Source organism: Diadema antillarum, unplaced genomic scaffold, assembly GCF_040938485.1.
Source record: "Diadema antillarum isolate AM-2024a unplaced genomic scaffold, OU_Dant_1.0 scf00000128, whole genome shotgun sequence".
In the NCBI taxonomy this organism is placed as follows: domain Eukaryota; kingdom Metazoa; phylum Echinodermata; class Echinoidea; order Diadematoida; family Diadematidae; genus Diadema; species Diadema antillarum.
In genome coordinates this window covers 3,329,113-3,401,201 of record NW_027271017.1, presented here as the reverse complement: position 1 = coordinate 3,401,201, position 72,089 = coordinate 3,329,113, and the positions used below count along the sequence as shown (strand labels likewise).

The 72,089-nt window shown below is 38.4% G+C and overlaps 3 protein-coding genes across 3 annotated transcripts; 2 read left to right on the top strand and 1 right to left on the bottom strand.

The window, feature by feature from the left end:
• Positions 1 to 13,310: 13,310 nt before the first annotated feature.
• On the top strand, positions 13,311 to 48,075 carry LOC139720485 (putative defense protein 3). Its single transcript, XM_071631839.1, has 7 exons — positions 13,311 to 13,554; positions 36,197 to 36,342; positions 37,132 to 37,220; positions 40,134 to 40,228; positions 45,605 to 45,655; positions 46,929 to 46,976; positions 47,987 to 48,075. Exons 1-7 carry the CDS (start codon positions 13,311 to 13,313, stop codon positions 48,073 to 48,075), a joined length of 762 nt encoding a protein of 253 aa, XP_071487940.1.
• A 3,975-nt stretch (positions 48,076 to 52,050) lies between these two features.
• Positions 52,051 to 52,479, top strand: LOC139720534 (histone H2B.2, sperm-like). The gene has a single exon (XM_071631887.1). It carries the CDS (start codon positions 52,051 to 52,053, stop codon positions 52,477 to 52,479), a length of 429 nt encoding a protein of 142 aa, XP_071487988.1.
• A 4,233-nt stretch (positions 52,480 to 56,712) lies between these two features.
• LOC139720533 (lysosomal-associated transmembrane protein 4B-like) lies at positions 56,713 to 69,264 on the bottom strand. The gene is made up of 6 exons (XM_071631885.1): positions 69,049 to 69,264; positions 66,725 to 66,854; positions 63,330 to 63,544; positions 62,519 to 62,626; positions 60,848 to 60,943; positions 56,713 to 59,656 (listed from the first exon to the last, which is right to left on the bottom strand). Exons 1-6 carry the CDS (start codon positions 69,139 to 69,141, stop codon positions 59,579 to 59,581), a joined length of 720 nt encoding a protein of 239 aa, XP_071487986.1. The 5' UTR covers positions 69,142 to 69,264; the 3' UTR covers positions 56,713 to 59,578.
• Between the last annotated feature and the right edge of the window lie 2,825 nt (positions 69,265 to 72,089).

Below are 72,089 nucleotides of genomic sequence, written 5' to 3'. Positions count from 1 at the left end.
ATTTGATAAATAATAATCAAACCATTCCAGTGGAATGCCACGAACTCCTTAACAATGTAATTTGCGTAAAAGGATAGTGTGGTCAAGAGTGTCGAATGCCTTGCTTAGGTCCATGAACACACCAATGACATGTTTTTGTTCAGCTAAGGTAGTCGACACTCTGTCATACAACTGGGCTATAGTGCCATAAGTATCAATCTTAATCATAATTGCTTTAGAGTAGAACGATCATCATAGTATGCATTAACCGAACTGTTTTTATTGTCACTGTATACAGTTATTATCTTGATTTAATTATTCTATATTCTAATTGCCGTTGTTAATTGTACCTGCCCAACCGTCTCACGTATCCGTTGCTGTAATGCTATATAGAATAGTTCGTGACATGCGTTTCGTTCCTCGTCTCCATTAACTATTCGTAGGGATTCGCAGAAATACACTGGGGCCGATTTTTTTCTTTTTGAAATTTTAGACATATTCAAAATGAGGGGAAAAAAAATCAGCTCCAGTGTAGCTCTGTGAATCATTTAATAGCTAATGCATGGGCGTCACCAGGGGGGGGGGGGTGCGTTGGGTGCGAACGCACCCCCCTTCAGACCCTTAAAAAAAAAAAAAAAAAAAAAAAAAAAAAGCTTCAGTCTGCGAGCGACCTCAACGCCGGACCCTAAATAATAATTATTTTTTATCATTTTTTTTTTTTTTTTTTTTTTTGGGGGGGGGGGGGGAGGGGGGGCATCGGGGACAAAAAAAAAATCGAGGGCAAAAACAATTCGCACCCCTGGTTCTGGCAGCACTGATTTTATACATATTTACTAGTACACGTGTATTCTATACAGTGTTTACTATTGAGATAGATTTTGGACATCCCTTCCATGCTTGGTCACTTCGACGCCACCTCGCTGGTCATACCTCCCCCAGTCATGAACATAAACCGACACCCTTGACTACCAGTAGCAGATCCGGGGGGAGGGGCGCACCGGGCGTCCCCCCCCCCCCCCCACCCCCCGCCATCTCTTAATTTCCAAAGCGAAAAAGTATAGCTATAAACGGCAGTTTTGGGGACTGTAAAATGTCAACATTTTCAAGCTCGCTCGCTCCGCTCGCTGGCATTTAGTCGTAATGCCATTCTCCTGAAGTTGCTGCCAGTAATTGCCGGCAGCTCCATTGCACCCGGTGCGCCCCCCCCCCCCCCCCCCCTTACTGAAAAAAAAAAATATATATATGTATATAGCTACAAACGGCAGTTTTGGGACTGTAAAATGTCACAATTTTCAAGCTCGCTCGCTCCGTTCGTTCGCATTTAAATTCTCCTAATATTGCTGCCAGTAATTGCCAGCAGTTGCGCCCGGTGCGCCCCCCCCCCCTTAATTTTGAAAGCAAAAAAGATATAGCTTCAAACGGCAGTTTTTGGACTGTAAAATGTCAAAATTTTCAAGCTCGCTCGCATTTAATCTTTATGCAATTGCCCTGATGTTACTGTCCAGTAATTGTCTGCAGTTGCGCCCGGTGCCCTCCCCCCCCCCCTTAATTTCCAAAGCGAAAAAACATATAGCTACAAACGGCAGTTTTTTCTACTGTAAATTAATGTCCAAATTTTCAAGCTCGCTCTCTTCGCTCGCTCGCATTGAATCGTTTATGCAATTCACCGGATGTTGCTGCCAGTAATTGCCAGCAGTTGCGCCCGGTGGCATGCGCTCCACCCCCCCCCCCCCTTAATTTCCAAAGCGAAAAAAAAAATATGGCTGATAACGGCAGTTTTTGGACTGTAAAATGTAAAATTTTCAAGCTCACTCGCATTTAATCGTTATGCAATTCACCTGATGTTGCTGCCAGTAATTGCCAGCAGTTCCGCTTGGTGCGCCCCCCTCCCTTAATTTCCAAAGCGAAACAATATGGCTAAGAATGGCAGTTTTGGGACTTTAAAATGTAAAATTTTCAAGCTCCCTCTCTTCGCTCGCTCGCATTTAATCGTTATGCAATTCACCTGATGTTGCTGCCAGTAATTGCCAGCAGTTCCGCCCGGTGCGCCCCCCTCCCTTAATTTCCAAAGCGAAAAAATATGGCTAAGAACGGCAGTTTTGGGACTTTAAAATGTAAAATTTTCAAGCTCCCTCTCTTCGCTTGCTCGCATTTAATCGTTATGCAATTCACCTGATGTTGTTGCCAGTAATTGCCAGCAGTTCCGCCCGGTGCGCCCCCTCCCTTGATTTCCAAAGCGAAAAAATACGGCTAAGAACGGCAGCTTTTGGACTGTAAAATGTAAAATTTTCAAGATCGCTCGCTCCGATCGCATGTAATCGTTATGCTCTCCTGATATTGCTGCCAGTAATTGCTAGGAGTTGCGCCCGATGCGCCCCCCTTAAATTCCAAAGCGAAAAAATATACGAACAAACGGCAGGTTGTTTTTGTACTGTAAAATGTCAAAATATTCAAGCTCGCTCGCTCCGCTCGCTCGCATTTAATTGTTATGCCTTTCTCCTGATGTTGCTGCCAGTAATTGCTGGTAATTGCGCCCGTCGCGCCCTCCCCCTTTATTTCCAGAGCGAAAAAAATATAGCTCCAAATGGTAGTTGTTTTTTTACTGTAAAATGTCAAAATTTTCAAGCTCGCTCTCTCCGCTTACTCGCATTTAATCGTTATGTCATTCACCTGATGTTGCTGCCAGTAATTGCCAGCATTTGCACCCGGTGCGCCCCCCCCCCCCTTTAATTTCCAAAGCAAAAAAAAAAAAAAAAAAAAAATATGGCTACAAACGGCAGTTTGGGGACTGTAAACTGTCAAAATTTTCAAGTTCGCTCGCATGTAATCGTTAAGCCATTCTCCCGATATTGCTGCCAGTAATTTGTTGTTTCACACCGTCATTCCATAGTCCATTTATAGGGGGACAACCCCCTCCCACAACCTCCCCCCCTTGCTCGTTCCGCTTGTTCGGGCTCGGTCGCGTTCATGACATCAGTGTAAGAATTATTACTAGAAGTTTATTTGAATTATACCATTTATAGGCAAATTGTTCAATAACAATTTACTTCAAAATGTACTGATACCTTAAACAAGTGGGACTGTTTCAAGTCGATAAAACACACAAAATACCTACATCAAATTGCACCATTTACAACATCAAAATGCAAAAAGTGCTCACCGTGGGAGGGGGACACTCCCTCCCACATCCTCCCCCTCGCTCACTCCTCTCGCTCTTGCTTGGCCGCGTTCATGATATTCAGTGTAAATATTAAAACAGGAAGTTTATTTGGATGATACTATTTTATAGGCAAATTGTTCGATATTAATCTACATCAAAATATACTGCTTTACTTTAAACAAGTGGGACTGTTTCAAGTCGATAAAACAAGCAAAACATGCATCAAATCCCCCCTCGCTCTCTCCGCTTGCTCGGGCTCAGTCGCGTTCATGACATCAGTGTAAGAATCAATACAAGAAGTTTATTGAAATGATATAGTTTATAGGCACATTGTTCAACAACAATTCCATCAAAATGTACTACCTTAAATAAGTGGGACTGTTTGAAGTCGATAAAAACACGCAAAAAGCCTGCATCAAATTGCACCATTTACAACATCAAAATGCAAAAAGTTCTCATCGTGGAAGGGGGGGGGGGGGGACAACAGGCACTTCCACACCCTCCCCCCCCCCCCACCTTGCTCGCTCCCTCACATACTAACACACCACCCCCCCCCCCCCCCCCCCAAGATGAAATCCTAGCTACGCCGGTGCCCTTTCCCCGCTTGGTTTCCCTAAAAAAAAACCAGTAAAAGTCTAGGGATTGAGAGCTTCCTATATTCCGAATGTCTGTCAAAAAAAAAAAAAAAAAAAAAATCTCGTTACATTAGGGTCAAAACGCACCCCCCTTGAAAAAAAGCTGGTGACGCCCCTGTAATGAATGCTATAAGGACGTTAAAGGGATAGTACAGTATTGGTGGAGATGAGAATTGGGCTTTTAACTTTTTGCGAGATACTAAGAAAACACTTATGAAATAGTACAGAGCATACCATTTTAAGAGGAATTCAAAGTTTATTTGATGAAAATCGGGTTTCGAATGACTAAAACATCCAAGAATAAAGTAAAACAAAGCGATCGTAATGAAGTGTGGGTCCCACACTTATTAGAATCGCTCTGTTTTGAATATCTCAGCCATTTCAAAACCAATTTTCGTCAAATAAACGTTGAATTCCTCATGGAATCACATGCTCTTTCATATCATTTTCATAAAAGGTTTCTCATTATCTCACCAAAAAAAGTTAGAAACCTGAAATTAGGTCTCAACCAAAACTATACGATCCCTTTAAGTTCTTACGAACCATTTCAGTGTTAGCAACGGATGCGAACATCGTCTTCACTAATAATTGTATTCTAATTCGTTGGGCATTCGTTGGCTCGATACGCATCTGCGCTTAAGCCTTTTAGTGAGTGGGACCCGGTTCTGAGCAACTTTAGACGAAATAAAACATTGAACGAAAATCTATAGACAAAGAAAGAAATGCCAAACCAATTTCTTTACAAAGCCCCCCCCCCCCCCCCCATACACTTAGCAAAAAAGCATACGAAAAATAAGATATTACGAACTATCTTTGGATCATAGTACGATATGATGATCCATTATTATGCAAGTTTTCTCTTCTCAAGTCAGTCACGGGCATTCGATTCCATGAACAAGAATGAAGGGATGATAGTGAAGTTGTAGTGTCATATTCTTTGATGACTCCTATATTCATCTACTGTTCAAGAAACCCGTCTGGCAGAGATTTCGACAGGTGGTTTTCATGCAAATACTTAGTATCACACTCTCCCCGCCTGTGAGTCAGGTTAGAATCACTGGAGTAGCGATGGTCGATTCTAGAGGGCGCCAACGACAGACGTGTTGACTTCTTGCTAAATCTCCGACCCTGGATAGTTTGGGAGCTTCTGATAGAATTTATGCCGCAGTTACTTGTAGACGATATGTTTGGCATGGTTGTACACTTTGGGGAAGGTTTGTTAGGCCATTCGCCACCTGCGTGGCGGCTTATATCGTTCTGAGGTGTAAAAGAAACGTCGATATTGGAGATTACTGGAAGCTCCCATGCCTTTTTCCGCTGAACTTTAATTCCATGATTTGACATCAAGAGCTCCGATCTGTAAGACTGTTTGATTGGAGGAAAATTGAAGGCATTTGCGAGTTTGGATCTCTTGCTATCCCATGCCCCTGCCTTGCGTCTTGGCAAAGAATCAGATTTCTTACAGTTTTTCGGAGTGCGCTCCTCGACAGCCGCGCGAGTCGTATTGTCATCCGTTCCTACGGTGACGTCAGCCTGTTTGTGGACTGATGGCGTCGCCTCTGATTCCGCAATATCTTGGATGTGGCTGGCTTTTCCCCCGCCGGAGAGCGAGAAATTTCTGACATAGCACTCCAGCAGCCACGGGCAGTCGGATTCGAGCGCGGTCCTCGTCTGCGTGTCCTGGACGACAATCACCGGCTGGTCGACGATGAGGCCTCGGCGGCAAGCCGGCACGTCGACGTACTTCGGCAGGGAACACGATATGACGGGGAACTGTACGTGACCCGCGGCCTTCATTTCTTCCCGGTTATGTCTTTCGTTGATGGTTGATGTACAGTCCTGGCAAATTCCTCGACGGCCAAATTTTTCGATGTCCTTGGAATCCATACTCTATTGACCAAAAAAAAAAAAAGAAAGAAAAAAAAAGAAAAACAGTTTGGATAACAAACAATCTAATCATGCTGGTAAACACCAATGTAGCATCTACTGGTAATTATAATGTATATGCCTCATATGAATACACATGAATAGATTGTTGATTACATTGTTCTTAATTATACGTCAAGACATATTCATGCCATTTTCTTGTATAACAACCTTAACACTGTTTAATGCTACAGCTGATGCGGCGGATGTATCAAAAGTTGTGATTTCCCTTCACATGGAAAATATAAATACGCACTGGAAGATGATATTCACTTTCGAGTTCATTAAAGTGTATAATGGGGTCTCGTCTACATGCAAGTAATCTTTGAACAATCATGTCACAGATACGACGTGTAAAAGATGCGGTTAATAGATACAGGGTCATCAAGGTTTATTTTTTCTCAGTCTCTCTCCCCCTCATGCCTTTGCAAATCAACCACATTTAAAAAATAAATACACTCAGCAAAAAAGAAAGTTTTTTTTTTAAAGTTCATATATTTCATAGAAAATTTGTGGCTAAATATTAGTGTTTTATATGGCTACCAACCTGGCAGGTCAATCAAAAGGCAAACTTTACCAATAAGCGAACACATTCGTTTTTATCTTCCAAGCACAAAAGTAAAATTGGACAAGTTGACATTCCTTCGTACATCCGTACGTGCTCTTCCATGTAACAATGACAACAAAAGACAATTGAATAAAATAAAAAATACGAATCAAGTTTCAAAAATCACCCTACGATCTCTGTAATGCCTTGTTAGCCCGCAAAGATAAAGAAAGGTGAAAAATAAATAATAGAGAAAACTACGAATCTTCTATCAAATCCAAATTCAAACGGCATATAGTGATAATGAATAACATTTATATATAGCGCTTAATACTGATGTTTCTATAAGCTCATCAATCCGGAAAAAAAGGCAATCTTATGGAAGAGGCAATCTTATGGAAAATGGCAGAAAGTTCAAATGTCATTTCAAATCAAGAACTTTGAAAATGACATTTTTTTAATTTTTGTCCTGAATTTGTCTCATAAATTCTAAAATTCCTAAATCAAAAGAATGTGGATTATTCTTTCATTATAGTCGTAGGACACTCATTCAATATTGTTAGGCCTATACTATTCTATTTTGCCAATATTGCCTTCCTCCTCGCTACAAACACGTAGCCTGTACTAAAACGAACTCATGTGAGAGTTATAAGAAATCATTAAGGTATATTCATTTCAGTATATAGGTATATCGATTATCATACTGAACTTGCCTCACAGCAATATATACATTGCGTGAAGAATATCCACAGTATACTCCAAATCAAGCGGCTTGTTTAAAAATGTGGATAACGATAATAATAATATTATAATATAACATGATTTGATATGGTGATATAATACAACATTATATCATATCATGATAATTATTATATTATATCATAATTACTATAATCATGTATAGTAATATAATAATGACGACATAATAATACAGGATAGTATTATGACACACTATCAAACCTCGAGTAGGCCGATATTAACTAGCAATAAATCTAGGAATCTATAGTTTGCACGAAACGACATGGTTTTCAAACATACCCAGCTGCCAGTGTTAGGCGTCATATTGGAGTCCGGAAACAAATGCCGTTATTTTTCCTGGAAAAGAAAGTCCCTCTCGGTGTTATCATTACACGTGAAATGGTATAGAAGCGGAGAAGAGAAAGACAAAACTCAGAATATTGTCGGGGGTATATCGAGAGTCACGCAGCGGCAAACGTGTCGATCTTCTCATGAGAAAAGCTATACGCAACCCTCTGGGTACAACCACCTCCAAGGCAATTTATATGCATGGATGAGGAGTACAGTAACTGGATAATGGCTGACGAGAACTGGTGATTAAGGCAACAACATTGCTTTATGGTTTCACTGCAATTAAGATAACCCTGTTTTGCTCGTGACGCACGCTGCTCGGAAGTCACGTCACGCCCACAAACTCGTCTTCTCAAGAACATGCTTGTCTTTCTTTTGCATTTTCATTTCTTCTGTGATAGCTCGCAAAACTTGATTTCTATCTTTCGTAAAAGTAAAGTTAAGTATAGGAGTATATATAGTAAAGTATAGTGATTAAATAAATGAAAACAAAGGAATTTCATCCAGGAAAAAACGGTGTACCAGGATAGTATGCCGGCCATTCGCCTGACTCAGTCTATTTCACTTAGGTCTAAGAATTGTTTGTTTGGTAGATACTTTATTTTCTGCAAATCAATACATACATAGATTGAATAATCGTGAACATGGGAAACATACAGAGTATATTTGAAACAGAGTCGTTTGACTTGCATAAACAACGATATAAAAGGAAATTAATGATATTACAGTATGCATGTCTGTGCAGCTGGGATTAAAATAACAATATTATATTTAAGAAGTTATAATGCAGAGGGCCGCCATTGTAAGCATTGCTTGAAAAGATGGCCGGCCCGAGGAAAAGGTAGGTAGGTAAATTGGTAAACAATACAAATTCTGCTGCGAAGATAGCAGTGGAAAATAAACTCTGATGTGTGATGGTGGTGAATGAGCGTGCGAGTGCTTGAGAGTGCACAGGGGCAGATAGGCTGGGATTTGGAATGATAAAATTGGTTTGCTGGAAGAGGGAATGACTTACGATGTTGCTACTATCGGGAGACCAACATAAGTCAAATAAATTATTCGTGCTTAATTCGTATTTGAAGTATACTGTGATAAAATATGCTTCTTTAAGTTTGCTTTGAATGAAAACAAGGAGGCACACTGTTTCAACTCCTCAGGAAGAGTGTTCCATGTATCCGGACCGTGATGTCTAATCGACTTTTGAGCAAGTAAAAGCTTTGGATTACTTAAATGAAAATCATGAGAACGACGGGTAGGGTATGAGTGAATGTGATCATTAGTTACTAGGGCATTATGGAAAAATGGTAATAAATTTCGAATGTGTTTATACATAAATATAGCAGTTAGGTATGAATGTATATCATGGGCCTTCTGAGTTTTTAGGCGATAAAATATGGGATCAGTGTGAGCCAAAAAATTTGAATGTGTGCATATACGAAGAGCCTTTTACTGAAGAAGAAAAATTGTATTCAATTTGGTTTTGCTACAGTTGCCCCATTAGAATATACATTACATATGGAATCGCAGGTCTCAGATCGGAATCCCGATGGAATGCCATTTCTTTGCTCATTTTACTTACCTTACTCCTTTGAATTTATCTATTTATTTTCTTCTTATTAACTCGCTCTTTGGCATGTGTCCTGCCCCCCCCCCCCCCCCCGCCGTGTTATTATAGGTTAAAGGGATAGTATACAGTATTGGTGGAGATGAGAATTGGGCTTTTGACTTTTTGCAAGATACCAAGAAAACACTTTTGAAATAGTACAGAGCATACCATTTTAAGAGGAATTCAAAGTTTACTTGATGAAAATCGGGTTTGAAATTGCTGAAACATCCAAAAACAAAGTTATCGTAATAAAGTGTGGGTCCCACACTTATTAGAATTGCTCTGTTTTGGATATCTCATCCATTTCCAAACCAATTTTCATCAAATTAACATTGAATTCCTCATGAAATTACATGCTCTTTCATATTTCGTGAGAGGTTTCTCATTATTTCATCAAAAAATGTTTGAAACCTGAAATTAGGTCTCAACCAAAACTATACGATCCCTTTAAGTATTGGCTTCCATACCCTTTGGCCTTTGCCACCTTTTATTCGCCTCCAGAAAACGGGTCCTCTGCGGCAACGAAGCCCCGATTCCAGTTATTGCCGCCCTTACTGAAACACTGACAGAACTCTTTAATTACATTTTATTACTCAGCACACAAAGAGTTCTGGGTTCTGAGCCCAAATATCTCTGAAACAACTCTCATTGAGATCAGTCACGTGGCCGAACCAACTAGCACTATCTGCTACTTCTACTTTCGCCGTTAGAGGGCGTTGATGGGGGAGCCAATACTTAGTACGAGCAGTTGAATATGCCAGTTTTCTGATGGTCTGGAAGCAGGAGTATAGGATAGCTATATGCATTATACGCTCGTTATCTCTCTCTCGAGAGAAAGAGAAAGAGAGCCCCCCCCCCCCCCCCCCAATTCTCAGGTCTGCCCATAATGTCTGAAACCATCCCTACACCCCTTTGCTGGCTTTTTGCAAAGGTTTTATACCATGGATACCCCTAAATCTGGAACGCTGCTCAATGGAAGTCCAAACAGACATGCCCCCCCCCCCTCAGCCTTTATCTCAGGCAAACTGTTACGACCGTATATCGAAGGGCCTACATTATTAAGATTTCTTAATTTTAACTGTGGGATCCCCGAAATTAGATAAAGATAGAATATTCTGATGACATTAATGTTTGATCAACATTGCTCTGTTTTTCTAGACATTATCATTGTTAGTCCTATTATTCAAAGAAGTCTCAGGTTAAAAGAAAAAAAAAGGATCTCTTTTGGTTACTTTATTATCCTTATCTTTTTTTTCTTTTTTTTTTTTTTTTACAGTAAATAAATTATCGGGCTGGACTTTGTCGCTAAGAAAAGTAACCCTTTACCGGAGATTTAGGGAACACCCGTCTGTCCCTCCGACGACAGATTGGCCGTGTGGACAGGGTCTCCATCTAGCTCATCCTGCTATACCTTTCGTCCTTCTAGGAAGCAAAATAGTACAGAGAGAATGATGGTCTGGAAGCCAGACTTTGAGAGTGACTTGGTTTGGAGACTAACATGGTGGCGACCACTGATCTCCAGGGGCGGATACAGGAATTCTGGAAAGCCCCCATCTTTCTTTCCTTTTTAATGGTTCTTTTGTTTAAAAAAAAAATAAAAAAAAATGAATAAAGGGGGGCGGGGTGCCTGAATCTGCCACTGGATCTCTATGATGTTTCTAATTTTCTGATGATTTATATTTGACGTTTGCGTCTCAATCGCATATTCAGTATACTGGTGTGATTTGATTTGATTTGATTTGATTTGATTTGATTTGATTTGATTTGATTTGATTTGATTTGATTTGATTTGATTTGATTTGATTTGATTTGATTTGATTTGATTTGATTTGATTTGATTTGATTTGATTTGATTTGATTTGATTTGATTTGATTTGATTTGATTTGATTTGATTTGATTTGATTTGATTTGATTTGATTTGATTTGATTTGATTTGATTGATAGTGCGTCCACACGTAGCTTCATCGGACTGTGATACCGGGGCACCGTAATTGACTTTTCTTGGGTTGATTTTATACGTTTTTATTACACTTCTCCCTGAGATATTTTATATGGGAAATGCACAATACGTATAAAGTGTACGGCAACGTGGGTGTGAACACATTGCATCCAAGGAGTATCGTTATTGTGTTAACAGTATTATAATTTCTTTTCAGAATAAGTTTTAAAGAATATTTGAGTGAGCTTTTCTTGACGTGATGGAGGATGATATTAGCAAATATGTGAAATCGAACATGAACTTGAATATTGTGTGTGATGTCTGCTGTATCTTGTTGAATGAAACAGGAGGGAGATTGAATGATTGGATTGAATCAAATTTAAGTATGAAAAAAAATACTAAAAAAAAAAAACCTATAAAGACAAAAAAGGGTTACCAGGACTTCTAATAGTCTATATAATAGGCACCTCACCAACCCATACCCTTAGCAATGTGCAAGTAGGCCTGCATCTTCGTAATGTCTTTCAGTTTCTACACTTTTTTTCTGATACTCTAACACTCTGCCAAAATAGTACCGATATTTTACTTCGAATTCTTTTACATTGTTGTCTAGAAGGCATCATTGCCAAAAACTGTGTGTATAAATAGCGTGATTGCGAATTGAGCTCGACATCACCCCTTAAAGGTCCTGTTTACCTTTGGGATAACTGATTTAAAAATGTTCAAGATATCACATTTTATACATATGTGTAGGTCAGTTGTATCACAAAACATCCTACCTTATAAAAAGTTTGCAATAAAGCGTAAAACATAAGGAGATATCACTGTTTTTCTCAGTAAACCATAACTGTAGACGGTTTAGTCTGGAAACATTTTTGTTATAACTATTGTTCATATTTTGTATCTTAAACGATACTTAACATGGATTATACTGATTCAAAATTTTACATAGGTTGTTTCTATCCCTAACTAACATTTTAGAACTATTTTGAAGCACTAATGCTGGGTTTTTGTTTCATCTGCAAATGGTAAATTACGCCTTTAACCCTTTATCAGCCACTGAAGATTCTGTGCATAATGGCCTATGGTTCTCTGGGAAGGTACAGCAATATTGCTCTCATTTCGACAACGTTCTAAATGATGTGAAATAGCTCACTGCATGTTTTTTTTTTTGTCTATCATAATAATTATGTTTGCTTGGAAGCCTATCAAGACTTTAACAAGAGAATGGTGTGTCACAGAAGTAATTCTATGGCATACTTTTGTTGACCTTTGACTTTTGTAAAATTACATATTATTATACATCATAAAAAAAATGATAACGCACAAAACTATAAAAAAAAAACAGAGGGGCAGTTTCGGGCATTATAGTGACTATACTGGCTTAATCAAGGTAGGCCTGTATAATCCATCAGTCTGTAAAATCCTAGACCCTATTATTGTGCATCGATGATGCAAGCAGGTCATTTTGTGTGGAAAGTGCATGCATAAATAAATGACAAAAGGACAAATATAGGCCTACTAGTAGTCTGCTTTACTTTGTCACTTCCTATCTTGATTATTGTATAGTCTCCTTCTTCGTTCTGCTCTTATCTGTCTATTTCTCGTCTTTCACATATCCCCTTATCTTTTTGTTTTCTTCTTCCTCATCTCGTTTTATATATTCATTCTCTTTTTTTCTCCTTTTCGCCTTCATCTTCATCTCAAAATTCTTCTCTTTCTTCTTCCCATCTCTTCACTTTTTGCAACAGCGCCTACAAGGTATTTCTCTCTTTTTGTTATGCTTCGGAGGAGAGCATTCACAAACTATACGTTGCTCGGACCAACTGCCTGCTCGTCAAGAATGATAAGGAAGGTTGGGAGATAATTCACCATCCATTGACATCTCGTTACAAAAGATTTCGGTTCCCCCTTTGTGAAAGTTTGTATCACAATACCGTTGTTCACTCAGGCAAATTCCCTTTCAATAGCTCCGCTCTACCCAAACAATAACAGTCCACATGTGAGTGTCCATTATAGTGTGTTGACATCGTGCATAATATAGAACCTACGCCGCTGCTGTTGACTAAGCCAGGGAGGTGCTTTCTAACTGAACACGTAATATGAAAACAGCGCGGTTGATCGCCGCTGTTTGAAGGCATTTCGGGTGTCATCCCTCATTACACGACGTGATCTAGCGCGTCGAGCTGGAATGAGACGAGTTCTTGCCTCCCATAATATGATTGTGCCGAATTAGATCATCTTATTTTTTTCTCAGCCAGCTGCTGTAAGCTGCGGTGTCCTCGCTGTTCCTCAGCCTACTTGGGACTGAACGACGGGCACGCGCCAGAGTGAGAACCCTGCGCATACACTCAGAACCCCTGCGAACAAGAATTCGACGACAAGGAGACTCACCTCACGCAATACAGATAAGACAGTCTGATTCATAATGATGCTCCATCCAGGTAACCACGGCACAGTGATGTCGTCGAGGACGAGTGCCTTGTCGATGACGGTGTTGATGACAGTGGCTGCGGTCTTGGTCGTTGTCGACGCTTACTCCTCCGGCCCACCGCTCACGAGTTGTAGCAGCATGCGACCCACTGGACATGGCACGAGCACGGTGACCGGTAGCGCCCCGTACACCATCACGACCAGCAAGTCCTCCTACGTTGCTGGCGACGAGATCGAGGGTAAGCATGTAGGCCTATATCCTGCGGAAAGAGATGCACGTGACCACCATGAAACGCTCCATTAATTTTGACTTCTGCAGTCCGAATTTTACAGTTCACATAATCTCGTTATTAAAGGGATGGTCTATGAGGATTGGACTGTTAACTTTTTGCGAGATACAGGAAACCATCTATGAAACATAGTACAGAGGATGTCCATCCGATGAAAATCGGCTTTGGAGTTGCTGATAGACATCCAAAAACAAAGTGTAACAAAGCGATCTTAATAAAAGGTATAGGTCCCACCTTTTATTCGGATCACTCTATTTTGGATATCTCGGCCATTTCAAAACCAATTTTCATTAAATAAATGCTGAATTCCTCTTGAAATAAAACTTGCTCCTTTTTATTTCAAAGGAGGTTTTTCATTATCTCACCAGAAAAATTTTAGAAACCTGGCGTTAGGTCATGACTAAAATTATACGATCCCTTTAAACTCGAACGTCAACCTTTTATCAAAATCGTCATGTCCATTTTGTATGTGCGCATCCATGATAATCATATACAAAATACTGACCAGTATCACATTAAATAATATATGCATGCCACGTATGAGTGAGAGAAAGATGTAGAGAGAGGGAGAGATGGGGGGGGGGGGGGGGGGAGAATGATGTTTATTGGATTGTCCCCCCTTTCCCCAGAATAGTGATTGAGTAGTCCTGCGATAAAGTGTGCTATTGCTCGAGTGGGATGGAAATCTTGTTACTGCTCTTCCTGATATAGAAATTATGTACACGAAGTTCTATACTATTAGTAACAAGTAAAAAAATACACAAATAATGTAATTCGTTGTTGTGGAATACATCTGTGTTCCATTCGTTTGAACTGCATGAGGAATCAGAGATTATATCTGATAATGACTCTAGGAGTAATGTTCATGCATGTTGCCAAGATTACATCTGATAATGACTCTAGGAGTAATGTTCATGCATGTTGCCAACATTATTCTCGTATATTCATATCAATAATTTAGAATATGAAAGATGACAACTTAATCATAACTAGTTTATCATGGTCTGACTGCGGTCATGGTGCTCGGTATATGTCATCAAAACAAAACGATTAACTTGAACGAAATAAATTTCTCTGCACTCGACACACTAGCATCCCCATGTATATTGTATGTTGCCATGGTTACTCCCCTTACATGAAGGTTTCATGCTGCTTATTTAGAGTGGTATGCTTGCAGGAGCACAGAATCAGCATCTGAAGATGCAGCATCTATCAATACCATTGTCCCTTTTTTCAGATGAATGAGAGTGCCAATCACCGATTGTTGAACAGATCCAATTTTCGAGTTCGATTAATTTTCCTATGAAAACCATGAATAGTATATACATTGAGCAGAGGAAATATTTTGATCACTAATTGGCCGCGATGAGAGTAAAATTAAATGTGCAAGCTTTTGATATCAGTACTTTACTTTACAGGAACCATGCTGACGATCGGAATAAATGACATTTCAGATAGCACTAACCTAATGATAAATTGTCATTTTACTATGAGAACCATCATCATTCTTTATTTCTCTCTTATGCAATAAAAGGGGCCAGCACAATCCATTCAATTTCACGCCCGTGATTTGTATTTACCTCATGATAAGCGTAGAAGAGGGGTGTATCAGTGTCTACAGTTAGTATCACTTTATGTTTGTTCTGAGTATTAGTAGCGGTACTGCCATCATAATTGTAGTACAAGTCGCAGTGTTTACAATGTAGCATTACAACTACATCTCCCATGATTATTATTATCTGGTACATTATTATCTGTGATGTAGTTCTTCTCTTCGCTATTGAAAAAATCTGCATTTCACTGCGGAGACAAAAGATCAATGTTGATAATGTTTTCTTGATATGGCTACCGATGTGTTGGCTCAGTGAGTAGAGCGGCTGCCCTCACAATCGGGAGGTCGTGGGTTCAAACCCCGGCCGCGTCATACCAAAAGACGATAAAAGATGGGAGTTGCTGCTACCTTGTTTGCCGTTCAACAGTTGAAAAGGTTAGAGCAACGTCGATCTGGCGCTGCTCAGTGGCTGCCGGGCCCACGATCATGATTGGGCAAAATGAATTTCCATTCTTGGACAATAAAATTTGGAGTTTATATCCAAAACAATTATTCAAAAATATAATCGTCTTCCATTCAGTAGGATATACCTGCGAAGTTCGTCAATGATTATCTTGTCAGTTACACACGAAACTTCACTAACTTTTTGCCCTTTGCATCCATCTAAGTGCCTTATGAGGCACAACGTAATATATTACCCTGAAGTTTAATGTATTCACCTTGTCTGCTGCCATGAAAATGACGGGACGTTCATGACTAGTGTTTGACAAACAGTTCATTGTGTCAGGCGAAGGAAACAGTCGAATAGAATTCCTCGTTCCGCAACTGTTCCTTCTCTTCCGTTTTCTGAACTGTCATCTGTTGAAATGCTCACCGTGGAGTCTGTGCCTGTGGGCTCTGCATGGGGGCGCCCCCCCACGCGCCCCATCGGATATGCTGAAATTACACCAATTATTGTTGGGTCAGATGTCGAGTTTAAAGACCCCACTCCTTTCTTATATCTAGACATACAAAAGACGGTTAAGTAAATATAGTTCCCATATACACTACCATACATTTCATCTCAGGAGGGGGTCGCCTTTATAAAATTAAGGGGGGGGGGCACGCCCCTCCCCCTCGCCCCCTCCATTTTCGTTTTGTTTATTTTGTTTTAACACACACAAAAAAAAATGATAAAGGGGGCGCGCCCCGTGCGACCCCCCCCCCCCCCCCCCAATCCGCCACTGATCTCATATCTGTGTGCTGCAATGATGATAACATACTCAGGGTTAACGCCATCCCATCTCGCTGATAGGCTCTTTTTTTCATTAGGGCCTATCATACCCTTCAAAGGTTTATACTTTTCTCAATAAGATCACTTCCGCTTTATTTTTATTTTTTGTGTTTGTCTTTCTTGGCATTCTTTGCAAGTGAAAATAGTTCATGGTAGACCAGAAGAGACTCAACTTCACCCTTTATAGTCATTGTAATTTGTCATTTCTTTGTTTATATTTTGTTTGTTTGTTTGTTTGTTTGTTGGGTTCAGTCGCGAATAAAAGCCCGCATGATTTCAGCTTAGCTGATTTCCATCAAGACCGTGAACTTTAGTTTATAGAAAAGCGGCGGTATTCACAAAGGAAGTTACAATAGATAAAAGGTAATCCGAACGCAAACAAGTTAAGAGTAATATTAAAATGTATTCAAAATATAAGACAAGAACTGCACATAGATAGGTATACGGTATTTATACAAAAGTTAGAAAATATAAGTGAACAATGTTTCACAATGCAAATAAATTCAATAAAGTGGTGACGAACAATAATTGGGATACAGGGCATAGAACAAAATGAATGTAGACTATAGCTTGTCTATTTGAATTGTTTATTAAAAAAAAGAAATGACTTTCAAATGTACGTTTTTGAAATATATAAAACACTTTCTTAATTTCTGTTGTGAAGTATCCAATGCCCATGCAGTATTGTCCTATCATGTAAGTCTTATATGAAGTACGATATCAATATACATATCGAGATTGCGTTTATAGTGTGGTATTTTGTTGATAGCTTGGATAAGCTATTTTCGTAGTCTTTCATTGTTCATTGAAAAAAGAAAACTGCGGATCTGATACATACTGACATACAACTCTTTCTCAAGCATGTAAACACGTTCATACGCAAAGTGTACTATAGCAGGTCCGGCGGAGCGTTTTAAAAAGTGTGGGGGGCCCACTTCCGGGTTTCATGGGCTAACAAACAAACAAACAAACAAACAAAAAATGGTCCTCAGCTCTTTCCCCTTCCATTTCCGCGTTTCTTAAGCTGACAAAAAAAAAAGTCCTCAGCTCCTCTCTCCCCATCCATATTCCGGGTTTTTTCAGCTGACAAGCAAAAAAAAAAAAAAAAAAGGTCCTCAGTGAAAAAAACATAACCTTACCGCGCTCACACTTCAAGATCTCTATCTATTTCTATTTAGTGCCACTTACGTACTGTACTTCCGGGTTAAAAAAAGTGTGGGGGCCCAAAGTGATGACACCTTATGTATTCCTTTGTATGGTGCACAAAAACTGTGGGGGCCCGAGCCCCCACGGCCCCCACGGTTCCGCCGGCCATGTGTAGGTATACGACAGACAACGTTACCTTCGTTGCCAAAGTAACGCGATCGCTCATAGAGATGCACTATTTGGAACGAGCGTTATCCTCAGAAAAGAGATAATAATTATGTGCACGGTTGAAACCATACGCGATCATTCTAAGCTTCTCTTCTTACGGTCTTCTTCAGATCTTCCTCCCCGCCCCTTTCCGCCCTTTCCCAGAGAGAGAATCCGTTTGCATTTTCAAATTCACGTCATAGACAGATTATCGTCGTATTCTGCAAATTTCTCTTGAGGATACCGACATTATTTTCACTTGGATAAGTAGTTATAACAGACTTTCAAAGTTTACGTACATGTATATCACCCTTAGGCTATGTTATACCATTCCATCAGGGGTATATGAGCACAGATATTGCGTATTATAGTTGGTGAGATAGAAAAAGCCAGGATGTCACAGCTTATTTAAAAATGTTATCCTGATGATGTAATACTTGCAAATTAAACCCTCATGTATACAAAAACTAGATAATTTTCAAAAGGAATGCAACCTTTTAGACCCCATGAAAAAATAATGACAAAACCATGCAGTTTACCCAACACATATAAGGGCCTATCAGCCTAAATACCTCATTTGTTTCTTTTCAGTAAGTATGTGCATTGATTCAGATACCATTATGCTGATGACAATAAACATTCAGGATAATGTTCATAGCTATAGATATGTTCATATCTGGATATAGAACTCAAAATGTCTTGATTTTTGTACCTTTTAGCGCTCACTCTCAAACTATAATAGGTTTTGTTGTTGTTGTTTTGCTCTGTTTTATTTTTTGTCTAATAGCTCTGGCATGCTTCATTGATGCCCCCAACTATACACTTGTGTAATCTCATCAAAATTAATGGTTTCCGCCCTCGTATAAGCAAAGCTTTACGGTGCCACTTTTGTGTGTCTGATGAGGAAGAAAAAGGAGGAGGACTCAATCTCAAAGTCTTCCTTTACATTTTATCGGGTCAAACCGCATTGTACATATTGCAAGGCAGTATCTTTCCCTAGATATATCTTATAGCTTGCTTACATAATATGAATGAAATCCGTGCGTTGTGCAGTGTGAACATTGCCCCGCCGCAAGTTAATGATTGTCTCGAAAGTCAGTGACACATTCCATTTAACCTTGCTACCGGAAGTTATTGTCCCTGCACGTCTCCGGTTCCGGCAACACACAATGTTGTTAATCCTTTTCGTCTTTCCCCCTTTGAATGGTTGCTTAATAATGCTCCCTCTCGAGACTTCTTCAAGGCTCTTTCAAAAACAATTCTTTGTGTTTGTATGTTTGGGTTTTTTTTTCACGTCTGTGTATATTGTCTTCTTATATCACTATGAATCAGGTCAAGGAAAGAGGTGCAATTTCTGGTCACAACCTACACTCTTAAAACATCCGAGTCAGAACTGACACGGAACTGGGTCCGTTGGAGTCACACACCATTCAGAGTCAAAAATGACTTGGAATATGGTCATGAAGACCCCGAATGGGCTCACCCTGACCCGATTCACGACTCTGAATGGGTCATATCTGACCCCATTCCTTGTCATTTCTGACCCGAAACGGTGTGTGACCCCAACGGACCCAGTTCCGGGTCAGTTCTGACTCGGATGTTGCTATACAGACGTATTACTTCCTTTCTTTTTTCCCCTCTTTATCAATACTTGAGTTGAGCTGTATCTATCAACAACATTTTTACAAATTGTTTGCATGTGAATGTTTTAAAACGAAATAACATTATTAAAGATATATGACAACATGAAATGTTATGATAGGTTACGATGATTTGCAAGGTACTTACAGTTATATGCATGCATATTAAACATACTTATATTTATCCTACATAAGATTAGCAAAGAATGTTGTAGTTTGATTTTTTTTTATTATGACATGTTGATAATTGAAAAGACAAAAACATGAATAAGTATAGACATATCTATGCATGGACCAAGGTTCTGAAAACAGGAGAAATTCAATGGTGGCTAAGGGGAAAAACTAAAAGTTAGCATAAGCGCTATGAAATATAGTCGAGAATGGTTCGCCCTTCATAACCTTCATTTCATATGCTCATTGCGAGGTCTACCCTTCTAAAGTTATGTGTAACTACATGTATATTCTTTATAAGTAAATTGTACTAAACGTCGTATGACGCTCTTTATATCAATGTTCGTCATCAGCGTTTTAAACACAATTATCATTATCCCATCTACAATATCTCTATAGTTTTAGCAGCTGTATCATTATTATTGTTATAGTCACAATTATAATGATAATAATAATGATGATAATAAAAGTAATAATGATAATAATAATAATAATAATAATGATAATGTCAAAATGTTAATTATGTTTCTAAATATCATTCTGAGAATATTTATTGTAATGATACTATAAATCATGATTGTAAGTACTAATTACCATTATTATTGAATGTTACTAATTAGTATATTGGCCTATATGGTATTGTGGGCCGTTTGAAAAACAAATTATATACGAATAGTAATTTGCTTGTTTCTTTTGGAGTTTGGGGAGTCCTGCTGATGTTTGAGTTCATAAATCTGATCCCCAAATCACGAGATTGGTTACAAAATCATTTGTTACGAGGTGAACACACTTACTAAATAAACATAATTATTATGTATATGATGATAATAATAATAAAGATAATGTTGATTATAATGATAACAATAGGTATAGTAGTAGTAGTAATAATAATAATAATAGTAATGATAATAATGATATTATTATTATTATTATTATCAATATTATTATCATCATTATTATTATTATCATTATTATCATCATTATTTTCATCGTAATGATGACGGAGAGAACCAGTACGGGGGCAGACATACCAGCACTGCTCACTGCAATATTATTCAATTTCCCCTCGAGCTGCGTGTGTCTTATTAGTCCAAGTGAGAACGTCGCTGTGAGGAATTGGAGCGCCTGTTGCCTACGCTGTATTCTCTGTTGTCAACCGCAGTGCTGCTGCTGTCGTACCTTATAAAACGTCACAGTTACTGGAGTGTTGATGCAGAATATCGGCATTTTCTTTGTTGAAATCGTTCTGACGATAATTACGAGATACGCAGATTATTGCAAACAATGTTAAAGGACAGTAATAGTTTTGATTGAGATATAACTTCAGGTTTCTATACATTCTTGGTGGGATAATGAGAAACCAAGAAGATGTAACTCCATGGGAATTCAACGTTTACTTTATGAAAATGATTGGTTTTGAAATGGCTGAGATATCGATCTAGCACAGAGTGATCCTAATAAAAGGTGGGACCCACCTGTTATTACGATTACTTTGTTTTGACTTTCTTTTTGGATGTGTCAGCCATTGCAAAAACCGATTTTCCTCAAATAAACTTTAAATTCCTCTAAGATTGTTATCCTCTTTACTATTCTATACGTAATTGATATCTCACAAAAAAGTTGAAAGCCCAATCTTCATCTTCACCAGTACTATGCCATTCCTTGGACGTTGATTTTTTTCTCAAATACAATGAACTTAACACCGTGCGTTTGCATTCATAATACGTATGGATTTTCTATTCAGCTGAAGTAAATTGGGACTCCCATTTCCATTGTTAGACTATGAAGAGCAGTATAACCCGTCAGTCCCGTATAGTAAGTCGAGCGGCAACGATATCTCAACCTATGAATGTTTGAATAAATCTAAACAATCGCACTCTGTGATAATATTGCGTCACTTGTTTGTGTGTATGCAATTCTTCTAATCCGTCTTTATCGCAGGATTGCCACAGGGTATATTGTAACGGATATCTGCCCTTGAGAAACTTGATTGTCAGTGATTTGCGAGGAGAAATTGACATTATGTCTCAATTCGCAACAATCCAGTTATTTTGACATGTAAGCTTAAGCTTTAGCTTTATAGATCTTTCACAGAGTATACAAATTTTAACCATTACGTGGGGCAAAAGCAAAGACGAAGTAACCGAAAACGGCGAAACAGTCAGAGTATGACAGCATCATGATATACTACAGTGTTCTCCCGTTATAACGAAGTCTTTGGGACCCGCAGTTTTCTTTCGCTTTATCGATATTTCGTTATAACCGAACAACATAAACAATGAAAATACATAGAGTGGATAATATTGCTTCCTTAATTCTTGCTTCGTTGTAACCAAAATTTCGTTTATAACCTATTGTGCATTATAACGGGAGTACACTGTACAGTTTCTTCGTTTTCCATTTCTATTTCGTTTACCTACATTGATAATTATTTGTCTACGCACATTGTGTGTTTACATTATTACATATCCTCGTGCGTACATTGCTTTATCATACTTTTATATAAAACATCTGTACAATGTCATACACATGCATGCATAACTATTATTTGTGAGTGCAATGCTCGTGCATGTGTGTGATAAAGCTCTGTGGTGAAACTTCAGACAGATAATCGTGCGTTGCGTGTGTTGTAGCTCCTTGTCCACACATTGCGTTAAAAAAATGGTCTTAAAAAAAGACAAAACAAGATTAGTGTTAGAAGTGAACCGTCGCCAGGTCGTTGAAATGAGGCAGTGAGCTGCAAGAAAGAGATCCAGCTCCCTGGATGAGGTATACACAACTATCTCCTATACCTTATATGGAGATAAAAGACGGGCCGCTCTTCTTGAGAGGAATAGCGCTTGCATGCACGAGCCATATAGGGACTTCCGTGGATAGAGAATGGAAACATTATGGGATTGCAAACATTAATGTCAAAAAAAAAATCAACAAACAATACAATACAATGTAACGTGTTGTCTTTTCTACCTGTGCACGATAGCTACCACTGACGCCCATGCAAAATAGTCAAAGCGAAATAGACCAACGTAAACATGGTAATGGTGTCAAGTTCAAGTTCAAGTTCAAATTTATTCGGGTTTTTTTTTTTTCCACAATGTACAAACATAAAATTAATCTCACTTTCTTGAGTGACAGAAACAATGCATGCAAATGTACAGAGAAAACAGCAGTCATAGAAAAAAACAGTAGCGAACAGGTATATCGATGTTGTCAATATATGCACTGTGTGAAAAAAAAAAACGGAGGGACCCACTAAAAAGACAAAGCTTATGTGGGCCCCTCTTGTATTATAAAAGCCCGATGCAAAAATTGGATTAAAGACAACAATAAGTGGGTACAAAAACTTTGTCACAAAAAAGTTTGGCAGCCCACTTAGAGACAGACAGACAAACAGTTATACAAGAAACAACTACAAACAGAGCAATGAGCATAAAACAGGACTGAGAGGTTGAGGTTGCTCGTTTCGTATTCGCTCACGCCTCTTGACTTGACATCGGCCTTGTTATGCTTGTAACGTGACACAGATCTCTGTACACTCTAAAAAATGCGGGGTTAAAAGTGACCCCGAACGGGGTTGAAAATGACCCCGCATACTTGGTCAACTATGCACTAACCCCGTGCGGGGTCACTTTAACCCCGCATTGCGGGGTCACCCAAAATGACCCGGCAGCGGGGTTAAAATCTAACCCCGGCGGGGTTAGAATTCAACCCCGTCGCGGGGTCATTTCTGGATGACCCCGCATGATTGCGGGGTCATTTAAAAAATAACCCCGCATGACTTGCGGGGTCATTAATCCGACCTTTTATGGGAAGCCAAAAATGACGAATTATTTTCACAAATGTCAAATTTTCACATCAAATTTGATAAACAGATTTACATGAAGCTTATTTGTTTTTTCTACCCAGAGCAAAATGTAAAGTACATATCAACATGATACGGCATTCCATGATCATTGAAAAGAAAGAAAAGAAAACGAAAGCGTACATTTAGAGTCTAGCAAGCAGTCTTGAAGAATCATCGATCACTGGCGTAATTTGTATGCTTTGTAGTGATCAATACCAAAATATAAGAATCAGCTCTGCAATGATTCCCTCCTGCTTATGCAGATTTTGGAGAAAGTGGGCGTGTGTCAAAAGATGTTATGATTCTAGATATGACTTGTAATTGTAGATAATGATTATGAATAGATAAGTACATCAGTTTTCCTGGGATTAGAATAACGATTTTAACTTAGTGTAAAATGTAAAAATAATTTCAGTTTTATACAACTAACACAAAAGCACACAAATCACTGCAAAGTATTCGTTTCTCTCCCAATTTATTTAGCACTACAATTCTATCAGAAGAAATTCAACATTTGATCGTGATCATTTCATTTTATTCTTTGTTACAAGCATGCGTTTGTTTACAGTTGGATTTAAAAAATAAAGCTAACCAATTTACAATTGGACGAAAATCAAAGCAAACCGTTCAATAATAGGGTTCTATAGTGCCCGGGGCCAGAGTTGTCTATTTCTATAGCGAGAGACCGCCGATGTGTGATAAAACTAGAGAGTTAGTCTGAAAGTCTGCTAGTCCTTAGACTTTGATTCGAGAATGATAGAGCCAGGACGTCCAATACTAAGTAACTGAAACTCACTTACGTGATTAGGAGAGTTAAGCTGCGTCTGCGATAGGTTTAAAAAGTACATAGATGAGAAGATGATCCGTTCGATATAGCCTACATTTATAGAAATTTTGATTTATTCCATATTCCAAGTTGGTGGCGTTGATCAGAAGGATGATGGCCTGGAAAGGTGCCACGATGTCAGTGAATTCGTTCCAGCTTGGCTCAGTGAAGAGCTCGATCGGCGGCTAGACTAGATTTACATGTTCCTGATTTCCCTGGGCCTACCTGTTTACGACGACGATGATGACAAGATGTGTCCAGCCCTACCTCGACGATGACCTACATGTAATTTAAATTTCAGGCGCAAAGACAAACATCTCAGCAAAGTTCGATCTCGCGACGAAGAAACACCTACAAGAGCACGATGATTAAAATACACCTTCTGTTGCAACAAATCTAGAAGTAGAACTCTCTTTACTTTAGTTGAAGCTGACGATGTCGATGTCGATAAACAGTAACCGTGCTTGAAGTGGAAAACCGGCGGCGGCTCCAACTATACAGTAGCTTCCGTATCTGTACACTTTCGTCTGAAATGAGAACAGTGTATGGTTTACGTAGGTGTAGGATTCAAAATCAGAATAGGAGCCCAATAGTTCCGTAAAAACAAAGTTGAGTTATCTGCACGTTGTAGTAGAGCGGTTAAACCCTCAAAATCATGAGAATTGTGCAAAATTTGACTAAAGTATGAAACGTTCACCAGTGTTAGTACATACCATAAGATTCATTTTAAGATCAGGAGGTAAGTCTGATTTGACCTCTGATGACCTCCAGAGGTCAATGAACTTTAAATATCAGAATATTGATGTTTGGAGGCATTTGTGAATGATAGGCTTAGATCTTGGTTACGCTGCACTAAATATGCATTTGTACTACAAATCTTCTGATTCCACAGGGTATTGACAGGTTTCTACCTTTGACCTCTGATGACCTTTAGAGGTCAATGACCTCAAAATACCATAATATTGATCTGTGATGTTATTAGTTAATGATAAACATGGTTAAGATGTGCAAAACAAGCATATCTGTTTTGCAATGAAACTGTCTTCATATTCCAAAGAGCAAAGACAGGTTTCTAACTCTGACCTCTGGTGACCTTTTAGAGGTCAATGACCTCAAAATATCATAATATTGATCTGTAGTGTCATTAGTTAATGATAAACATGGTTAAGATGTACAAAACAAGCATACCTGTTTAACAAGAAATTGTCTTTACATTCCAAAGAGCACAGATAGGGCTCTACCTTTGACCTCTGGTGATCTTTAGAGGATGTACAAAACAAACACAATTGTAGCCCAGATGGCTACTAGCACATGTTTATAATAAAGAATAAAATAGAATAGAATAGAATAGGATAGAGAGTAAAAGAAAACAGAACACTGCGGTCGTTTTCCTAGACACCCTGTGAGGTCAATATATGCTCAGTCTTTTCTCCTTCTTGGAGTTTACGAAACCGTTTATCTTCCTTCCAGCTATTTCCTTTCTTTTTTTTTTCTTTTCTTTTTTTGGTCAAAACCACCTCTTCCAAGAAAATTCTATGGTCATAGGAATTTATGAGTTTGATGTTGGCTACTTTCCGCGCTAGTGGTCAGCACTCTCCATCCCAAAGCCCCGCGCCAAATTACGGGGAATGACGTGATGACATGTTTTTGCCCTCTGATCCCCAAACATAAATGACCCTCTGAGCTGGAAGGTGGCCCTCCTGCCAGAATTTATCCCTCTATTTTAGCATTTATTGTTTAGTGGAGTGGGTCAAACAGGAACTCCATAGACAAATTCAGGGGTAATGACCCAGAACAACGATGACGTTGGTTGCCATAGCCTAAGGACACTAATATTCATTTGGTTTATCATTTTGATATCCAAGAAACAATAAAGTCTTTACCAGTGGTTACAGAGAACAAGTGAATGAAGAAACTAAAAGAGAGTGGGCGAGTTAATCAGAATTAGAGATGAATCATAGAAAATTGAGTTTTCACAGAAACGAATAGGAGGAGCAAATTGAACATTTGACCAGTTAGGAATTAATTTCTAGTGAACGCCACACCCCATTATAAGATTGAGCCAATGAAATGCTTTAGGGAAAGGAAGTTTGTTAGTAAATTAGTTATAAAAAAACATGTCTCAGCCGAGAAATAAGTTAGAGTGGCAAGCACAGTGGGAGCGGCTTCACACTAAGTCTATGTAGTGAAGCAAAGGCAGCAGAGTATTTTGGAATTTTGAGGAACTTTGAGAATAGTTGGAGACTACAGAGATAAAGTCAGGAGTTCCCCTTTCTTGGTACATCATGCCCCCCCCCCCCCCCCCCCTCCAAGTCAACCAACTAATCTTTAACGACGCTGAATGCACCATAGACCTACGCTGTGAATGTGATGAGGATCTGACTGTCATGACTGAACCGGCGAGCAGCAGGACATTAGGAAAAACTATGAGTCACGATAAGACAAAACTTTGGTTTACGCCAATTTGGAGTGCAATTACAAACTCCAAACAGTCAACTGGTGTCATCGGAGATGTTGAAGCGCCCTGTCAGACTGATACAAAGTGGAGAGTGATGGTGACGAAGAGAATACTGACAGCGTGACGGCAGACCGCTCAACGGACGGCCCAGTCACACTGAAGAGATCGACAATGACATGCAGACGAGGACCTCATTCGTCGACCGAGAGTAATCATTTAAGAGGAATGACTTTAATTTACGTTTGAAGACATTTCAAGAGATGTAGTAGTCTGATATGTTAAGGGGCAAATCATTCTACTGTTTGCAGGCCCCTATAAATCACTCTGTCGAGTAAATTATATATGAACCAAATGGCTTCTATTGAACATGTATTGTGTTGAAAAGTTCATGGTAATTCTTTTCCAGGCAAAATGTGTACATGAAAATTCCGATGTTAAAAGCATGTGATGGGAAATGTAAACAGTATGTGCGAATGCTTCTGTGTTTCCTGCTAAACTTGTTTGTTAGTGGGGAAAAGAAAAGAAAAGAGAAGAGAAGTCTCGCTCTACCACGTCTACATACCACAACGCCTACGGATATCTTTGTTTCACATTGTTTGTGGGGAAAAGAAAAGAAAAAAGAAGTCAAGCTTCATGAGAGATGTTCAGATCCCGCTAGACACCACAACGCCTACGGATGTCTAGGCTGAAGGTGGGTTTGAATGTCTTATAGGGCCGATAGAGCACCAACAGTAAGTGCAGATTAATTGGCACGCTATCTTTTGAAGAGAAACAATACTTTGTTTCACACAAGATGAAAAAGCAGAAAAACAACTGATAATCATCCGCTCATGTAAAATCAAGCAGAAGTTTTTCAAAACATTTCAAGAGGCATCTTGGTGAGTTACAGTCTGTTAAACATGCCAATATACTGTGAAAAACAAATTGAAGGCCACCTGCAATAGGCCACCTGCAATACAGCCTCGCATTTTCCGACATCACAAAAACTTTGATCAACACGTTCCATATATACTCGTGATGGAGATGGAAAATAATAAACAACAACATTGCAAGATTAATGCATTTCTTCCAAGACAACAGACAGGAACTGATTCCACGTAAAATAATAAACATGTATTTTGATTTTTTCCATGCATTTTTCCCATATCATTACACACAATCATTACACACGTATACTTGATATGGTGTTCAGCTCACTGTGTGCAGACTGAGCACGACCCGATAATTCAGAACCTCTGCCTGAGAAAGGATTGTAGCCTATCCCGCGAGTCAAAAAGAAGCTTTCTTATCATCTCGTGCACCCTGTACTCTATGTGCAATGCACTCATCATAGAGACAAGCTTGCCTTCACCCAAACTGTTTAGATATTGTCATTGGAAGATTCTGATGATCGCATACAGTGGCTGTGCACCTATAAGAACGCTGGTCTGACCTCAGGATGTCTATCCAGTTTAGTCGTGGAGGAGATTTGTGTGCCGATCTGTGCAATGTACGTAGGCTCAATCGCGTGCTTCACTGAAGACGCAGATGCTGCCCTGTCTTGAAAGAGATCGAGGGTATAGATCTAGACCAATTTCAGCAGGTTACACTAAATCATCACTTGCTGGCAGAGAGTCTTAACCGGATCATGCAGGTGATATTACCCGCTGCCAGCGTACCCTGATTCACACATTGGATGCAAACCGGATGGCGGCCATTAGTGGAAACAACCAATATTTGGGCATGGGGGCACAACTCTTGGCCAGGCCCAAGTGTTAAGGAGTATCGAGCATAAAGAAGACAATTAGAGTAAATAGTAGTTCCACTCCTATTTGGAATTGAGGTTCCTAAACAGGTCATTGAAAAAATGCCCAAAATTGCCTGACGTAATGACCCAAACTTAATTGGATGACAATAGCAAGTTGCAAGACACAGGGTTGCTTCATGTGGAATGCATGTTATGCCTCACAGTATGTCGCTTTCCAGATGGTCCATGACGTCACTGTATGCTTCAGGACCATGAGTCATTCACCGGAACCATACAGCCCACGAGCTTGACACTGACCAACACAGGCCCGCCAGCTCGAAACTAGGTAGCATTGCCCATGAGCTTGACACTTAGGCAAACCAGGCCCATAAGAGTCCGACACATGGGGGGAGGGGGAGGTCCACAAAGACCTCAACTGAATGGATTAAGCTTTCTGATGTAATACATATATTAATCTCGTGGGCCTTGTTTTCCTCGAGTGTCGAGCTCGCGGACCGCACAGCTTGTGGGCCTATTATATTTGATGTCGAGCTCATTGACCTTGTTCATCTAGTGTTTAGGTCACGGGATGTATGACTCGTGGGCTGCGTAACTCATGGGCTGTACGACTCGGGTTGTTTGACTCGTGACGTACATCTGATCTGATGAGGTGGGCCTGTTGTTTTCTGGTTAGCATCTGTCACCCTTTCATCCAGTTCAAGGGACTTTGCCATATGCCTGTTCACAAACTATTAAGCATCAACCCAAAATATGGTACTCCCCTCCCCACCTTCCATGTTTAAGCGTACAAATTTTGTCCAGTGCAAATTGGATAATGTTGCACATAATTTCATGCAAGCTAGTCTGCATAACTAACCCAAACATAAATATTATATCTGAGGTCACTGCCATCACTGAAGACACGTAAGCTTCATTTCTGAAGTAATTGACCGCTCACATTCCTGAGACTTGTTACTATGAACCAATGCTTTGTGGAATGTGGATACATACTTTGATTATAACGTCAAGGCGTGATTTGTACATGATTAAACATTTAGGATTAAACCATTGAAGCCAAACATCAATATTTGCAATCCTACACAAATTTTTAGTGATATTCTAAAAGTCTGACCTCACATTGTCCTTAGAGGTCAAAGTTGGATATACACAGGGTAATGACCAATGTTCTGTGGAATGAGAAGACACTTCTTGTAGTATAAATGCTAATAGCATAATGCATGATTGCACACCAGGTATACAGTTAACCACTGAATATACATCAAATATCAATATTTTGATATTTTGAGGTCATTGACCTGTCACAGTCCTCAGAGGTCAAAGGCAGAGACGTGTAAATAATTTCCCTTGATCTGAGGAATAGGAAAACGATTCAGTTGTAACACAAATGAATTTTTAGGACATCGTTATGTTTATCATCAACAAATTGCACCAAATATCAAAATTCTGATAATTTGAGGTCATTGACCTCTGGAGATCATTAGAGGTCAAAGGTAGAAACCTGTCAAGGATCTATGGAACATGAAGACAATTCCACTGTAACAAAAATGAGTTTTTAGTACATCATTACCATATTTAACATTAATCAATGATGCAAAATATCAATTTTTATCAAATTTTGAGGTCATTGACCTCTGGAGGTCATCAGAGGTCAAAGGTAGAAACCTGTCAGGGTTCTATGGAACATGAATACAATTCCACTGTAACAAAAATGAGTTTTTAGTACATCATTACCATATTTAACATTAATCAATGACGCAAAATATCAATTTTTATCAAATTTTGAGGTCATTGACCTTTGGAGGTCATCAGAGGTCAATTCAGACTTACCTCCCGATCTTAAAATGAATCTTATAACATGTACTAACACTGGTGAAAGTTTCATGCTTTAGTCAAATTTTGCACAATTTTTCGGCTTATCTGTTCTACTATTGTAAATAGATCTGTGTCATGATTTTCTAGTATCTAGAAAGATGTAACGTTAATGTTAGAACTCTCATTCTTTTTTTAAGCACCCATTCTCATTCACGGATTCCAGCACTGGAACTACTAGTAGGCCTAGGCACTAATAGAATTAGAAATGCGCATTCCACAGCGCAATGCGAATGTAGGCCCCTAGGCCCTGCCTGGCTATAAAACGGAGGGAATTTTTGCTACGTTGTGTATAGATAGTTTCTAGGCCCACCTAGTTAGAGAGTTTCTAATTTTTATTTCTTTTCGTAGGCCTAACATGTTAGATTTATTCTACATCTGAACTTTTGCAGTGTTGGTCTGACTGGCTGGGACCAAAAATGAATACAAACAAAATATAGAAAGCACCACTGTCTGCTTATTTGCCGGGGCATAGGCCTACCGGTAATTTGTTATTGTTAAGGTACCGTATCGTCCGTAGTGAAACAATGAAATAAAATCTTAGGAGACAAAATACATTTGTAACAATAAACATCCGAACTTTCACATGAGTTATTATTTATTAAGACTAAAATTTGAGATCTGCATTCCGTTTTTTCTAGTGGGCTAGATCACGAAACTGTTTATCTAACTTTAACATGTTCGGCCTAACGTTAGACAGCTTGATCCTACGTAGTATAGGCCTAACTACATTAGGACCTACTTGCATATTACAAGTCATTTATGTAGGCTACATTGAACAAATAACAAAGGTCATTGTTCTATCTCAAATTCAGGGTTCTCTAACAATAACATGTTAGAGTCAGTCACATTAGGGGGGTAATACCCCCAGTATTCGGTCATTTATTAAAGGGTGTGTCTTAACAGTTCTGATTGAGGTTAACTATACAAAGCCCAGTCGCTGTAGGTAGCGACTGCACAGCGTACAGTACTTACAGCGTCTGGTCGGGCTAGATTGAGGCGAGGATTTAGCTTTTAACGTTTTGCGAGATATTTACAGAGACCACTCTATGTATGACTAGCGCTTCTATGAGATGTCAAAGAGCATGCAATTGTAAGGAGTAGGCCCCTATCAAAAGTTTATTTGAAGATAATCGGTTTTGAAATGGCCGAGATTTCCAAAAACAAGGAGAAACAAAGAGATTAAAAAAAGGCGTGGCCTTCGTTTTTCTTGTCATCACTTTTTTTGGATATCTCAGCCGTTTGAAAACCAATTTTCATCAAATAAACGTTGAATCCTTCTTAAAATTACGTGCTGTTTCATATTTCATAAGCGGTTTCTCATTATCTCACTTTATGAATATGAATCTTATAAACGTGAATCCCCACCTCGACCAGTAACATAGCCATAGGGCCACTGTATTGGCAACAACAAGGTCCTACAGTCCTTAAGCTTTTCTGCAATATTTTATGAACTAAAATAATACATACATACATCATATCTACAGCAACGTATGTGAAATATATCAAATTTCTTTAATCTCAATTTTCATATTGTTAATATCTCAATCCCAAAAGATATCATTTTGAAAATCCCCCAGAATACGGTCACCGCGATCAGAATTCGGTCACGAGATATGCTTGAGTAGGGTCTAGAATAGGCCCTACCATTGTATTAATGATATTACGGTTTCATACTCTTATAGAGTCTTAATAGCCTGGAATTACCAACGTTGCAAAAATGATAATGTAATATAGACAGGGGGTCTATGCATTATACGCCAGTTAATGTGAATGAATGACATAGATAATTGCTTTTCTAAACACATAGTAGTCATTAAAAAACCGAAAGATTCGCTCCAGGCTTACCTTTCGCTTTGCACTTCTTATCACACATCGGTAATCATGTAGAAATGCACACCTACCGTTCGCTTCGCCGTTTGTCAATCAAATTTTGTGCAGCTATTGGAGATGCTAAATTGAACCATATCAGAGAGCTTTCATGGAATTAGAAAGCCGAAAAGGTAAGAAAAATGAGAAATCGGAGTTGAAAAGTACGTTGGTCGCGAACATAGTCTCCGACGTATAGTAGTGCACCGATTTCTCAGAGAACGATGTCAACTATTATAATCGATTCTGGTAGTCTCTAATTAGCCGCTTACTACAATATCGAACTTGACTCGTGCGATACGTGTAGCTCCTACTTTCTTTTTCATATTTTTTTCTTATTGTTAGCTCACCTGAGTTGAAGGCTCAAGTGAGCTATTGTGATAGTTCTTTGTTTTCATTGCCACTATCATGATTATCACTTACTATTCAAATTATTGATACAGATTATTCATACCAGGATTTAGACATCGATCCTTTCTTTAAAAATTGAGGCAAGTATTGATTTTATCATGACAAAGTTGATAATAATAATTTGAGTAGTGTTGAAAGGAATAGAATGAGGTTGAAGGAAAAGTGGAAGAAAAAGGTTAGGCTATTTAGGAGGGAGAGAGAAAGAGAGAGAAAAGAAGATGAGCAGGAAGTTAAATTCAAAGGGGATTTGTTTCTAGTAATCTACGTAATTTATAGGCCTAATTTAATAAATTTAAGAGAATAGTATTACAAAAAGTGTATGTTTACATTGTGGACTTCTCATAAAGTGCTCATTTTACCTAAAAAGAAACAGAATATTGAAATTAAAATGGTAATATGTTTTTAATTGATAAGTTCATCTTAGGGATAGTAGAAAGTAATTGTTTTCATGATAGTATTTATTTTTCCATTTCATTTTTTTAATTATGTACACAAAAACTGCAACCCCAGTATTTGCTTTTGTTTTGTAGTAAAAATCCATTTTATTGTGCAATATTCATGATGGATAATTCCCATTTTTTCATATATCTTTTACTGTTTTGTACACATATTACCTGTCCATCAAAAACTGCAACCCCAGTATTTGCTTTTGTTTTGTAGTAAAAATCTATTTTATTGTGCAATATTCATGATGGATAATTCCCATTTTTTCATATATCTTTTACTGTTTTGTACACATATTACCTGTCCATCATTTAGTCAGCAAAAAAATGTTGACAGATATACATTCACATGCAGGAGAAAATTAACTAAAACGATAAAAAACAGACGCATCAAGATCACTTTCTTTCTTCCACATTCTACTGTCGAGCCGACGTAATTATTGTGGTTAAACACAGACTACAACGATCGATTATCATCGTTATATCGCTCTTCCACATAATCGATCATCCATCATGCTACACTGACACAGCCGTCGATCGGCGTACTTTTGAGTCAAAATTAGCTACTTTTCTTCTGTAATTGACTATGAAATTTCATGAAACCGTCAGATAAGGTCCATCTTGACATTTCTGATAGCCACAAGAAGTTTTCATTGACAAATTAAGGAAGGAAATGGTAGGTGTGCATGGTGTGCATTTGTACATGATTACCTTAAATGGCCCGCCCAAAGCTGTCCGTGCCCGGCGGCGTGTTTTTTTTAGACGGCACAGATTGGGGAAACTAAAAATCTATCGGGGACCCTATCCCTAAACCTAACCCTAATCCTAATCCTAACCCTAACCATCAAACCCTAACCCTAACCCTAACCCTAACCCTAACCCCAACCCTAACCCTAACCCTAACCCTAACCATAACCAAAAACCCTAACCCAACGTTTTTCCCATAGGTTTAACACGCGCCATGCCCCAATCTGTGCCGTCTTAAAAAAAAAAAAAACGCTGCCCGGCGCCCCATCTACCCGGCCGGTGTAGCGGCAGATAGCGTTCCGCGGCGTTTTTTGTTCTAAAACAGTAGCCGGTGTAGCGGCAGATAGCGTTCCGCGGCGTTTTTTGTTCTAAAACAGTATCCGCCGGCAGATCGTGTCCTAACACTGGCGGATACTGTTCTGAAGCGCAGGTATCGTTAATATCGTTGCTTCTCACTGTGGTTTCTTCTTTTCGCTGCTTCTGCCAATGCGCCCCTGCTTGTTCGCTGCTTCCATTTCGAGTTTCACGTACAATACCTCTATATTTGCTGCTTCCGCCCCTCGCTGCTGCTGTTTCGCTGCCTCCACTTACACTCCAGACCGGTATTCCGTGGTTACAGCAGCTAGCTCTGGTTCGCACGTATCTTTTTTTTTCGTAGCCATGCGAGAAATTATCTTATAAATATTCATCACGCAAGCAGGAAAAGCCTCGATTTTCGTCGAATACGTCTAGTTCTGCGCCGTATCCCTGTGTGTGTGTGTGTGTGTGTGTACGCGTGTACAAATCATTTGGCACTGTAGCTGTCTGCACCAACCGCGTGCAGCACACATACATTAGGGAGCTTTAGATTTTAGACGCGCGGACGTTCAAAGGAAAAAAAACATGATCTGAGCTTGCGCAGTAGCGCGCGTAAAGTCAATCTATTTTTAGCTTGCGTCGCCTGAGTTGTTTACTACGCGTACTGGGCCCTGTTTCATAAAGCTGTTCGTAAAGTTACGAACAGCTTACAAGCGACTGGTGATCAGTTCTGACGTGCTATACACTATTGTACTTATCAGAATTTCCATAATTCAGCACAAGAACTGATCACCAGTCGCTCGTAAGTTGTTCGTAACTTTACGAGCAGCTTTATGAAACACCCCCCAGGGCTATTTTCACGTCCGCACAGTTTGCGACGTAGAGAGCTTCTTCATGCACTGATCATATGGGGGCGTGATTTTATTTTTTATACGTTGCGTCCCAGCGTAATCTAAAGCTACTTTTCCACACGACGCAGGGAGAGGAGAACGTCCAGCGCAAGCGTCGGCTCAAACGTCCGCGCGTCAAAATCTAAAGCTCCCTATTATGTATCACCGCGCGCTGCATATAGAATTCCATGACTAACGCGAAATTAAATAGTCCCAAGAAAAATCATAATTTTGACATATTGCTTCTCTGAATTACTGAATGAAACAATCGCTTTATTTTGTACTTTTTATTATCTTGTTACTTTCTAATTGCAATTAGATTCGCAAGCATTGTGACCCTGTTTATTAATATCCGAATATTCGACCAGAGAATATCCGTCTTTTCTGGTCACCAGTGAATCGATCGAAAATTTATCAGACGAAACAACCCCGAAAGGGGTCAAATTATTTTGACCCCGCAAAATCCAACCCCGCAATTTTTAGAGTGTACGAATAACAAGCTCAATTTGTCTCGCAATCGCTGTCAGAAATTGAGACTTTCGCTATTAGAATCAAGCACGATATTTAAAAAAAAAAACACTCTACCGTGTACTTTGTAACGAAGTAAACAAAACACTTGTATATGTATTATATAATACATTATAGATACATAAATGTATATTTATGTTTAAAATTATGTATATCATATGCATGTGATGTGATTATGTGTTTCAGAATACTAAACCATCAACCATTCGTTCCATTATACACAATTCATATCGTATAGGAACCCTACATTTTCTTTCTTTTTTAAAGAAACCCAATCATTGCTATATACTGTCAGTGCTTGTAATGCAGATGTTGAATATGCTGTTGAATATGATATGAGTGAAAACTGTCTTATTACACACACACACACACACACACACACACACACACACACACACACATACACACACACATTATACACACAACATATGAAACATAATAATAACCGCAGACTTTTTGTTTGCCCTTATAATAGTGTAATCATAGTACATAATAATGTAGGTGTAAGTTTGTGTGTGCTCGAAAATGTTTCAGGAGAAACCATGCATCTATAATGATCATAAAAAAGTGCCATAATAAATGGCTCTGCACAACGGAAAGACGTTGAAATCAAAGACTGATATACAGCTACATAAGTGTTATTTTTCTTGTACTTGTCTTTCCATCACCACAGTCACCATCTCTGGAGGGAACTTCATCGGATTCTTCTTGCAAGCACGCCGGAGGGACAGCGGCGCCGACAGCTCCACAGCGGTGGGCTCATTTAGCTCAATAGACACCACCAGAACCAAAGTGATCGCCTGTGGTGGAAACGCGTTGGTGAGACATGTGTTTTATAAATTCGTTCATTTAAAAAACACCTATTAAATTTGTTGTATTGTTTCCGGTGTGTGTTTGTGTGTATTTGTGTACGCGCGCGCGCGCGTGTGTGTGTGTGTGTGTGTGTGTGTGTGTGTGATGTGTGATTTGTGTGTATGTTTTCCTGTAGATTTCTTCTCTGCTTTAATCTTATCCTGGCCTAATGAGATTCGAAAGGTTGATTTCCTTTTATGATATTTCGAATCTTTGAATTATTATACAGAACATTATTTACGAAAATATGTAAGCAGCAACCCCACCCCCCCCCCCAAAAAAAAAGAGAAATATAGATTCGGTGCGAGAGTGCCTTGGACTCTCCCCATACTGATGGACGCTTTTAGGAAGAAATCGAAAAATAGTTCAGCTTGTAAACTTGCGTCTTCAAGTTTTGGAAACATGTATTTTAAGGAAGAGAACTCTACGTATAATCTTAGGATTAAGAAGTGAGATTTAGGATCACGAAACAAAAAGTGATGCTGACTGTATAATCCTTTCACAGTATTTGTACAATTTACAAATTTCCGTAGATATTCAAACAGTAATAATTACCAATGTTTGAAGATCTGTACTGAAATGACGGGATTATTGAAGACGACAAAATCAAGAAGCAAACTATGATGAGAAGAATATAACATACATTATCATCTGATATTAGTCACGACTGATCACTCTGGTGTAAAGTTATAATACTGTTACAAAATGATATTCGGTCGTTTATCTTGGATGATTTTTTTTTCTTCGATTTGACAGAGCGCGTGGTCACACAGGAGCAACGCCTTAAAATCCAGCGTTACAGCAACCTGGACAACTCCTGACGATGAGGGCACCATTGCTTTCAGGTACGATAGTTAACTGTTGGGGGCCTTATACTGTTCTTGTTGCCTATATTTTTTATCTTCTTTTATATGCCTCCACGACGAAGTGTCGCCAGACTAACTGAGACATACATTTTCGGCTTGTCCGTCTTTCGTTCCGTCCGTCATCGATTTCGTGGACAGCGTAACCTAAGAACCGGTTTCAGGTATCCAAAAATGAAACTTGGCATATTGTATGTGTGTGAACGAAGTTGTGGCTATCAAATTTGGGTGCACCCAATCAGGGTCAAAGGTCAAGGTCAAATTCTGAAATTAGCATTATTATTACCAAGTTATTTTCATGAAACTCAGTTGCTTTCTACTTTTACCTGACATGTATTTCCATGTAAAGATTCTCTAGGGGAGGGTTTTGGGCCATGAGGTCAAGTAAAAATGCTTTAAGTGTCAAGCTACTTTCTCAATATCTCGGAAATGGCTCCAATAATCTTTCTATTATTAGGTATGCACTGCCTGACAATGATTCTCTTGATAATTTTGATGTCATGGGTTCAAAGTTCAAGTGATGATGTTAAAGGGTGTGTACAGTTCTGGTCAAGATGAGGATTTAGCTTTTAACGTTTTGCGAGATATTCAGAAAGCACTCTATTTTTGAGATGTCAAAGAGCATGCAATTCTAAGGGGTATCAAAAGTTTATTTGATGAAAATCGGTTTTGAAATGGCTGAGATATAAAAAAAAGGTGAAACAAAAAGATCCTAATAAAAGGCGTGACCTGTAGTCTTTTATTATTATCACTTTTTTTTTTGGGATATCTCAGTCATTTGAAAACCAATTTTCATTAAATAAACATTGAATCCTAATTCTTAGAATTACATGCTCTTTCATATTTCATAAGAAGTTTCTCATTATCTCACTCAGAAATGTTCAAAACATGAATCCCCACCTAAACCAGTACTGTACAGTCCCTTTAAAGTGTCACTATTTTCCCATACTGTAGTTTGGAAATAGCTCAAAGTATTGTTGTGAATATTGGATGTATGCCAGTTAGAGATAATTTGAAGAAAGTTGTGGCAATGGGGTCAAAGGGCACGCGTCAAAAGTCAAGTAAAAAATGCTGAAATTCCCGAATATTTGCTCTCTGAAACAATACGATTCAACCATCCATATGAAAATTGGATCAAGGATTGCACTTACACTCAGCACATTCGGGGATGTGCTATCAAACTTTCAAATATGTCATTTCAATTTCTCTCCAGTCATGAAACTGTCGCCTTACAGTGTCAAGAGGCCCGGGATGTATTCTGCTGCAAAGCCTTATTGGGAAAATAATGCGATATCATGGCGGAAGTTTACACCGGTCTTCATACCGACGTTTCCAGCAATCATTGTACATTTTGGTTTCTGTGTTTCATCTTCATGCTTTTGTTATGTAGATTTTGCACGGACCATTTTAAACAATAAAATAGTTCAACATCCATCAAGCAGTTGAGAATGAAACAAATTCAAAATAACACTGTCACGTATATATAGGCAAAATAAAATAAAAGCAGCATGGATTAAAATAAACAGCTGGTATAGTTTTAGTAATTTCAGCCGGAGACTTCTAACAGATAATGAGGTTGAGAAATGAAACAAACGGCTGTTATATACAGTAGGCCTACTTCATCTGTCAGTCTGTGTTTAAGATCATAAGCGTAATGAATGCGTTGTACACTAATGCATTATTTTGTAAATGTATCATAGTTTGTTTTATTATAAAACCATTGTCCAAATTGTTACATGATTATGTCCTTCTTTCATGTTTTTTTTTTTTGTCCCCGCCGAACGAGTTCGAGCAGGGGACTATGAAACGGGCTCCGTACGTGTGTGTGTCCGTCTGTCCGTCTGTCCGTCCGTCCGTCTGTCTGTGCGTCCGTGTGTGATCAAAATGTTCAATTTGCTACTTCTCTGTCATTTATGAGCCAATTTTGATTCTGTTTGCTTTATATGATAGCACTACATGGGAGCTTTGAAACTTCTACACAGAATTTCAGTTGTGACCTTTGACCTTGACCTTTGACCTATATTGTACATTTTGCTTCAAAATGCTACTCCTTCGCCATTTCTAACCCGATTTCGATTCCGTTTGCTTTATGTGATGGCACTAGATGAGGGCTTCAAAACTTCTACACAGAATTTTGACCTTTGACTTCTTTGACCTTTGACCTTGATTTTTGACCTATATTGTACATTGGCTACAAAATGCTACTCCTTCGCCATTTCTAACCCGATTTCGATTCCGTTTGCTTTATGTGATGGCACTAGGTGAGGGCTTCAAAACTTCTACACAGAATTTTGACCTTTGACTTTTTTGACCTTTGACCTTAATTTTTTACCTATATTGTACATTTTGCTACAAAATGCTACTCCTTCGCCATTTCTAACCCGATTTCGATTCCGTTTGCTTTATGTGATGGCACTAGGTGAGGGCTTCAAAACTTCTACACAGAATTTTGACTTTTGACTTCTTTGACCTTTGACCTTGATTTTTGACTGCATTGTACATTTTGCTACAAAATGCTACTCCTTCGCCATTTCTAACCCGATTTCACTTCCGTTTGCTTTATGTGATGGCACTAGGTGAGGGCTTCAAAACCTTTACGCAGAATTTTGACCCTTGACTTCTTTGACCTTTGACCTTGATTTTTGACCTTATATTGTACATTGGCTACAAAATGCTACTCCTTCGCCATTTCTAACCCGATTTTGATTCCGTTTTCTTTATGTGATGGCTCTAGGTGAGGGCTTCAAAACTTCTACACAGAATTTTGACCTTTGACTTCTTTGACCTTTGACCTTGATTATTTACCGATATTGTACATTTTGCTACTAAATGCTACTTCCGGCGGGGACATATTTTACGCACCGCGTAATTTCTACTTTTCCTTGTTTTCTTTAGAGCTACGATAGTACAAGGGCCAAGTAGCGACAAATACTGGACAGATCTCTATTCCGATGAGATTTCATCCGGCTCCGCGGGTGGTAACACAACAGGTAATATATGTATCGTATTAATGGGACATAGGCTGGATTTGAGCATTAAAGGGAACGACTAAAGAGCAATGTGGATTGAGTGAAAGCAGCAACATTAGTAGAACATTTCAGTGAAAGTTTGAGGAAAATCGGACAATCGATGCAGAAGTTATGAATTTTTAAGTTTTGATGTTGGAACCGCTAGATGAGGAGACTACTAGAGGTTATGACGTATGAGTGGACAACAACATAAAGAAAATATAAAACAAATTCCACAAAAATTCATTTTTCATGAAAATTACAAATTCCATCAACTTGAATGGTAGCAATTATCCCCATTGCTTTTTAAAAGCGGTTAGTCAAGTGCTCTTTCATAATGCTAGAAAAGTGAATTTTTGTTGAATTTTCTTTATATTTTCTTTTTGTTGTTGTCCGCTCATACGTTATAACCTCTAGTAGTCTCCTCATCCAGCTGTTCCAGCACCAAAATGTCAAAAAATCATAACTTTTGCATCGATCGTCCGATTTTCCTCAAACTTTCACCGGCGTGTTCTACTGATGTTGCTGCTTTCACTCAATCCACATTGCTGTTTGGGTTTACGTTCCCTTAAGAGTTTGTTATCATGGCTTTTCTGTACCGTTGAAAAGGATCATCCTGATACTCATAACTCGTTGAAGTAAGGTGCAAGTTACCTGCTGTCATGGTCATCAAGTTTTCTCTATTAATTTGCTGCCCGACGATAGCTCCGACATTATCGAGATAACTGTATGCAGCAGTACAATCATTGTTAAACACAATAAAAGAAAGCATTCGCAAAGGAGAATCATAGACGAAATATTCGTGATTATGGACAGACAAATTTCTTGTGCACATTGCACTGTACTAGAGTGTAATGTGAATGATTAGAGCAGTTTATTGTTTCATTGATGTATTGTATGACACCAGCTCCATACAGAGTTATTCGCCACATTATGTCAATTGTCGTGGTCTTGCTGGTGAAATTGTCCATTCCCAAATTCTGGTTTTATTGAATTCTGTGATGATTTTGGCATTTGTAGAAAAACCTATTTCCATCATGATATATATGCCTTGAGAGTTGATGATTTCAATTTGACAAATAGAAAACCAGCGAAAGAAGAAAAAGGGGAAAACAAAACCTGACAAAAATCAGTGCCCTGCAAAGCTGTCCAAAGAATGATTTTGATGACACACATGCATGTTCATATTCATTTTCTCCCACATCACCGCTATGTAACCTTCTTTTCACCTTCTTTATAATCATTTCTCTCTCTTTCTTTTTCTCTCTTTATCTCTTTCTCTTCCGTATCTCATTTTCCCCTTTCTATCCTCTCTTCTCTTTCCTTCATGGTAGAGTATATTCTTCATGCGCTCGCTTTATACTCAAACAGTTCCCATGGTCTCATGTGTGTTATTAACATCCATCAGAGTATAGTGATTTTATCCCAAGATGAACTTTTGAACTAACTGCCGAGTCTTCGCCTGTAGCACTTACTTGCAAAAAGGAAGAAAGATAACTTTGTTAATGCCTGTCTCAAGTAGCTACTAAATTGCTACTTCTCTTAATAGCCGGTCACGGATGATAGTGCAAACAAAAAACTGCCATATATCGGTGTGGATTAACTATACCTGAACAACGCAGACGGCAGAAGCAAGCCCTATAATATAGGCCTAAAAAGATATTATTCTACCCAAGGCTTCACTGTACTGTCTTTATGGTCAATAAACTTTGAGTGCACCATGGTTGTCGATCGCTTATGTGTTGCCTTTTAATGCGACATGATTTGGAAATAATTACTGACTTAATCGTTTCCATGGCAACAGTACAGTCCATAAGTGGTTGCACTATCACACTTGCTGTTGCGTTTTATAGAGACACACCAGGTTGTGGGAAATTTATATATTATATAATATATTATATATCCCTATGAAAATTATCAAAATTATTTCATTGGAAATGTTATCAATCAAGGAAATGTTATCAAAGATACGTTACATCAGAAACCTTCTCCGTGATGATTACGTAAAAGACTATTGTGAAGTGATGATAATACAGACTGTATACATTTATGAAAACAGATATAATCTTAATCAAATTGAATGTATAAAGACCGAGGAACTTCATAATCATAATCATCATCATCATCATCATCACCATCATCAATATAATAATAATTATGATAATGTATAATAACAACAATGGTAATAATAATAATAATAATAATGATAATAATAATAATAATAATTATGATAATTTATAATAACAACAATGGTAATAACAATGATAATAATAATAATAATAATAATAATAATAATAATGATAATGATAATAATAATAACATAAACAATATCAAAACAATTAGCCCTTTCAGAATACCTCTTCGATTATACATAATTTGAATGATATAGTCTATAGTAGGGCACTGGTGGAGGATATAACTACTGATGCCAAAAACAATAATAATAATAACAACAACAACAACAACAACGACAGCTTGATTCTCAGAAGTTTCAAAAGAATGGAACCAAAAGGTTTAATGAGAAAGGCATAATGTTCTCTCTGTCCTTCTTGAAATTATACAAGCGTATACTGTACATTTCTTTTTAACAAAACTTGACGGGAATCTCCGCCAGGGTATTGGGGTTTGTTTCACTGAGTATATCACGAGTCAGTCGTATCCATATCCCCCCAAAAGAAAAGAAAAGAAAACAAAAACAAACAAACAGCCATAAAGTAGTCTAGATGTGAGTGCATGAATGGCGGATCACGAGGAGGATGGCTATCGTATCTATATCATTGTTACAGACAATGAAAAGAAAGAAATTGTCGCTCTTTGTCATCATATGTAAGCAGCTAGGGGTTATTGCTGTTGTTATTACTCTTTTTCTTGCTATAACTATTGTTTTTTTTTTTTTACCATACCATAATCTGATGTTCCGCGATCATCGATAGACATAATAGACACGCAGTTACCTTCCGACGCTCTGTACCTATATACACACACCAAAGTCACAGTTGGACCTCGATTATCTGGCCATGTCGGGACCGGCGCTCATCCGGATAAGCGAATTGGCCGGATATTGGAGACACAATGTTAATGTACAATGTATATGTAGCTGCCGTCCAAGCTGCCGTCCCAGTGCACTGGCAGCTGCTAGGCAGGTATATAGCGTACCCCGCAATGGTGGTGTAATCCATGCTAGCCTGCGCAAAATTGTAGTCCCTTCTTCACAAAAATAAAGTATATCTTTATCCGAGAAAATCATATACATGTTTTACCTCATTGAGAACCTATCATACACATCTTATGAAATTAGTGAAGTAGATCCATGAAAAGATGTTAAAGTCAGTGTTTTTTTCTCAATTTTTGGATGAAAAAAAAATGTTCTTCACTGCGTGAACGCGTCCGGATAATAGAGATTTCTGGATAAAAGGAGGCCGGATATCGAGGTCGAACTGTACATCATTCTGTCAATATCTGCATGTCCATCTACATACCATCGGATGATGTCATCTGTAGTATCTTTGCGTCTAACTGGATATAATCGAATAATGATAAGGACTTCCCCTTTTCTTATATGATCCACTGGCAGATATGATTCAGACTCAGACAGCAACACCACCGTCGACCACAGATAGTGGTGGGTACTCTGTCATTCTTGGCTTTGCTCAGTCGAAATCGCGACACACGTGCCAAAAATTTAAAGAAACAAACAATTAGCAGTTATACTGTGTAGTATTTTCTGGCGACATGCCATCATGATAATATTAACCCTATTAAGCCCAAGCTATTTTGACCCCTGGCAGGCCCAAGGTTGGGAGAGGGGGGGGGGGGGGGGGGCACATTGTGCCCCCCTCCCCCATATAACTTTTTCTTAATTATTTGATATATCATCGTCATATTTGGCACATGGGTAGATTAACTCATACTCTACATGACCGTACAATTGAATTTTCTCAAGCGCTATTTACCAAAATATAAAGAAATACATAGGAAATGTGCTTAAAACATGATTTTCTGTATAATTTCTTTGTCCCCATTATATATGTCTTATTATAGATCAATCATTTTCATATTTGCCACAAATGATAAGCAAGTGGAATCTTTTTATTTGTTATGATTGAAATTTCTCAAGGTCACCACATGGGGGCGCTATTCATATCAACATAAAGAAATACATAATGAGACCTGAGATGAAATGTTTGGGATTGGTACGCGTATAGTTATGACAATTTCATATTTGCATAATAGTGGAACTTTGAGATTGCAAATTGATAATATGATAAACTAATGATATTAGAGGCATAACTTGGGTGAAGGAATCAATATAACACGAAATAGAAGGGCAATCTTGAGAAAATATTATTGTTTTCAGTTATCTCTATTATATCTATTGTTTTATGCTTTTGTCACATAAAAACAAAGGAAATAATAAGAAAAACTTTCCAGGACCATAATTACTTATAATTTTGCTCCTTCAGCAAATTTCAGCCAAGAAATACCCATTTCATACACTGTAATGCTGTTAAATGAAACGGGAACAGAAAAAAGATGCAAAATCTGACTGACATGTTTGTCAGTTTGTGGTTGCCATGGCAACCAGCAACATCAAATATAACTAAATTATATATCAAAATGTTTGCAATAAGATTCTAGGAAAAGTCACCAAATTTGTTGAAATTGGATTAAGGGCGAAGGAGTGGTAAAGGAAAAATAGGGGGCACAATGTGCCCCCCCCCCCCTCTTATGGCCTATAGGGTTAATACCACGTCCGTACATTATAGTATTGACTGTTTTCCTATGTCAACAACACCAACAACACCAACAACACCAACAAAACAAAGAAATAAACAAAATCGTTGAGTGGTCTATAAGATATAGTGTATGACAGAGTATGGCAACGATGCCTTCGGGTAACGGTTAGTGTCTATATGTAAATAATGAAACGAGACAAAATTATTGTCATTCTTTGTGTCAGTCTAAATAGGGCAACAGAGGACATGGAGGAGGAGGATGGTTAGTGTCTATCTACACAGACAATGAGAAGTGACCAATTGTCATTCCTTGTAGCCCTAGATTCAGGGATTGCTGTTGTTCTTGCTATATTTCTTGCTGTCACAATTGTTTTTGTTTTGTTTTGTTTTGATCATACCATGAACTGATTATCTGCAATCCCTGATAGACACATTTTCACAAATTCATCTTTTGATGCTTTCATACCACCAAAGTTCCATGTTTCTATCAATACATATAATTTTTTGTCGGTCCATCCAATCTTCTACATGTTTCCTATAACTGGACGGCTATCCATCATAGCATAGTTTTGTTTTCAACGAATAGTTACGAAGACTCTCTCTTTTCCTATGATCCATGCAGTGACAGATATGACACAGACTCAGACAGCGAAACCGTCGACCACAGAGAGTGGTGGGTACTCTGTCATCGTACAACTCGGCTTCACTCAGACGAAATCGTGACACGCTTTGCCAAAAAAAGAAATAAACAAACAAACAATAGACAATGATACTGCGTAGCATTTTCTGGTGACATATCGTAAGAATGACCACGTCCATTGATATCATATGTATCGGCTGTCTTTCACGTCAAATGCAGGGGTTTAAAAAGAGAAACAGAGAGTGGTCTAGAGGCTATATCTTTGGAGGATGGGTATAGTTTCGGGTGCACGTCACGATCACGAGTTAGATACCTATACGAATCATACGATCATACAGCCCTTGAGCTATGGACAAAACTAACTAGGTAAACAAGGCCCGCGTGTCCCACACTATATACTCAAAACAGAGTCATGAGTCCGATACTATTGCAGGCAAACAAGTTCCACGAGTTTGACACACATCGAGTCATCACCACAGAAATTACAAATTATGATATAACTATATGGATCAAGCTTAGGGGAGATATTTTATTTCACCGTATGCTCAGAATTGGCTTTATCAAGGAAAGACACAAGACTTTAAGAAAACAATATGTGTCCCCTTATAGCGTTTTGAAAAATATCATATCCCATATAATCACATGCAAGCTTTACTGCTGACATTATACTTATCTACACAATGTCTCCCTAAAGCTGGATCCAGAGTTATATAAACACAAATTAACTGTTTGTGAAGGGAACTGCGAAACCGTCGACCACAGGCAGTGGTATAGGTACTGTGTGATCCAACTCGGGCTTCAGCGAAGAAATGGTGACTCACTTTGGGAAAAAAAAAAATGAACACCCCATCCCCCCCTCCCCCCCCCCCCCAAAAAAAAAAAAAAATCATACACATTATTTTCTGCCAACATAGCGTCAGAATTACCACGTCCAAGAACCACGTGGTAGTCATATTGGCTCCTCTTGTTTCAAGTGTATCCTAGAGACTGGTATAGTTGCAGATTTTTTTTTCCTTCTTAATCTAATGTTCCCGCCATCAACAAAACAGAGACTGCTTCGTGTACGACTGCAATCTATAATCTAGAACGCTATATAACACCCTTAACATCTCTCAAAGCTGACGTATTGTCTATTAGTTTTCTGTTTATATCTATAAGCATCTGTTTATCTGTCCATCTACTCTACTTCGCGTACATTTTTTTTTTTTTTGGGGGGGGGGTCTATATCTGTCTACTATTGGAATTTGTATTCTGAGAATAAACATGATCAATCATGAATATTCCCTTTTGCTCTTTCCAATGACAGGTGTAATGCAGACCCAGACAGAGAGACCGGCGACCACAGATGCTGGTGGTAAGTATAGGCCTACGTGCTCCAACTCGACTTCATGCAGGGGAAATTGTTGAACGATGTCTGCAGAATCATTCGAGTTGCGAATGTTCGCCTTGTACAGATACGCGTCCGTTGATGATAGAACGTACAAAGTTCTTTCGTTTCTTGTGTTGATTTTGATAGACGTTGTATTGGGTCATTTCGAAGGTTTTCCCTTCCTTTTCTTTTCACCATGATTCTTGTCATCATGCTGTAGTGTTTCGTATTTAAGGTATAAAGAGAAGACAATTATTGTCTTTAATGTAAATCCCCTTTTCGGTTGCAGAATTTCAAAAGCCACGTAAATTTCACTAATGATTGCTCGTTCTTAAATTGGCATTACATTTCAGAAGACAAATCTCTTGCTTTCATTTTTGTCCATGGGCAAATTATATAGAAATGATTTCTGAGTTTGTGCAAATGTGAATTCACCAAGATCAATCTAATGTTTCTTTGATTTAGGAGGTGCCAACTTAATGATAATGAAATGAAGATTTCTTTACAGCGAGATTTTGATAGGCTGATAACGTAATGATTATAATCGACTCGGCATTCATACTCTAAACTATATATACAGGTTTTTAACCGCTGTTCAAACAATCAGTATAACAAGCATTGCTAGAAAAATTGTACAAAATGCCAAATTAGAATGTAGTAACGTTTCTGTCTAAGTCTAACGTTTTTATCTTTATGAATAATTATGTATATTTTTCAATTGTTATAAAATTTGCTATCAAAAACATTAACCGGCACTGAAGGCCCATCACAAGAATTGAGCGCTTGTGGTCCCATCAATCACAAAGCTATTACTATCCCCTTCAGGATATAGTATTCAAATATATGTATAATAATATTCCATTGTCATTAGAAATAAAGCACACTACTAAGTAAACGTTCCTAGATAATTCTGCTCTGGTTCACATGCACTTTAGAGTAATTAAATTCCCAAATTCAATCGAATTTTTTTTTCTCCCACCTTGTTCCAATTGCAGACGCCATCAACTCTTCGGCAACGTTAATTGTGACGTCACTCTGTGGTGCAATACTTTTGAGAATGCTTATGAATAATTTCTTCTGGTGACCACATGCATAGCAGCGCTATAGAAAAAAAAAGTTGCAATTGAAGAGTTTGTTCGCAAAAACCGATAAGTCCATTTTTGAAGATTTTGAAGTACGGTCTCTGTCGTAAAGTACAAAATAATACCTTTTAAATAATATATTGGTCACTACATATAATGGTACATATTTGAAGTTATGGTCAAAAGAAGCAAAAAAAAACTTATTATTCTCCTTATTTTTCTTGACCTTTAATCGCAAATATCTCCATTTGGCAAATATGGAATTATCGGTTTTTGCGAACAAACTCTTCAATTTGTATCAGGATACGCATCACTGTACGCAGGAGTTAAAATTATTGATGAACATGCTAACAGTACCGTTTTTCGTCTCTTTACAATGTAGTGTAGAGACAAAATCGCATAAACAGATGATAATTTATATTGGAAATATGATTATAATACAGAAACATTTTATAAAGTTTTTCGTGGCCAAGAGTGGCCTCTTCTATCATGTTTTGTAACATAATAATCATTTCGCTATACCAATGCATATTAAATCTTTGATTACTTAATTTTGTAATTAGAAACCTTACCATTGTGGCAAAACAATAAGAAGAATATAGAGTATACTGATACACGCAAAATGATTGTCTCCTCCAAATGAAACAAACAAAGTACCCATGAGATAAAAAAAAAAACACTCCAAAGCACAAATATTCTCAAAAATGTTCTGCTGTGGAACTAAAAGAAAAATAGAAAATGAAAAATAAAGAATAAATAGATTGTTAAATAAGTACAATATAAGTAGATATTCAATTTCTTTATAAGCCTTTCATGATAGTAATTCCAATTCAAGAGCAGCATTTCACAGCTTTCTTTCCACACACTATCAGAAACTCTAGGAGCATGATATACAATCATGCGGGCCAAATAGCAAACTACAAAATGTTGATAAACAGTGCCTGTGAATAGCAATGACGGATGATTGTCTTTCATACGGCAAACTGGGGTGTGAGGGGAAGTTGGCAACCGCCTGTAGCAATAATAACAAAGAAAATGCAATACTGTATCTTTCATTAGAAGCGAGTTACGATTTTACAATGTTTGGCATGAATAAAGCAAAGAATGATGTTATAAAGTGGCATTGTTTTGTCCGGTTGTTTAGAATAAACAGGCGACGCATGTGGCCCATTGCTCTTCATAATACGGTGTCATGATCTCAGTCTGACTGTATTGAGCTCATTTTGTTGCTGAACCCGGTGAAGTCGACCCGCCTCACATCCAACTGGACCTCATGGAAGACCAGCTAAATCTGCGCAGCTGAATATGGGCTCCCCTTTATCATCTTCTCAGATGGAAAAAAAAAGAAGAATATGTACCATTGATCTAATGGAGGCCCTTTTGCTATTCATGGAAATACGGAGGGTTTTTAAAAGGGGATAAATCTTGCCAAAGAGCTTGAAGGTATAATCCAATGTATTTGCAAAATGCTGTCACAAAGCAAAGCTTTGTACCGTCATTCTATGAAATGTAATCCCAATTTTATCATTTTTAACAAAACAATTATGACATCACAAAGTAATTCTGACATCGCGAACTGCGCCGTACCGTGTCTCGCGGTGAACAATTGTGACGCCACAAAGCAATTTTGACATTGCGCACTGCTTTGTATCGTCGCTCTGTGAAATGTAACGGTAGAGTTTCTTACAAAACAATTGTGACGTCACAAAGCAGTTTTGACATCGTGCGCTGGGTCCCTTCACAACATCACACGACTTCTCGCCTCCCATTTTCCCATTTCCCCTTCTTTTGTTTAAATTTTTGATCCAAAATATAAAACAAATATATTTTGCCTAATTTCGATTTTCTTGATAAACTAATAGGTCCTAGGCCTCGGTGCCTCCAAAAGAACTACTTATATTCAGTACGTGAGGGGCTGCGCCCCTCAGTGAATAGTTCTTTTGGAATCACCTCTGCAAAGTTTTAACCAGAAACTATCAGAACAAAGTGTATTGTGTACTAGTATTGTACAGGGGAAAACCCGTTATAACGAGATCGTCGTTTCCGGGTGATTTTTCTCGTTATATCCGGATTTTCGTTATATATCCGAACACTTGTGGAAAGTACACTTTATATAAACATGCTCTATTAAAATCGGGTTACATGCATCGCATAATATGACGACTTCATTTTGAAGAACAGAAAAACAGGAAATGCGATTGGAAAATGAGAGAGCGTTCTCGCGATAAAGGAGTACAATTACCTTTTTTTTCCCCTCGATGCTTGTTATCAAATGTTTCAGATTTGACAAATGTTAGGTCAGCTATAATCATGTAGATGGGCCTGTTTGTTTGTTTGTTTGTTTGTTTGTTTTTGTTATCCGCATGCTAGTCATTCTGCACATCTAAGAAGAGAGAGATGAAGAAAAAAAATATTCAACTGCAATGTATTGGTAGGGTCATCGCGCTATCAACGCTGCGTTTAGCGTAACTCGCGTGGATGAAAACTGTGACTAACAAAGTCCGAATTTAGCTTTCATTCTATGACAAATTATTGATATAAATCACGTATGTCATGGTGAATGTTTACATCACAATTTATACTCTCATTTTTTATTTCCTTCAAGGATACCGTGCCCAACATCCTATTTTTCTGTCGCTATCATTGTAGGCCTAAAGTGCGGTGCGCGAAACGCGTGATGACTTTTACCGCCAGAGCGCCATGTGCTTCCAGCTTGTTGCGAAGCACCAGGGGGTGTTTCATCAACGTTTGTCTTGTCAGCGCTGACAATTTCAGCAAAATCCTTGGTTGTGATTGGCTGAGATGCTCTGGTCACTGACTGTTACTATGGTGATTCAAGTTGTCAGCGCTGACAAACGTTGATGAAACACCCCCAGGTTGAATGCGTGCTAGCACGCATTCAACCTCGCATCTGTTTTTCTGTTCTTCAAAATGAAGTCGTCATATTATTCGATGCATGTAACCCGATTTTAATAGAGCTAATCCTTCAGTTCAACAGTTACCGGGTACTGGTGATTCAAGTTGTCAGCGCTGACAAACGTTGATGAAACACCCCCACGCATTCAACCTGGGGGTGTTTCATCAACGTTTGTCAGCGCTGACAACTTGAATCACCAGTACCCGGTAACTGTTGAACTGAAGGATTAGCTAGGGTTAAGTTAATTCAAATTTTAGCTTACGACCTCATCATATTTTATTATTTTGACATCTAATTCAATTTCTTTCATAATCAAAGTTGCGTAAATGGGGTATAATTTAACTGAGCGAGACAGATTGGTCTGGGGACCGTTTCATGAAACTTTTTGTCAGTGATTTACACTGACAACTGTTAAAAGCTACTGAAATCCTTGCGTCTGATTGGCTGATAGCAAATTCGTCGGTGAAAACCTCCGACGAACTCGTTGATGAAACACCCTCCTGATCGACTGGTGTCCCAGAGTTTACAATACGTGTATTGAAGTGCAACGTTTTACAAGTACACGGCACACTGCCAGTCATTATACTGTAATAGCTGTTATTTTCGCAAGGGTTTAATTTTCGCAAATTTCGCGAACCACAGTTGAATAGCGAATTTAACAACACGCGAAAATGTCGTCATGCGCCAGGGGTGAATTCACGAAAACAACTTCCTCTCGAAAATGTGACCTTTTCATTCGCGTAAATATCTGCACGCGAAAATAACAGCTTACTATCCTCGTGGATGAAATGGTGTGTACGATTCAAATTTGCATAATGTTGCCGCCAACAGTTGTGTGCCTGAACATTTGCATATGTCTCTTCTTGGTTAACGGCGCTGATTGGCTCAAAGTAGAGATCATGTCTCTGATTGGATAATGCGATAAATACCTTCGTGCAATCGGATACCTCATTTGCATACGCTCTGTAATAAATATGAGTCGTCGCGACATGTGTGTTCACAATTCTTGCTGATCAACTGCCAGAACTAGCTGCACGTACATCAACGTACAACGATCACGATGCCCAAGAGTCCGTCAAAAGGAAGTCCGAGGAAAGGTAGCCCTCGCAAGGCTAGCCCGGTGAAGAGGGGTGGAAAGGGAGCAAAGCGAGCAGGAAAGGGTGGTGGTCGCCGCCAGCGGGGCCGTGTTGCCAAGCGACACCGTCGACGTCGCGAGAGCTACGGAATCTACGTCTACAAGGTGCTGAAGCAAGTGCACCCTGACACGGGAATTTCCAGCCGCGCCATGTCTATCATGAACAGCTTTGTCAACGATGTCTTCGAACGCATTGCGTCAGAAGCCTCCCGCCTGTCCCACGCTAACCGGAGGAAGACCATCAGTAGCCGTGAGATCCAGACAGCTGTGCGCCTTCTCCTCCCTGGAGAGCTGGCCAAGCACGCTGTGTCTGAGGGAACCAAAGCGGTGACGAAATACACCACGTCCCGTTAACCTGAAGCTCTCATTCTCACTCTCACTCTAAGTCTCAGTTTTCACATCCTCTGAGACGAGAGACGAGAGACGAGAGGCACTGCCAAACACAATCAACGGCTCTTTTCAGAGCCACCACATGCACAAGAAAGAACTCTGCATGAGATATTTCTCTCAAGTTTTTCTGATGAATTCTGATAGTAACATCCGAGTTGAGGTCCCAACAGAAACTGCTTTAACGTTAATAGACAATCTAAGTTAGATCTAGACAGGTCTAGACACCTAGCGTTAGAACTCTATTTCTTTTTTTCTTTTTTTTAAAAGTCGATCTTTCTAGTATAGAAGTAGGCCTAACGTTAGTTCTAAACGTTAACAACAAGTTCTTAGAGAGGTCTACTCTAAGTTAGCGGATAGATACCTAGGCGCCTGTCCTAACGTTTCACGTTAGATAGAAGTCTAACGTTAATTTGGCCTAGAACCTCTATTCACGTTAACTAATGTAATACAACCTGTGGTGGTTTTATTATACTATGTAGTGTATCGTTTTTAGTCATAATGGATAGCCCTGCTCTAAGCTAGTAGTACGTAGTACCTTCGTAGTGTTCTACAAAAACTAGACAAAATGCAGTCCCCTCCATTTCCAACAACTTCGATTCGGTGTTTGTCATCATTATTTTTATTGTAGAGATATTTGTTTGAATAGCAAAACAAAGCTAATTTTTATTAAAATTCACAGTATTTTTCTCAATGTTTTCACTTCCTATTCATTGTAGAAACTAGCAACAGTTAATGGTTAATTTATAAATAAAAGTTAGCGTTAGATCTTCATAGTCTAAACGTTAACGTGTACGTGTTAGGATTCTAGAGTTTTAGAGCAAGCTAGCTTCTGTTACGTTTAGTTCTAACAAGATTTCCTGCCATATCATTTAGACCCTACTGTACTTGCAAGTTTAATTGATTGATTGATTGATTGATTTTCCGTGTAAAAACAACAACGGCTGGATGGCCCATATATCATTCAGCGATATCAACATGGCATCGCTGGTCTTCCATGGGGTCCAGAACATGGAAGGTACATTGTATATACAATGTGAAATTATGAAATACATACTCTTTTTAACAATGTAGATATTTGAAATACATTTGTCTCCTGGATCCGTATTGTTTATGTTAGAGTCTAACGTTAACCCCTAGCGTTAACTGTTTAAAATCGTTAGATATCTCAAGTCCTAACGTTACGTTCTGATCTACATAGGCTAGATGGTCTAGACCGAGACGCGACGTCTGGTCAGACCTATAAACGTTTAGTTCTACCGTTTAAACGTTATAGTGGTTAGATTCTAATATTTTGTAGTATGCTTACCCTACTAGCATTTCATCTAAAAATAGTTCTCTAGAAACCCTTGTTACTTCTAGACCCTAGTCTATACTCAGTACTATTAGATTACACGTAAAGGCCTAAATCTAAAGTATTATGTGAAAAAAATGACAGAAAAAGACAAATTGAGAAAGTTAGGGTGCACACCGCCACACGAACACTCGAACAGTCACACATCTGACGCTAGAACATAGAATTTAAGGCCTAGAATTCCAGATTGTCTAACTCTATTTGTTGTTTTTTTTTTAAATTCACGTAACTTTAACTGAGATCAAAGATTCTACGTTTAACGCAGGTAACGTAAGATCTAACGCTAACTTGTTATAGAATCTTTGGTTAGATCTTGATCTTAAGTACGGTAACAGTTATACGGTTTGCAAAGAGTAGGCCTACAGGGCTGCTGGCTTCTAGATAGATACTAGTAGATTACTCTGTCTTCTATTTTTATGTCTTTCTTTCTTTCTTTTCTTTTTTTTTGGGGGGGGGGGTGGGGGGGGGGGGGCATTTTTGCACCGCGCTAAAAGGAAACTTTTTTGTTTCCCCCAAAGTGGAGTGAACGGACTTCTTCGGACTCGGGGAAGTGGGCCAAAGCGTAAGCGCTCGCGCTAGCTAAAGAGGAGACTTTCGCATAATAGTGTACATAGGAATAGGGCTACATACAGGGTCTAACCATTTGCCCTCACCCCCCTCCACACACACACACACACACACACACACACACATATACACATATGCACACAAACCTTTTTTTCTTTTTTTTAAACCCCGGAAGTGGTGCCAGAAAAATGTAGTTGATTTTTCTGTTTTTACTTTTTTTTTTCGTTAGCTGATGAAACCCGGAAATGGAAAGGCCTAATACTCCTCGCAATTTGAAGTTGTGACCCTGCATCACATAACGAACAAAAAGTCGCCAGATATGGATTTTTTTGTTGAGGGCAGATTCTTAAAGAGAAGACTCTAAGCTTTAAAATGATGTATAACTCAATTCAAATGGACCCCCTAACCCATCTAAATACGGGTAAGCAAGCACACACTCTGGAAAAGTGGGAACTGAGAAAAGAGGCTCCGAAGTACACATCTATTCAAGCGCTTTTAAATCCTTACCAAGCCGTGCTAGCTGTGAGGTGAAAGGGACAAAACACAGGGTGTAAACCACCGGAGCAACAGCAATGAAGGGATTATCAGATTAAGCTAAAATTGAGTATGTTCTATTGACACATTATGTTCATGATTAATGCCAACTTTCAAAGCAGTAGCTTTATCCTATCACAAGTTATTAGACTTGAAAGTGAAGAGTGTGCAAAGGTTTTTACGAAATGAAAAGGGGCCTCTAAGACATACCTGATCATTCTACTCCCCCCCCCCCCCAAAAAAAAAAGGGTTGTAAAAAAACTGCTGAAAACACACTTTCCCATTCATGTTATGATCCCAAACTTAAGAATAATGTAGAAGGATAGCTCTTTCAGAAAATCTGAAAACCTCAGGATTGACTTGGTTGACCCATTTCACCTTTTTTGAGTCCTCACATAAAATCAAGGGGTGCGACTTTTTGTTCGTTTTGTGATGCACGGTCACAATTACACAATCTCTAGAGACAGTGAGGCAATGATGCGCCAAATATCACTGACCAAAATTATTGACCTTTGATTTTCAAATCAAAATTTGATTTGTAAAAATTTAACTGGAACAGCATATTAAGATACAGTAGTTTAACCATGGTTGGTCAAGTTTGTATATGGTACTCTACTGTATCGTCATTTTCAACTTTCGCATGAAGAGTGCAGTAGCGGCCTACATGATAAGTCTCAGCACCTTCTATTGCTGGGAAATGAAATTGTATGTACATATAATATGCATAGGGACCTACTGTGCACATCAGGTGCACTTATAGCACGTACTAGTAAAACATACCAGAGCAAAATCTCGGCTGAAATTCATCCAATCAGATATTTCATCACACATCACAAGTTCAAATTAAAGGGTAAAAAACACACAGTAACACATGATGTTCTTAAGTTGGTTAGATTGCTATTAAAGCCTTTATTTGCAGGTGCTAAGTCAATCTCCATTTGCCAAAATCCCAGAGGACAGCTCATGATTTTACATTGTATTTCCAATAAAACTTAAAAGCTCCCTCAGTGACTAAAACTGATAAAACTTGATACTAAAGCTGTACTGAGAGAGCACACAGGGCGAGTCATTATGCAGGGGTCTCTAACATAACTTGTGCCTTGGTCAACAACAGTGGATGGTGGCTGGGGGGGGGGGGGGGAGCTACAGCTAAAAAACAAACAAACAAAAACGAAATTTTAGGTCACATACATATACATACATGATACTGACTGATGAAGATGATGGGGAAAGATCTTATTAGAGATTTATCTAGCCTTTTAATGGACTGCAAGCTATATCAAGACACACACAAAAAAAAGGTCATCAATGACATACAGTTATCTTCTCTCGTAAACCTTTGCTACAGTATCATCCATTATACAACTGTATTTGAGATTTCAATATCTAACATTTTAAGATCGCTTATAGGCTGGCTAGGCAGGATTGTCTATTTTTTTTTTAAATTCCTTACAATATACATCCCACATACAAATGACATTTTCATTGCTAAATATTACCATCTTTTCATTTATTTAATATTTATTCATTCATTCATTCAGTTATTTATTCATTCATTTATTTATCTAACTATTCATCTATCTATGTATTTTGATTTTGCTTTTTGCATGGAAAAAGGTAAGTTTCATATTCGTGTCCTCATCAAATGATCATGATCGAAGGGCTGGCTTCCCCTGACAACTGTTAATACACTGTAGGATTACCCTACCCCCATCACCCACCCCCCCCCCCACCCCCAACTGGGGATATGTTAGATACACGTAGTAAAACAAAGGGTTTGTACTCCATACTATTAAAGGGAACTGATGGCAGAAGCTAAGTACACTTTAGGCATCTCATACTTTTCTACATATCAAGTGCATACAAGTGTGCACACATGGTGGCCAAAGCGAGAGGTTTCTATAAACATTGTGTATGTACTTGCTGGCCATGGTCGCGTTTGAACTTTTGTCTGGAGACTGTGCATTGATCATAACACCCCACACGCTTCATCACAGCAAAGTGCGATATATCACTCTTGGATAAGCAAGGTGTGGCAACAAATGCAGCCCAGTATCATAAAGAGAAAGATGAAAAAACAACAACAACCTACAAACCATCACATAGCACGATGTGCTACACAAAGAAATGCTGACTGTACAGTGTGACATCAGTTTACCATTAGGGATGCAACTGGCATACATATGTAGTTTTTTGTGTAAAATTTTTGAATTACTTGAACAGTTTGATTGAAGACAATTATTGAATTCTCTAAAAGTGGATTACTTGGGAACATTCTTCGAAGAATTTCTGAGAGCCCTTTGAACATGTTTGTATGGTTTCACTGTAATGTTAACAACTAGAAATATCAATAAATTTACAGTACCTTTAACTACTCATGTTTTGCAATAGTGGTTCAACTTTGTTGACTTCACAGAAAAAAAAAGAGAATCAGTTTACTCTAAACTACAATATCAATAGAAATACATGCATCTCCTTCAAAATATTTGATTAGATTTCAAAAGCTTCCTCTATATGATTGCATTTGACCATCATTTCTTTTTCTTTAATTCCCTCTATACATCATGTTCAATATATCATACTATAGCTCAGTTGACATAAACAATATAAATTCCTTTTAATGTTGTAACAATGAAAAAGGATGTAACATACTTGAAATGTACCTAAAATTGTACACATGCAGTGTATTTCTTTTGGCTGTATAGAGTGCCCTACTATGCACACAAAGTAAAGAAAATGTTCAAAGCTTCAAGAAACTAGTTTGCAATGATCACAACAAAACTCCTCATAGCTCTCCTATTGACTGGAAGTATGAAATGATATGTACAGTAATTGAATTGCTGCGATGTAGAGGGCACAAGCATGTCTGCTCCTTATATACATGTATCTTAGAAAGAGGATATAACCCATGAGACTGCCCTGGTAAAGAAGCAGTATTATCACTATCATTATCTTTCAAAATCAAACAGCGCACAGCCAATTCATGAACACTAACTTTTGAAATCCTCTGGATGAAAAGGGGAAAATCAGACTGGCATAACAGCATTTCATTTTAGCAAATGTCATTACTATGAGCATTATTCTCATTGCTTGAACTTTTCATATTAATTTACCACTCATATCTCCTTATTTTGACATGAAAATGCACACACCACAAAAGTCACTCATTCAGAGGCAAGTATCACAGACCTCAGATCATTTCACTTGACTTTGCTAAGATTTGTATGCAAGAAAATCTTGTATGACTTCACATAGCATACATCTAACATATTGACATGGAAAATAAAGGGAAGGGAGAGAAAGGATGAAAGACAGTGAAAACATGGAGAAGAAGGAGATGCTCAGATTGATCATTTTAAAGCAAGCATCATGTCTGATGAAACCTGAAAAATATGTTAACCTGTTGTGAGAAATTGAGCTACCTAAACACAAAACCAACCTCCGACTTCTGACAGTGAGGGATTTCACTGAAACAGTTATCACCCCCCGTAATGCATCGCCTTTGGAGCACATCTAATGAAAACTGGATTAATGCTATTTTCAGTGCATGCGTAAAGGAACAGTTCTGCACAGATAGACAGAGAAATGGTAAAGAGCAAAAATTAACTAAATTAATCGATTAATTAAAAAAAATTATAATAAAATAAAATGAAATAAAAAAAATACATAATAAAGTTAATATGAAAGAATACAAGAAAAGACCTTCCCCAGTATTGCACTTCCAGTCAAAATAATAGTTATGTGGCTGCAGATTTAAGCACTCCTTACTATTTGGGAGCGTATAGCAATGCTGCAATTAAAATTTAGAATGAATACAGGTGAAATAATATACTACATGTACATATGTTAAGCTACCACCTTCATGGAATAAGCTGCAAGCCAATGTACAAGTGTATATGTAATCATGGTAGAAGACGTGAGTAATGAAGGTAAATGTTGTGGTTTATATCATAGCAACATATGGAAAAAGGTTGCTAAAAGTAATCAAACTAATCTATACTCACACACTACTAATTCAAGTCATTTAGATTCTCCTCACTTGTAACCTATATTAAATTGACAAGGATACAATGTATTTCATCTAAAATGATAAATAACACCAGCAATAACCAATTAAAATTATCTCTAAGAGCGTGATTGCTCTTCTTTTGCACACATGATAAAAAAACCCCAAAACATTTAAGTCTTTGAATGTTTTGATCCCATCAATTACATGAATGGAATTACAGCCAACCAGCAAACACAGTATGTAGGTAAATATTAGATGTATGTCTTGCACATGATATGAAATGCAAGGAAAGGATAAGTGTAGACAATCATTTAAATGACATACTGTATTCACTTTTTCAAATTACGATTTCTCTGTTATTTTGTAGTTATATCTGTGACAAGAGCTATTTCACATGCAATGATAAATGCATTTTCTATTACACCCAAATCTTTAGATTTAAATCTCCATCCTGATCGTAATTCAAAGTGTTTCTGCCTGTTATTAATATGCTCCTGATAGACAAAGAACCTTGGGCTGCTTAGAATTAACAAAAACTATGATACATTTTTGTTGATCTTATCACAGTTGCTGTGTAAGCTGTAGCAACCAGTTGCAGTTGTTCACTCCATGTATGCTGGTGGTGGAGGAGGTTTGTCAATCTTGACTTTGATGGCTTCATCGTAGGATGGTAACAGTGCCTGTAAAATTGACAACATGAAACATCAAAATTGCAATGAATACACTTCAATATATTAAAGTACTTTTCTCTATTAAAAGGAGTTCAGGTTTATTTTGAGTTCTCTGAAAGCTCTGAAAGTTTGCCAGCTGAGATGACCTCTATCCTTCATAACATCTTAATATTGGATTTACATCGGAATGTTGAGAATTAATAAGAGTAATCATTGAAAATGTTTTGCTATAACCTTTGATTTTTCACCCTCTATCTTTTCTAGCAACTCATTGTTTACTAGTTTCTATACTTCCTTCCTGATCATATCAAAACTGGACATTCCTAGCTAAAGCTGTGGCACAAAAGGACATCTTTACCATCCAGTAATGCGGTATTTGACCTGCGGCCTACTACCAATTTCATGTTAATGCAAATAATCATCATAAATATATTTCTTAATGTGCACCAACTTTCGGCACCATCAGTTATTCTTGGCTGAATTGCTGGAAGTAACATTGTTTTGGCATACTGAGTGCAGTAATCTTTGACTACTCTGATATTGACTTTTCACAATGCATGTACATAATTTGTATTTTCCACCCTTTCCACCAAATCATACTACTGGACATTCCTTGATTAAGATACAGCCAAAGTTGAATGAACTTTGACAACTCATTTTGAGGGATCAATATCAGCACTGCATTCCCAACTGTATAGAATACCTGAGCCAGGTGTCAAGGAAATGCACCAAACATACTGTATGCAGAGATTTACCAGATCTGGGACAGACAGCCATACAGCGGTTAACCCTAAGACTCCAGATGATGCATAAAACTGTAGATTTCACTCATACTGTAAAAGAGGATATATTCGTAACTTAATTTTTGAGTTCAGCCAGGTCAGAAGAGTTTCGAATGTTTATAATTCGCAGAATCAAGACATCGACTACTGAAACATATGGCAAGCAAAAATATTTGCAAGGTTCTATTTCAGCGCTAGTTTCTGGTTATGCGAAATGCGCACAAATTTCAACTCCGCAGAAATTTCCACTTTTACAGTATCCTACACTGGATTGTCCTCTAGGCTCATGCAAATTTTGATCTCTCCCTCGCATTCTCTTTGCCGTGAAACATAAATCAGCCTCCTCAGAGGCTTGGGGAGTTATGTCTTTCTGACTTTCAATCGTCCTCAATCAAAACGAGGGTGTCCTCAATCTTACCTCTGTGTCTCCTTGGCCACTGGAATTGGTTATTTCCCGGAGCTCCAGATTTGCGATGTGCTTGTAGCAAGCCCAGATGCACGCAATGCAGTAGAACTGGAAAGGAAATTGTGCATTGACAACTCTCTGTTATAACTCGGACACTGAGGTCATACCACTAAACTGGAATCATGTGCGGCACTGTACACCGGGAAGGGTCTCTAAGACCCCGTTTACAGTGCGAGGCCGTGCCCAGCCCCGCTTCAGTGTAAACGCGCAAAAGGCCAAATGCGAGGCCAAAATTGGCCTCGCATTTGGCCTCGCTCTGGAGGTGGTCTCGGCCGCGGCCCGGCCTTTTCTTGGTGTAAACGCACACTGGGCCAAATGCGCGGCCAATTGCGCGGCCAATTTTAGTCTGGCTTCCAAACCCTCTGCCTGTATCTTTCGCTATTCAGGATATTAACCCCCTCAACGTCGAAAACTAGTATAGTTTAAGGTGGTTTTGTCCTGCAAAGGATTCTTTCCTTCGGCAAAGGCCTTTGCCCGAACGGCGACTTCGTCGCCACGGAATTCATTTGGCAAAGGGTCTAAAAACCAGACAACAAGCAGAGCGCCACTACGACAAAATATTGAAAGGTTTGAATCAAAAGCGCGGCCGAGCCCAGCAGTGTAAATGGACAAAATTGCGAGGCTCGGCCGCGCAATTGAGGCCGGGCTTGGCCGCGGCCGAGCCGCGGCCGAGCCCGGCCCCGCACTGTAAACGGGGTCTTAGCTGAAGTGCAATATTCTAGCATAGTTGTCAAATGAAGTTTACTTCCATATTTGTTAAATGCATTTCCTAGGTCCATCTTGTGGAGACCTTTACAATAAACTTGGTCATCATTGCATTTTAATACAAGAAACAATGATCACTCTTGAATATGACTTGTCACTGCGACTGCACCTATCTTAAAGGGACATTCCAGACGATTTTCATAATTTCACATCATGTAGTACATAAATCGACAAGTCCATGTATAGATTTGTGGAATTTATTATGTTTCTTGAGCTGAGAAACAATACTTTGTAAAAACATTAAACAAATTACACTGAACAAGGATGATGACATAGGAGGGTCACATATTTTAGAAATGTAGCAGTGTAATTCCATTACAATACCGTTTGCTTGCGAGTTCACCTGTGTATAATCTATGCATGCCTTCTTCTTTTTGTTCTGCTTCCTTGAGCCCAACTCATGCATTCTTATGGTGACTCTGCCATGTCATCATCCTTGTTCATTGCAATTTGTTCTAAATTTGAAAAATATTCTTATTCTTCATCCCAATTATCACAATATTCTAAAGCTCTGTCCTCAGCATAATTAATTCACAGTTGTTCAAATCTAAAAATCTGAAAATCATCTGGAGGTCTCCTTTAATCTATTGACCAAAGTCATAAGCTTCTTTTTTTTGTACACCGACACACCATTTATCTCTGCATTTGGTTAGAAAGAACAAAACAAAACAAAACAAAACAAAAAATCATGTCCGATCATTTATGAAGTTGAGCACTTCAAGTTGTTAGATTACTCTCAAGCTCCAATTGAGTGAACATACAGAGTTGTATCATGGGAAGTTTACTGGACTCCACTGAGGATAATAAGCTCTTCCCTCCACTGGTATGTTAATGGTATTGTGTACTTCAAAAGGTTACCTTGAAGAGCATGATGCCCAGGAAGAGAGCCAGTGCCACAAACGTAAACCACGGTGATTCGATGTCAAACCTGTTTACTGGCAAGAGTTCCTTCCAGTGCATGAACTCCTGCAAGCATTAGAGATGGACAGCGAAAGTTAGCTACGTGTACGTATGTGCAGATACTACATATGTACATTTAAATACACTACGTATTAGGGCAAGATGTTGGGCCTCATTGTCACACATCTACAAGTGTACATTACCCCTAAAGCAGTACTTGTACTTTGAGGCAAGTACCATATTTCTCACTTACATGCACTTTTAATAAAAGGCCCAAGAGGAAGTCTCACACAGTTCAGCCCACTTGTGCCAGCCCTTAGACTCTTCAAGAGGTTGACAAAAGTCACCAATTTACTCCTACAACAAGCTATTCAAGCATGTACACACAGTGCTTGTACCAAAATCAGTGCATTGTTTGATTCAGAGTATGCAACATTTTATTCTTATGTTTTTTAGTGACCCAATTTTCACTGCTCTGTTTATGTCTTTAACCTATACAATTGTAGCTTGGGTTATTTTAAATGGGGGGGGGGGGGGGGGGTGGGGCTTAAAGTGGCTTTAAATTCTGTTCAAATTGGGTGCAATTTGTGTGTTCTTCAATCTTTGCTTCATATTGGGCACAAAGTTTGTGAAAATTGTCACGTCATGAATCTATTACATGTATACAGTGCTTGGGTCACATGTATAGATATTTATATCAATATTTGAAATTGGAATGTAAAACATACAATTCAATATCATTTTATTCAGATTATATTGTGCATTGTACCTGGTTGTAGGGGAACTTGGGACTGTCTTCATAGTCAAAGTCTGGGTAGTAAGACATGACACCAATGCAGGTGAGGAATGTGATGAAAAAGTCAAAGAGCTGCAGACAGAAGAAGGGGAGGAGGTAACCGGAGCGATACTGGATGATGCCTTTTATCATCATGGTGGTGATGAGGAGAAAGCAGAAGATGATGACCAATCCCACACAGTAGTCCGCTGCAGTCAAGCAAAAATACAATGCAAGGAAAGAATGTATAGATGTACATTGTACAATATGCATAAACCTACATCCAACACGTTTCAATGACATTTTGCACTGCAGTGCCAGTGTACCAGTCTTTTTTTTTTTTTTTTTTTGGGGGGGGGGGGGGATATTTACACAATAGAGGACAGATGGTGGAAAACAACACCTCCTGCAAAATGAAGACATTAAACAACACTGACTGTAAAATGCACATCTACACACACAGGACACACATGTATGCATAATATTCCCTCTCTTTTACCTTTACACACATTGTGCAATGTACGTACATCATATATACAATGTATGTGCAGTGTACATACTTCAGTACAGTACTGTACAGGCTGTACAAACATATGTCGCAATTGACAATACCCCCTACAGTGCATATATATTAACACAAATGAGAGCATGCATACACAGGTACACAATGTACGTTGTACATACTGTACACTGTACAGTATGTGCACCTGCGTATCATGCCTCCTCCTCCACCCCCCCCCCCCCCCCCCCCCTTACAAGTGTACTACGTGTAGACATACAGTGTACATGTACAAAAAATGTACAGGAACAGATGGTGCAACAGTTGTGGTGATCAGATAAACAAGCTATTCATAATTGTGACAAGCAGGCAGTTTATGCAGGCTGCATACAGTACAAAGTGCTGCTCAGAACTGTTCATCCATGCTTCCTAACACTAAGGCAGGGTGGAAATGCACTTGCAGCCATTCAGTGTACCCACGGAAACCAAACATAAACTATAGTAAGTAAATAAAATTAAAAAAGGTATGCTCCATGTAAGTTCATCATCTCTGAAGCATGATATCTTGACAGATTCTTGTGTCATGCAGGTACCGTAGCTGTACACAATTTACACTTGCAAGGCCATGATGACACAATACACACAACATTCATATTGACTTGACTTGTAAAATATCATCTGCTTATGTACAATGTACAGGCACTACAAAATGTACATTTTATGTACCTAAACACACACACTGTACAATTATATTGTACATACAGGATCCTGTAACAGTTTAATTGTTTCATGTGTGATAGTCTTGTATCAACACAGGTGTACAACTCTTGTGTTGACATTGCAAAATCAGCCAAAAACAGTCAAAGGGGGTGGGGATTGGAAAAACAATAGCCTGCAACAGTTGTATTGTAGTCGTACATTGTACATTGTACTATTATGTATCTACTCCCTGCAGTAAATATTAAGTGCTTGTGTGTTCAAATGTACTCTTTGTATGTAAAATCTGTATAGGGGACCAGGTCACCATGGTGTATACACTGCACATTCCTTCTTTTATTTGTTGGGAATGGGCTGTGACATATGTACACTCGTACACGTACAATGCAAGCATTTCTCTCTCAATGGCAAAACCTCACCGTTGTGTATTCATAGTTTTGAAAATTTCCACATAGAATGTAAAGCATGAATAATTACCATTTTGTACGGCATTAGAGAAAATTGCCACGGGAGAAACAAAACATGTATGCAGACTATCTACAAATGTACAGTATGTAAAACTACCAGGTATGTAATGCACATTGCTGTAAGATAAAATGTACAATACTGTAACTATACAATGTGTTAAGGAAATTATGCAGAATTATGCTTTAAAACTGCGAACTTGTGTTCAACTTCCTTGACTCATTACACTAATCTCTTGTTGTATACAAATGAGTCAGATGACGCAAAGAATGATTGTTTTATTGCTGAAATCCTCTCATGCTGTTTAAGAACCCAAGGTAACCGCAGTGTATGGCGCAATCTCATGTTAGAAAGATGTGTAGTACTAGTATACAGTGCAATGCGATCATCAGGGTGGTCCACAAGGGGATTTCTGCATGTCGCTGCAACATGCTCAAATTCTTGTGCAACATCTTCAACTCTTGTGCAACAGGCTCAAAAAAAAAAAAATTGTATTCAAACATGTGGAAAACATATGCAAAACAGAAAACATCAAACTACCTGGTACGTTTGTGTGCAAAACATGAGAGAGAACATGAATGTAAGCAGCACAAAGAGAGATACTGTATTAAGCTGCGAAATATTCTCACTACACTACGTGATTGTGATTTGCCTCCACACACATACAAATTTGGCAATATATGCTAAGATTCCGAGCTTGCAACATTCTCAAATTTCAAGTTGTGGACCACCCTGGATCATGGCAACCAAAATTTAGCACCCTGGGATAATGATCACAATTTTAATTCAGCCCTGGTGGAAATGGAGTTTTAATGTATAATACATTTTGTGAATTAGAATGATACTGCCAATAATTCAATCCCAACAATAGTTTTGATGAACGTGTTTTGAAAAAATGTTATGGGAACAATTTTGAACAGCAATGCAGAATGAAATCATTTTAATTCATGAGCCTGCCCTACCATTACTTACATTATAATGTATATTTTGTAACATCTTTTGTGGCTTGGTAATGAATAGTGAGTACAGTGTAGCTGTGTGTGACACTGAGATCAGTGGTGTAGTTCTGTGATGAGCACCGCTGATGTGACGATGCTGCTGCACTGCCGAGATCATTGTAGTAACAAACATTTTTCCATAAAGCACTAAAAAGTGCTTTCACCCAATATTGGTGCCTCCCCAGGGTGCAGCGCTAGAATTTATTTTTTTTTTTTATTTTTATATTTTTTAAGAAAATGGCAGATTTCTATTTGGTACAAGTGTATAACAGTACACTGAACAGACAGGGTATCAAGAACCATTTCATACATTGTACAATGTACAACATTGTACAATGTACGTTGTTCTACTGTAAAAGTGGTTTCTTTCGCGTACAGAAACTTTCGCGGTTTCCATCGGTGCCGACTTTTTCGCGTGTGTTTAAATTCGCGGTCGGTAATGATAGCGTTGTAACAAGCGACGAGTTCAAAACATTTTCGCGTGATGTTAAATTCGCGGTTCAACCTCAAAGCGCGAAAAGCGCGAAAATAAAACCACCGCGAAAGAAACCACTTTTACAGCAGTACATTGTACACATTGTATGTACTTATCCAAAATATTGAATTTATAATATATCAAATTCATCATATAACAGCTTCTCTATAAACCAATGCAAAAAAAAGAAAGAAAAAAAAAAAGACACTACAAAGTACAGTTTGTGATCACTTACAGGCATCATGCTGATAGTTGAGAGGAGCCTCTGGTGGGTCGTCAAAGTCAATAGCGCTACCGGTGAGATTTGGGTCGCCACCACGCATGATCATGGATGCAATAAGGACCATGGCACACAGTTGACCCAACTGCAAGGGAACATTTGCACGTACTTATATGCATTACAAGAGGACGAGAATATTTCACAAGTACAATCTCAGTATTTATACTGTTATAAATGCACTTCAATGGTTACACAGTACAACACAGCATTCAGAGTTACTATGACAGCAGCTTGAATAACGTAGTGCGAGAGAATGGACATGACAATACCTTTATTATACAAATGTATACATGTATGTACAAGTACTTGTAAAAGTGTACCACTCAGCATTTGATGCGATATTTTAACCACGGCTATGTGACTATGGGTGTCAATATCAGACAAAAATACATTATCAATTTACATCGCTAATTCAAAACACACACCCTTTTTAAAGCAAATATGTCACAAAAGCATTACAATGATTAAAATACAGGTTGTACATTTGTATGTCTTTAATGTGTGTTGTGTACATAATGTATTGTAGTATGCACTTTTGTATGACTGCCAATAGCAATGCTTGCTACAAATTATGGCAATGCCTGGCAATGGCAGTGCAATGAGTGTTTGAAACTAAAAGCTAAATTCCAAAAGGAAAGGTTGCTATCACATAAACAGTTTTGACTTTTGAAATATATGTTGCTAGAATTCAATAAATATAGAAAGGCAGCTACATGTCCTGTACTCCATCTCTATGGATTGAGTGAATGCAGCAACATCTGTACATTGTGTAGAGCACATTGACGATCAGTAGAAACGTGAAGAAAATTGGATGAGTTCAAACGTTATGAATTTTTGAAGTTTCATTGCCACCATTGCTGGATCTATAAGGAGACAGCCACAGCTTGTGATGTCACAGGAGTACTATAAGAGTACATTTTAAGAACGAAAAAGAAAATTTAACATATTTTCACTTGTACTGTATGTACATTAACAAAAAGAGCACTTGACTTGCCTGTTTCAGAAGGCAGGGAGAATAATTTTACCCTTAACATACATGCACGTGTTGCCAGTAAAAAGTGTGGGGAATGTGTTTTTGTTTTTTTGGTTTTCAAAAGAAAAAAATGAAATTTTGTAGAATTCTCTGTTTTCCTTATATTGTTCTACACATGCATGTACACATCACAAACTGTTAGTTTTCAGACTCTTCTCATCCAGCTGTGACTGCACAGAAACTGAAAAGATAGCTATTCATACAGGTCAGTATACAATTGTATATTTTAAACTCTTTTTTTTTTTAATACAATGTAAAGGTAGTCTGATTTTCCTCAAACTTTCACTGATGTCAGTGATGTGTTTTATTGATATTTCTGCATTCATCCAATTTACACATGTTCTAATTAAAGTCAAAGATCATGAACATGTCCTTTAATAATTACCTTGTACCGGGTTACCACACAGTAGGCTAAAACGGATTAAAAATGTCACTTTGTCATCAAGAATTCTGTGCATAGTACAGGTAATTAATGTACAATTGTATGTTCTATTTCTACATTGTAATTTGTACGATGTGACTACAACAATACCAACGAGTCAACAATCTGAGCCTGTGGATGTGCTGTGGTGGCTGTGTTGTAGTATTTTCAGCCATAGTTAAATGAAATTTACAGATATGTAGTGTATTGTAGGTATTAAAAACAAAGGAATATTTTCTAGCTAAAAAAGTTAAGATATGGCCATGGGGTAGAATCTACAACGTTAGGGGTACACGATGTATATAGAATTCTATAAATTAATCAAAAAGCGGTCGACTTGTAGAGCCAGTCCAACCCCACTGACAATTTACTCATTACTGTAAACAAGGCAACATTTTTTTGACACGATACATCCATAGCCTGGCCCTGCTGGTGCCTAGGCCTCCATCATGTCGATGTCGTCATGTCTATCATCATGCATCACCATGTGGCATTGCATCACTGATCATGATGATGTACAGTAGCGTAGGCTACATGTGCATGTATACAGTACAATGTACAAACTGGTACAATTGTAGCTGAAAGAGCTCTGTCCCTGTGACTGTAATGTAAATTTAGTTTTGAGTGATTATCGTCGATATTCTTCAACCTACACGTATACACTCAGTGTGCTATAAGTAGCGAGATTATGCATGCCTCGAGTACAGGAGAAGAGTAGAATTAAATAGACACGCAAAGCATAACGATTCGATTAATATCCTACTACTAGTATATGGCACATAAGATTGTCAGCTTTCTTTCGAAATTCAATCAATACTAACTTACCAAGTGCCATATTGCAATCAACATGGATCCCTTCCTAACATCCAAACAAAAACAACAGGCAGGGGCACTCGGCACGTCCCAGTGGGTCCTCATTTTCGTTGTTAATCTTCTTCTTTACCGCGCTAGAATTTATATTTGCCCTCCTTATAAAATGTTGAGGGTAACTTTATGACAGACCGCAGGATCTGACTAAAATAATGTCGAATTTCCCTATGTTTTTTCACACCAGTTTCGCACTTCCTCGTCTGCCGGCCTGTTGTCTATAACACACTTTATGCATTGAAACTACGTCGTACGTATTTACATGATGTGCGCATACTCAGTCTCACAGTGTGCATGCGCTATGCATGCTACGCATACTAATGTATAGCAAAAATACAGCGCAGTGCCGTGGTGACAGTGAGTCTTCCTCATAGAGATATATACTAAGAACAAAGTATACATCTCTATGGTCTTCCTCCTCGCACGTCCAGTATATTTCTATGCGCACGTCAAACGCGCGCGCCCGCACTACAGTTAGGATTCTGCCAAAGAGATTTTCCCCAGTGAATGACACCATTGTAGAGTCCGCCCTCCAGTGGTGGGGAGGAGAAAAATCTCTTTGGATTCTGCATGTAAGCATGACATCGTATAGTCGTGTTCTAATCATTTTCTGACACAGTTTTACACTTATCTTATTTTCTTGTCAAAATATGTAAACCATTCATGTTGGAATCATAAGAAATATTTACACCTAGTTCCCCACTACGCGTACGTAAACATACGTACACGCCATGGACATACATTGTAATGGCGGAACGATTTTTCTGTTGTTATGAACTGTATAACATCGACGGGAATAAAAACTAGGTGTAAATATTTCTTATGATTCCTACATGGTTTAGATATTTTGACAAGAAAATAAAATAAGTGTAAAATTGTATCTGAAAATGATTAGAACACGTATGATTTCAACTACAGTGTACTGCAATGTATACTGTACTGTACGGGAAGGGGCGGGGAACGCGGGGGTCAATAACTTACAAAAATGTTGTAGTGTTGACATACCGGTGACTTGCAGAAAGGGATCGCATAGTTTGGGTTGAGACTTAACTTCAGGTTTTTATCATTTTTTGGTGAGATAGTGAGAAACCTCTTATAAAATATGAAAGAGCATGTAATTCCATGAGGATTTCAACGTTTATTTGATGAAAATTGATTTTGAAATGGCTGAAATATCGAAAACAGAGCCATCCTAATAAAGTGTGGGACCCACATTTTTATTACGATCGTTTTGTTTTACTTTGTTTTTGGATGTTTTAGCTTTTCCAAACCCGACTTCCATCGAATAAACTTTGAATTCCTCGTAAGATGGTATGCTCTGTACTATTTCATAAGTGTTTTCTTGGTATCTCGCAAAAAAGTTAAAGCCCAATTTTCATCTCCACCACTAAGTATAGGCCTATACCATCCCTTTATCAATGTACACATACTTGTGTATATGTATTCGACAACACCGAATTTTTTACACAGTGATGTACATTGTCCACTATATAAACATTTTTTTTTCTTTTAAAGAGAGATGTAAATGTTGCCTTGGCATCCATTGCATGCGAAAGTGATATTTTCCGCAAAGGAGCGCGGGGAGATTAAATACAGTCAAACCATGAGGGAGGTTCTCTTCCCACCTCCCTGGTCAAACCTGTCTCAACGATCACCTGTCTATAGCGGTCACCTGCCAAAGTAACACATAGCGGCCACTGAAAATTCCCCCGCACGAAATAGCTGTGTAATAGACCCTTTAATAATATAGCGGTCATCTGCATAACCTGGCCTGCACAGCCACTATTTTTTTTTATTCTTCAATAACCCCGTAATGAAAACATTAGCTGAACCGTTAAATCAGTCATGTATGTGTGTGTGTGTGTGTGTGTGTGTGTGTGTGTGGATGTGTGTGCGTGTGTGTGTTTTGTGCGCATTTGTGTGTATGTTACTCCATAATGTGTAAAAAGCGAATGGTTGCAGGAGATTATGAAATAACTAAGAAATCACAACAGAAAAGATATGAGACGAATTTGAAAGAAAATTTGACGCTATTATAATGATCACTAAAAGACGAAATTGTTTTTGCTGTTATGTGTGCAGCGAGAGTGACGGACGAATTTGAATAGTAAAAGACGAGAATGTGTGACAATTAAATGACTAAAATTAATTGAACAGACCTTGTTCAAAAATGATCGACAAAAGACGAATTTGAAACTATAGATTATTATAGGGTTGGCGTATTCCAGATTTTTCGGAACGAATTGAACTATTCCTAACAAATCTCTTAAACTGAGTGAAAAAAGGTCTGAAAATGAACGGGAAAACCTTTGATGTATACATTCATGTATAATTCATATGGACGATTCTTTGTTGTTGTTGTTTTTGTCTAAGTTGTTGTTGTTGTTGTTGTTGTGTTGTGTTGTTGTTAGATCATAATAACAAGTCTACTGTCATGACTATGTTCTTTGTCCGTATGTGATTATATACCGTTCGCCGGTAAACGGTTAGGCCGATTATATTGATGTGATGTGCTACTTTCACGTGTATATAGACCATTCAACAAACTGCTAATTGACCGTGGGGAAAAAGTCTTAGGAGTTTATTGAATATCAGCCTAGAACTTTTTTGATGACATAAAATATCCATAGCCTCTCAAAGGAAAACCTCATATTAACATTACTTTGCTTTGCATAAAAAAGAAAATCAGACATAGAGAAGATAGATCAATAAAGATTCTGGGGAAAATCAGAGTGAAAGAGAAAAAAGTATTGTTTCCAAAAGTTTAGACAGTAAGACAAGATAATAATAATTATTGGCAACTCTAAGTTTGTGATCTGGTCTTGAGCAGCTCTCGGTTTGTGTACCCCCTCCAAAAAAAAAAAGACAAGGAAAAATGACCACATGTAAATATAGTTACGTTTCCTTTGAGAAAAATTAAGATTAATGATCTTTTTTTTTCAGAAAACAAATGGAGAGCTGCTCATCACCTTTAAATCACAAGAGCTGTCCGTCTATGT

Excerpts from the sequence above, each read along its gene's own strand:
- LOC139720485 (XM_071631839.1), top strand. The coding sequence starts at position 13,311 with ATGATGCTCCATCCAGGTAACCACGGCACAGTGATGTCGTCGAGGACG. Across the intron at positions 36,343-37,131 it reads CCTGTGGTGGAAACGCGTTG|AGCGCGTGGTCACACAGGAG; the intron begins GTGAGACATGTG and ends TCGATTTGACAG. Across the intron at positions 45,656-46,928 it reads ACCGTCGACCACAGAGAGTG|GTGTAATGCAGACCCAGACA; the intron begins GTGGGTACTCTG and ends TTCCAATGACAG.
- LOC139720534 (XM_071631887.1), top strand. The coding sequence starts at position 52,051 with ATGCCCAAGAGTCCGTCAAAAGGAAGTCCGAGGAAAGGTAGCCCTCGC.
- LOC139720533 (XM_071631885.1), bottom strand. The coding sequence starts at position 69,141 with ATGAGGACCCACTGGGACGTGCCGAGTGCCCCTGCCTGTTGTTTTTGT. Across the intron at positions 62,627-63,329 it reads CCAAGTTCCCCTACAACCAG|GAGTTCATGCACTGGAAGGA; the intron begins GTACAATGCACA and ends TAATGCTTGCAG. Across the intron at positions 60,944-62,518 it reads TGGGCATCATGCTCTTCAAG|TTCTACTGCATTGCGTGCAT; the intron begins GTAACCTTTTGA and ends TTTCCTTTCCAG.